Source organism: Primulina eburnea, chromosome 12 (assembly GCF_022965805.1).
Source record: "Primulina eburnea isolate SZY01 chromosome 12, ASM2296580v1, whole genome shotgun sequence".
NCBI lineage: Eukaryota > Viridiplantae > Streptophyta > Magnoliopsida > Lamiales > Gesneriaceae > Primulina > Primulina eburnea.
In genome coordinates, this window is record NC_133112.1 from 2,535,863 (window position 1) to 2,607,006 (window position 71,144).

The 71,144-nt window shown below is 35.2% G+C and overlaps 7 protein-coding genes and 1 pseudogene across 13 annotated transcripts in view; 4 read left to right on the plus strand and 4 right to left on the minus strand.

Moving 5' to 3' along the window:
- Positions 1-1,685: 1,685 nt before the first annotated feature.
- Positions 1,686-9,986, plus strand: LOC140807488 (protein CELLULOSE SYNTHASE INTERACTIVE 3-like). The gene is given in 8 exon segments (XM_073164345.1): positions 1,686-1,801; positions 2,289-2,394; positions 2,488-5,344; positions 5,346-5,540; positions 5,654-8,198; positions 8,362-8,819; positions 8,897-9,013; positions 9,161-9,986. Coding segments are annotated over 7 exon segments (6,399 nt in total). The 5' UTR covers positions 1,686-1,801; positions 2,289-2,329; the 3' UTR covers positions 9,323-9,986.
- Positions 9,921-14,080, minus strand: LOC140807489 (replication factor C subunit 3). The gene is made up of 9 exons (XM_073164346.1): positions 13,657-14,080; positions 12,674-12,890; positions 12,380-12,459; positions 12,137-12,296; positions 11,895-11,976; positions 10,651-10,780; positions 10,510-10,573; positions 10,369-10,437; positions 9,921-10,177 (listed from the first exon to the last, which is right to left on the minus strand). The coding sequence occupies exons 1-9, from the start codon at positions 13,838-13,840 to the stop codon at positions 10,075-10,077; spliced, it is 1,089 nt and encodes a 362-aa protein (XP_073020447.1). The 5' UTR covers positions 13,841-14,080; the 3' UTR covers positions 9,921-10,074.
- A 780-nt stretch (positions 14,081-14,860) lies between these two features.
- On the plus strand, positions 14,861-31,454 carry LOC140806970 (kinesin-like protein KIN-7C, mitochondrial). The gene is made up of 23 exons (XM_073163551.1): positions 14,861-15,144; positions 15,304-15,401; positions 15,750-15,839; positions 16,157-16,209; positions 16,560-16,625; positions 16,708-16,761; positions 17,376-17,435; positions 19,274-19,352; positions 19,631-19,698; positions 20,040-20,096; positions 20,332-20,436; positions 20,924-21,028; positions 21,161-21,268; positions 21,360-21,506; positions 22,163-22,345; positions 22,486-22,656; positions 23,334-23,567; positions 24,015-24,155; positions 24,477-24,653; positions 24,745-24,792; positions 24,864-25,151; positions 30,024-30,761; positions 30,852-31,454. Exons 1-22 carry the CDS (start codon positions 14,939-14,941, stop codon positions 30,711-30,713), a joined length of 3,228 nt encoding a protein of 1,075 aa, XP_073019652.1. The 5' UTR covers positions 14,861-14,938; the 3' UTR covers positions 30,714-30,761; positions 30,852-31,454.
- Positions 31,455-31,896: 442 nt separating this feature from the next.
- LOC140807079 (aspartic proteinase Asp1-like) lies at positions 31,897-35,219 on the minus strand. Its single transcript, XM_073163752.1, is given in 10 exon segments — positions 31,897-32,238; positions 32,328-32,415; positions 32,521-32,593; positions 32,675-32,764; positions 32,766-32,870; positions 32,940-33,078; positions 33,155-33,382; positions 33,589-33,815; positions 33,932-34,049; positions 34,882-35,219. Coding segments are annotated over 10 exon segments (1,350 nt in total). The 5' UTR covers positions 35,052-35,219; the 3' UTR covers positions 31,897-32,126.
- Positions 35,220-36,701: 1,482 nt separating this feature from the next.
- LOC140807931 (uncharacterized) lies at positions 36,702-38,955 on the plus strand. Of its 5 annotated transcripts, none has more exons than XM_073164888.1 (6): positions 36,702-36,811; positions 37,271-37,333; positions 37,461-37,648; positions 37,785-37,883; positions 38,006-38,157; positions 38,478-38,955. In XM_073164888.1, exons 3-6 carry the CDS (start codon positions 37,481-37,483, stop codon positions 38,863-38,865), a joined length of 807 nt encoding a protein of 268 aa, XP_073020989.1. In that variant the 5' UTR covers positions 36,702-36,811; positions 37,271-37,333; positions 37,461-37,480; the 3' UTR covers positions 38,866-38,955. The 5 variants fall into 5 exon arrangements, with proteins under 5 accessions (XP_073020989.1, XP_073020992.1, XP_073020988.1 ...); XM_073164887.1 differs by having other exon boundaries at positions 36,710-36,811; positions 37,251-37,333; XM_073164889.1 differs by having other exon boundaries at positions 36,736-36,811; positions 37,254-37,333.
- Positions 38,956-41,648: 2,693 nt separating this feature from the next.
- On the plus strand, positions 41,649-48,489 carry LOC140808005 (uncharacterized). Its single transcript, XM_073164999.1, has 4 exons — positions 41,649-43,719; positions 44,019-44,233; positions 44,789-45,012; positions 45,437-48,489. Exons 1-4 carry the CDS (start codon positions 41,997-41,999, stop codon positions 46,230-46,232), a joined length of 2,958 nt encoding a protein of 985 aa, XP_073021100.1. The 5' UTR covers positions 41,649-41,996; the 3' UTR covers positions 46,233-48,489.
- Positions 48,490-53,245: 4,756 nt separating this feature from the next.
- LOC140807745 (IAA-amino acid hydrolase ILR1-like 6) lies at positions 53,246-57,093 on the minus strand (annotated as a pseudogene).
- An 11,450-nt stretch (positions 57,094-68,543) lies between these two features.
- Positions 68,544-71,144, minus strand: part of LOC140807529 (F-box protein 7-like) — a 4,766-nt gene continuing 2,165 nt past the window's right edge. For 2 of the 3 annotated variants that reach the window (XM_073164421.1, XM_073164420.1), the window contains exons 6-11: positions 70,745-70,818; positions 70,157-70,210; positions 69,957-70,058; positions 69,819-69,877; positions 69,472-69,682; positions 68,544-68,878 (exon numbers count right to left, since the gene is read on the minus strand). In XM_073164421.1, the coding sequence (XP_073020522.1) occupies positions 68,819-68,878; positions 69,472-69,682; positions 69,819-69,877; positions 69,957-70,058; positions 70,157-70,210; positions 70,745-70,818 (560 nt within the window). In that variant the 3' untranslated portion in view covers positions 68,544-68,818. The remainder of the gene's footprint in view (positions 68,879-69,471; positions 69,683-69,818; positions 69,878-69,956; positions 70,059-70,156; positions 70,211-70,744; positions 70,819-71,144) is intronic. The other variant, XM_073164422.1, reaches the window with a different exon arrangement.

Genomic DNA, 71,144 nt, shown 5'->3' on the forward strand with positions numbered 1-71,144 from the left:
GTTTTGTAAGTAACGTTTTGGATCATTTATTCTTGTAATTTGTTTCTGTTTGGTTTGCTTCTAATTTAGATTTTTTTTGTCATTTTTTACTCGAAACCACTAAATACACAAAATATTATTTATTTTCCATCAACGTTATAATCTTACATGACTCATGTGACGAGAACAAAATCTATATTATACATATTAAAATATATCTAAATAAAAATAAACAATAAGTTTTTTCTTCTCATTTTGAAATATTGAATGTCGTTTTGACTTATTTTTATTTTTTTAGATTTATTTTAACGTGTGTAATATATGTTTATTTTCGTTACAAAAGTTATGTCAGAGATCATTCGTGTCGAATAAGCAATATTCGATTATTTATTGACTTATAGCGAAAATCAAATATATTAAAGTTACATGACTAAAACTTAAAATATGTCGATTTAATATGTCAATTTACATAACTGAAATTGCAATTTTTCAAAATAAAAAAATCACCAAATAGTAGTGATTATTTCCTTTTTATGCGTTCACCAAATAAACAAATTCAACAAAATCTACACTAATTATTTCCAATACTCAGTGCATGTTCGATTCTTCTTGTTTCCTTCATCCTTTTGGTTTTTTTTTACTTAAATTTGAAACAAGGCCTATTCTTTCTAGTTTCTTCCTCTTAAGATTTATATCAAACGAAAAAGTTTAGTATATGTGTTTCCGAGTAAAATTATTCATTACTCTATAATATTAATTTTCAGGATAAAAGCATAAATATTACTTAGTTATCATTTTTTTCCTTAATTACTCAAAAAAGATATCCATTAATTTTTTAAAAATTATAAACTATTTTTAAAATTTATACTAGCCAGGGACGGAGCCACCCTAAAGGCTGGGGTGGGCTCCAGCCCATGTTTGATTTTTGGGCTTATTTAAAAATATGGATGTAGTTTTTTTCTTTTTTAAATTTTAGCTCATTTTAGCCCACAAATTTTAAAAATAAAATAACATTGAGTATATCACAAATTTTAGCACAAATTTTAGCCAATAAATTTTTAGCCCAGGATCCAAACTTTTTCTGGCTACGTCCCTGTTACTAACATTTACCGAAAGTGATTTTTTCTCCCAAAAAAAAAACATGTTTTTAAAAAAAACACTTTTACGATAAAAGAAAATAATCCACCTTTTGATGTGGATCTGTATCATGGAAATGATGTTAGAACATACAAACAAAGTATTTAAAAAACTATGAAACATAGTCTTTTAATTATAAAATATGAAAATAAATATTAAGCAAAATGAACTCTTTTTCTAACAAATTTTTAAGTCATCACTGCCTTTGCTTGTATCTCAGCAATATTATTTTAAATATTAATATTAACAACCAAAATATTTGATAATCAGGCGAATTATTAATGCAAATAATTATGAATATAATTAATATTGAATAAATATAACCTGCTTCATTAATACATATATGAACACGACGGGGACAAATAAATGCTGGGAAAAAAGATACAAGGATATCGTTTCTAGGTTAGTTTTTCCACTCTTTTTCGCAATTTGTCCGATCAGATTCCTCATATACTTAATTCCCATTTCCACATATATTCATTTTCCGATATCTGCATTGAAATGCATGTGCATGTGCAAATTTACGTGCATGAACAAATAAATACGAGGAAATAATGATCTGGGCTTGGATCGACATTCCTTTTATCAACACTATTCTTATTATTATGCAGGTTGATTTGAGCACCATTGTTGTATATGAAATTGCTTGGTAATTTTGGCTGCATTTTTCAAATTTCCGGCTCAGGTAAATTTAACTTGCGACTTTCGTTTTTATTTTAATGTTTTCGATTTGTTATTTTTCTGTATTTTGGTTAATCTTGTGATTTTATGAATTCCCCTGGATTTAAAATTTATTGAATGCAACGGGTTGGAACCGTTCGAGTTCTACGTTTTAGTATTATTTTTGTACACTGGGCTGGGATGACAACAAAAAACTATAGAGCTTGTTCAGTAATTTGGATGAGCAATTCAACTTCGGCAGAGGAGAAAGTAGGATTGGATCTTGTGAGCACGAAAGATACACTAAATTTCGACTCGATTAATGGTTAATTTTTTTTTATAGATAAGTGGATGTTTTTTTTGTGAATTTGTGTAGGAATACACTAATCGAATGAGAATTTAAGCACTGCGAAAAGCCATTTTTTTAGTGGAAGTGAATGAAGGTTTCGTTTTTTTGCATTTAATTAGGCGCTGGGTCTAGTGGAGTGATTTTAACTACTTGTGAACTGCAGGAGACTGAGAATTTTGTTTGAAACGAGGATTCCACGTGCCAATGTCAAGTTCATCTCCTGTGAAACGAACATTTCGAAAAGCTTTATCTTTGTCTCGAAAAAATAAGTAAGATCGTCAGCTAGTGTCTCCAAAAATGATGCATTCATGCTAACGAACTAAGGTCTAGTACTAACATTGTTGAAAATTTTATATCTCCAGGGTGCCAAACGGAACCACAGAAGCGGATGATCCAGATATCTCGAGGGTTGCTCAACTGGTCGACCAGCTGCACGCCAACGTGACGTCTGCACATGAAAAAGAACTTACCACGGCTCGTTTGCTAGGTATTGCAAAAACAAGAAAAGAAGCTCGAGCTTTTATCATTTCACATGACCAAGCAATGCCGTTGTTTGTGTCCATTCTTCGAAATGGAACTCTGCCAGCAAAAATAAATGTTGCTGCAACTTTAAGCATTCTGTGTAGAACCAAGGATTTTCGAGTAAAAGTGCTTCTAGGTGGATGCATACCACCTCTACTCTCACTTTTGAAATCAAATGCAACTGAGGCTCGGAAGGCAGCTGCTGAAGCCATATATGCCGTGTCATCCAGTGGAATTTCAGATGATCAAGTAGGCATGAAAATATTTGTTACCGAAGGTGTGGTTCAAACTTTATGGGATCAGCTCAATGCTAAAAATAATGATAAAACAGTAGAAGGATTTGTCACTGGAGCGTTGAGAAATCTGTGTGGCGATAAAGAAGGATATTGGCAGGCAATTCTTGACGTCGGTGGAGTGGATATTATTGTGGGACTTCTCTCTTCGGAAAATTCCACTTCACAATCCAATGCTGCTTCTCTCTTAGCACACATGATTCTAGATTTTCCAGATAGTGTCATGAAAATAGTTGATTCAGGTGCGGTCAAATCCTTGCTCAGGCTCTTAAGTGATAAGAAGGATGTCACTGTGCGAGCCAGTGCTGCCGAGGCATTAGAAGCTCTTTCTATAAAATCAAAAAAAGGCAAGGAATCTATTGTTGATGCGCAGGGCATGCCATTGCTTATTGGAGTTGTGGTTGCTCCTTCCAAAGAAGGGATTCAAGGAGAGGTAGCAGAGGCTCTTCAACGGCATTCAATGCAAACTTTAGCAAATATATGTGGTGGGATGTTTAAATTAATTATTCATCTTGGAGAGCTTTCTCAGTCCTCAAGGTTAGCTGCTCCAGTTGCTGATATAATTGGAGCTCTTGCTCATTGTCTGATGGTTTTCAAGCAGAATGGTGATGTAGAACCATTCGAATCAACAAAGATTGAGAGCATATTAGTTATGCTTTTGAAACCCAGAGATAATAAGCAAGTTCAGGAGCGCCTTCTAGAGGCCATGGCCGGCCTATATGGTAACGCATATCTATCAGTTTCCATCAGTCAATCAGAAGCTAAAAAGGTGCTTGTTGGGCTCATAACCATGGTGTCTGGTGATGCTCAGGAGTGTTTTATTTTTTCATTAATACGGTTATGTACTGAGGGGGTAAGTGTATGGGAAGCATTAGGAAAGAGAGAAGGGATTCAGTTGCTTATCTCATCATTCGGGTTATCCAATGAAAAACACCAAGAATACGCAGTTAAGATGCTTTCAATCTTGACCAAACAAGTCGATGACAGCAAGTGGGCACTAACTTCGGCTGGTGGAGTTCCTCCACTTGTCCTATTACTAGAAGTTGGATCTGAGAAGGCAAGAAATGATGCAGCACATATTTTGTGGAATTTGTGCCATTACAGTGAAGAAATTAGAGTCATTCTTGAAAGTGCAGGAGCCGTTCCGGCATTTATATGGCTTCTTAAAAATGGTGGACCAGAAGAACAAGAAGTTTCTGCTAACACTCTAATAAAGCTTATCAAGAATGGAAATCCATCTTCCATCAATCAGTTGCTTGCTTTGCTCTTGGGGGACTCTCCAAGCGCCAAGACACACGTCATCAAAGTTTTGGGTCATGTTCTTTCCATGGCATCATTAAGTGATCTTGTGAATCCAGGTGCCACTGCTTATAAAGGTCTGAAGGCACTTGTCCAGCTTTTCAATTCATCAAACGAGAGGACTCGAGAGCATGCTGCATTGGTGTTGGCTGATTTATTCATCAATCGGCAAGATTTATGTGATGGTCTCAAGACAGACGAAGCTGTGAATCCTTGTATGAAAATATTAACCAGCAACACTCAAGGCATTGCAACTAAGTTCCCTCAGGCACTGAATTCTGTATCCCACCCAATCAAGTTTAAGAAAATGAGTAAGACATCATACATCTCAGAAGGTGACATCAAGCCTTTGATCAGAAAAGCCAAAACATTACAAATAGATTCTGCAGAAAGGGCAATGGCTGCATTGTCTTATGAATTGTCGGATCCCCAAGTAGCTGCAGAAGCATTGGCAGAAGATATTGTTTCCGCCATAACACGAGTTTTGGGAGAAGGGTCTTTGGAAGGTAAGCAAAGCGCCTCTCGTGCTCTTCATCAATTACTGAAGCATTTTCCGGTAGGCGATGTGCTGACTGGTAGCTCTCAGTGTCGATTTATTGTTCTTGAGGTGATTGATTCCTTGAATGCCACGGATGTTGATAGCACCGAGTTTCTTGATACTTTAGAAGTTGTTTCACTATTGTCACGGACAAAACTTGGCCACTCCTCCTATTCACCATGGTCTGGACTCGCCGAAGTTTCGTCAAGTTTAGACCCTCTGTTGCACTGCCTATGCGAGGGACCTACATCAGTACAAGATAAAGCTATTGAAATTTTGTCTAGACTTTCTACGGATCAACCAGCTGCTTTAGGCGACGTATTGGTCTCAAATTCAAAGTCGATTGGTAATTTGGCTATTAGAATAATGAATTCCAGAAGCCAAGAAGTGAGAGTTGGGGGAACAACGTTGCTAATTTGTGCTGCCAAGGAACATAAAATCCAATCAATACATGCACTGGAGGCATCTGGGTACTTGAAACCTCTTATTTACACGTTAGTGGATATGATGAAGCAGAACTCTAGTTGCTCGTCTGTTGAAATTGAAGTTAGGACCCCTAGAGCTTATAGAGATAGATCAGATTTTCAGGGTTAGAGATGATTTCGATGTGCCTGATCCTGCAACGGTCTTGGGAGGTACTGTTGCCTTGTGGTTGCTATCTATAATTTCTTCATTTCATTCAAAGAGTAAAATCACAATGATGGAAGCCGGAGCACTGGAAATTCTTTCTGACAAGTTTGCAAGACATGCTAATCGTGATCAGGTAGTGTTCAGAACCAGTTCATCTCCATTCCACATTACATATCTTTGTTATTCTTCTATTTTTCTCTTTATCTTCTTCTAAATTTTCTTTCTAAAATGATACACTTTTCTCAGGCAGTTTTCGAAGATACGGAGGGTATATGGATCAGTGCCCTTCTAGCGGCTATATTGTTTCAGGATACTGATGCTGTCTCCTCTTCTACGGCCATGAGTTTTATACAATCACTATCAGTCCTCTTCAATTCAGCTGAAATGATTGATAGATTCTTTGCTGCTCAGGCGTATGCTAGCCTTGTTGGCCATGAAAATAAGGAAATAAATCTAGCAATAGCAAATTCAGGTACAGTTTCTGGCTTGATGTCCCTGATAGGACATATTGAATCAGATATGCCGAATGTGATGGCCTTGTCTGAAGAATTTTCCTTAGTAAAAAATCCCGACCAGATAGTTCTTGAAAGCTTATTCCAAATCGATGAAATTAGAGTAGGTCCTGTTTCTCAAAATACTATTCCTCTACTTGTTGATTTATTGAGACCCATTCCAAATAGGCCAGGAGCCCCATCCTTCTCGGTTCGCCTTTTGACAAAAATTGCACATGGAAATGATACCAATAAATTATTCATTGCTGAAGCTGGAGCACTGGATGCTCTGACCAAGTATCTATCATTGAGCCCTCAAGACTTGACCGAGGCAACGGTATCCGAATTACTAAGAATAATGTTCAGTAATCCCGATCTTGTTCAATATGAATCGGCTCTCAGTTGCATGAATCAACTTGTAGCTGTTCTTCATCTGGGATCAAAAAGTGCGAGATTGAGTGCCGCTAGAGCCATAAACGAACTCTTTGACTCGAAAGAAATAAGAGATTCTGAAGCATCAATCCAGGCCATTCAGCCTTTGGCAGATATGCTGGATACGCCTTTCGAGTACGAACAACAGACTGCTTTAAGTGCTTTAATTAAGTTGACTTCAGATAATTATGCAAAGGCAGCTATGCTGGCTGAAGTTGAAGGCAATCTTCTTGTCTGCCTCCATAAAATCATCTCATCTGTTGCTAATTTGAAACTAAAGAGTGATGCTGCAAAATTGTGCTGTATTCTTTTCGGGAATTCAAGAATTCGAGAATCGCCAATCACCTCAGAATGCATAGGACCTCTCATATTGTTGATGCAGTCTGATGAAGAAACAGCTGTGGAATCTAGTGTGCGGGCTTTGGGGAGATTGTTGGAAGATGAAAACCAGGTGGATATTACATCTTCTCATGATCTTGTTGGGAAGCTCGTTTATCTGGTTTCCGGAACAAATCATCTGCTTATTGAAGCAAGCATATCCACACTAATTAAACTGGGGAAAGATAGAACTCCAAGGAAATTGGAAATGGTAAACCTTGGAATTATAGATAACTGTCTCAAGTTACTCCCGACTGCTCCAAACTCATTGTGTACCACTATTGCAGAGCTCTTCCGAATCTTGACAAACAGTAGTGCTATTTCAAAAAGCCTAGCTGCTGCAAGAAGTGTAGAGCCTTTCTTTATGCTACTGTTCAAGACGGATTTTGACCTTCAGGGACAGCACAGTGCCCTACAAGTTCTTGTCAACATTTTGGAGAAGCCACAAAGTCTTTCAAGGTGTAAACTTACTCCTAACCAAGTCATTGAACCTTTAATTTCGGTTCTTGAATCCCCATCACAGGCGATCCAGCAGCTGGGTGCCGAGTTATTGTCTCACTTTCTTGATCAAGAACATTTTCCGCAAGATATGCTTACAAAAAATGCAATTCTTCCTCTTGTTCATCTTGTGGGGATCGGGATTCTGAATTTACAACAAACTGCAATAAAGGCATTGGAAAATATCTCCTTGAGTTGGCCAAAGGAAGTTTCTGATGCTGGTGGTATATTTGAGCTCTCCAAGGTTATTGTTCAGGAAGACCCTTTACCTTCTGATGATTTGTTGGAATCTGCTGCATTAGTACTCTCAAATCTTCTGCGTTTTGATGCTGACTACTACTTCAGAGTTCCGGTAGGGGTACTTGTAAAGATGTTATATTCAGGTCTTGAGAGCACAGTTGTGGTCGCCATAAATTCACTGATAGTTCAAGAAAAGGCTGATTCTTCAAGTGCTGAACTGATGGCTGAGGCTGGTGCAATAGATGCTTTGCTAGATCTAGTAAGGTCTCACCACTGTGAAGAAGTATCGGGTACTCTACTAGAAGAACTATTTAATAATACTCGGGTAAGGGAAATGAAGGCTTGTAAATATGCAATTGCCCCTCTCGCCCAGTATTTGCTCGACCCACAGACCAGATCTGAAAATGGCCGACTTCTTGCCGCTCTTGCTCTTGGTAACCTCTCCCAACACGAAGGTCTGGCTAGGGCTAGTGATTCTGCCTCTGCTTGCCGAGCTCTGGTGTTCCTCCTCGAAGATCAGCCCACGAAAGATATGCAAATCGTGACAGTTTGTGCATTGCAGAACTTTGTCATGCACAGCAGAACAAATAGGAGAACCGTCGCTGAAGCAGGTGGTGTATTGAGGATTCAAGAACTGCTGCTGTCCTCGGATTCAGAAGTTGTAGATCAGACAGCACTGCTTGTTAGATACTTATTTTCGAATCATACCCTTCAAGAATACGCATCAAATGAACTAATCAAATCTTTGACTGGTAATTCACCGTTCATATTCCTATTTCATTTCTTCATGTGTTTTCAACGTCCTACTTTAGTTTTGCTTTTCAGTAGATAGGATAAATCTATCTTCAAATTATCAAATCTTTGAACTCAAATCATACTTCAGGAGCTTCTAATCAATTCGTTTTCCACGTGCAGCTGTTTTAGAGAAAGAAGAGTCATCTAGATCCAGCGTAAAAGAAGAAGAAATTTTGAAGACCATACATGTTATCCTTTCCAATTTTCACAAGCTCCATGTTTCTGAAGCAACGACACTATGTATACCCCATTTATTAACTGCACTAAAGTCTGGTACTGAGGCTGCTCAAGATTCTGCATTGACAACCTTGTGCTTACTGAAACATACGTGGTCGACCATACCAATAGACATGTCAAAATCTCAAGCTATGGTTGCAGCCGAAGCCATTCCTTTCCTACAAATCCATATGAAAACTTGCCCACCGAATTTTCTTGATAGAATTGAAAGCTTACTCCACTCTTTACCAGGTTGTTTAACCGTTGCAATAAAGCGTGCAGACAATTTGAAGCAAGTGACAGGAGGCACTAATGCGTTTTGTCAACTGAGCATAGGCCATTGCCCTGCTAGGTACACTAAGGTATCATCAAATGATAATTTATTTAGTCAAACATAAAAATAAATCAATCTTGAACATGTGTGTGTGCAAATTATTAGGTTGTGAGCCACAACACGTCTCCAGAATGGGAAGAAAAGTTCACATGGGCTTTTGATGTACCACCTAAGGGCCAAAAGTTAAATATTGTTTGCAGAAGCAGGAATACTTTTGGAAAGGTAAACTGCTTTTCTATTTAACTCTAAACATGGTACAGCAAAAGAGGGGTGGACAGAGGATATTGTTTGATCACATATCCTGAGCAAAAGGGTCTTTTAGGTTTGCTTAACCGTGCCATTTTACATAGTTAAAATGTCTTATTTCAGACCACTCTGGGTAGAGTTACAATCCCAATAGACAAAGTGGTGAATGAAGGATCTTACAGTGATCTTCTCAACCTTGGCCAAGATACCAACAAAGATAGCTCATCCCGGACCCTTGAACTAGAGATGGCGTGGTCTAATAGCACGTTGAATGAAAACGTGTGAAACAAGTACAAGATCACATTTATCAATTATTTAATTTTGGCATCAATCAAAGAAAATATGTTTCCATCGAGATGTGAACATATGATAGAAAGATCCAGTTCTTAGGTAATGGAGCTGATTGTAAATTGCAGTAAAAATTGACAGCAATTCTTTTTTTATTTATTTTTATCAGAGATGGTGGAAACATAGAAGGGAAGGTGGTTTCCGCACGCTGAACGGCAAGTCTTTTTTTTTTCTTCAGGAACTGGTGCAGTAAAGACCAGGGGTAGAAACATTCTTAGGTAAATCATCCTCTGTTTTTTAGGAAACCGGAAAGGAAAATGCAATTCTTGTTCTGTATCTTGTAACAAACCATTGTCAAGAGGAAATACATTTTTTGAAGGAAAAAAACGAAAATAAAGCAAAAAGTCTGTTCATTTTGGGATGTTTGAAAATGGTTCCGGAAAGCACATGGAAAAACGGCCCTCTCTTTATTTTCCAAAAAAAAAAAAAAAAAAACCGCCCTCGCTTTTCTAGACCACGTTTCTCGACTGTACGTATTTTTCTTCAATTCTTTGGTATTGCTATTATTATCATATTCCTCAAGAGTCGAATCAGATAATCAAAAAGTAAATTTGTTAAGGTGAAGCGAGGATAGAAGACACTGTTACTTCAAAACAAAACATGTAGAGTCTATTCTATAAAGCATCGTCTAATGGACTTTCCAGCTGCTAATTTATGGCACGAAGATGCATTTGATACAAGTAGCGCCACTATTTTGCAGCAGCAGCAACAAGCGAAGCCCTGGTTCGGGTAAAAGCAGCAATTAGTGATCCAAGCTGCAGCTTATCATTGCATGCTAAACTCAGCCTATATCTGCATCCCAGAAATATAATTACAGAAAGAACAAATTCATTAAAAATAATGGTAAAACTATACAGCAGCATATTATTACACGTAAAAAGGAACACCAATTGAAGCAACCATTCATCTTGAGGGAAGAATTTATTTTATAATGCAACTCCAAGTGAAATTAAGTTTGACTAAAGAAGAAAAAGGAAACATACTCGATATCGGCCATTTCATTTATAAGAAGAATACGAACATCAGCCGGCATCTTGATCTTGAAAACAAACCTATTGTCAAGCAACAAGGGTTGAGCAAAATGAAATTTTCCCAGGTGAACAACCAAAAACACAGGTACATACATTGTTACTTCTCTCACAATATCCACCAAAGCCAGTCCTTTTCTTGTCTTGATTTCAGAAATTTCTGCATATGGTTAATAGTAACAAATTAAGCAAAAAACTACAGATAAATGTATATAATTCAAAGTTCAAGATGGATACTTTTGTAACTCGTGGCAAATGACTCATTCAGAAGCCAAAAGGAAATCTGTTCAATGTCTTTAGGCAAAGGATTTCCAGTGCACAAGTATATAGCTTCTTCCGTAATCTGCTGAGAAGCCATATGTGTTGACTGCAAAAAACAAGAAGCAATTAAATTGAAATAAGGATTCACACAAGAGCACAAAAAGAAAACAACAGAAACCAATATAGTTTCGACATCATTATCAGTTCATATGTTTGAAAACGAAGGGCAATTCATTAAGCAGGCTGGCTGAAAATTCCAAAACTCGAGGATTGCCCAAGACAATGATATCTTTGGCATTTCCCAAGATTTGAAGACAGGTTTCACCAGTGACCGAGACAAGGACATTATAAAGGAGTTTTTTGCACCAAATTCTCATGTGAAATATCGAAAATTAACACTTGCGAAAATTAAATAGATATCTTATACCTTAACCTTTTATAAAAGTTGGACGAACACCACCCCGCACCAGCTGAAAATCTGACGAGGTGAAGGATTTTGATGATATCTTCTAGACCAGTGATCAAAATGATCGGCGACCAAAAATTTTAGAAAGAAAACTCAATTTCCTACAAATCATAATGCAGGCCGGCTAGACTAGTTCTTAAGTTATCTATACTAACTGAACGTTTTCGGTTGCTATATCCGTTTCATCAAGCTCAATCTTATAGTGTCCAGTTAGCTTAGCTAACATCCGAACTAGTGTAGCCGGTCTGAAATATGACATGTATCAAACTGTTTATTTCTAACCGTTTTGCCCGTGGTCATTTGGTAACTAGTATATGAGATATCATCATCATACTTCAACTCGACAGATTTCCAGCAGAAGCAGGGGTATTCGTGTAACTTTTATAAAAACTGGATGCCTACTTAATTTTCACAAGGGAGAAATGTGAATTTTCTATATTTCATAAGGAGGTTGTACAGAAAACTCCATTATAAAGTATAAACAATAAGATCTAGGAGACAAATGAGGTCCAAGGCTATTTTGAGCACTCAAAATGCCAAGCTGAAGCATTAAATGAAAAAATGTGTGCCATCCTTTACCCCAGAAAGCTTCCAACAATTGTCAGAGATGGGCAGGTGGGATCGAGGGCACAGTAAGTATGAAGAACCCCATTGATCTTATAAGTACATTTTTGTAGAGATAAAGTTGTGATTATTTGCAAACAAATAACACAAATATGAACACAAATATGAACTGCAATCAAGAGATACTAACCTGTAAAATATTCAAGGCTTTTCTCATGTCACCATTACAAAGTCTTACAAGAGCCTTCAAACCATTTTCAGGTACGTCAAGCCTGAATCAATCATATTATATTGGGTCAAATTATATTAATCGCACTGAAGCTGTAAAAAAAATAAACTTCCAATAATTCTAGTAATATGGTTAAAATATAAGATAACCGAAACAAGAAAAACATTTAAACAATTACGATCAGGCATTGCTGTTAAACTTACATTTCAGCTTTAATAACATGTTTAAGCCTCTCAGTGATATTCACAGCATCAAGAGGAGCAAATCGAAACCGGGTACACCTTGATTGTACGGCTGGAATAAGCTTGTTGACATTGTTACAAATCAAAGCAAATCTAGTGCTTTTTGTGTATTTCTCAATGACTGCAGAGCAAATAGAATGGAGCACAAGTTTCAAACAACAAATAAAAACAAAGACATGAATAAAAGACAAAAACAATTCTTGCCACGACGGAGAGCGAATTGTGCATCCTTGGTCATGGCATCTGCCTCATCCAATAGAACTAACTTTACAGCAGATTTTCCCCTGCAAAATAAAAGCTTCTCAGACAAAGTTCACAAAATAAAGTCAGCTCATATGTAATGCGTCAGGAACACAGAATTTGTATAAATTTTATTCAAACGGTAAAATCATCGAAAATATGTGCGGAATCCTTCTAAAATCCTTCAATAGGTCTATCATTCATCCACTCCAATTCTCCAAACAAACAAGTATTACACACGAGCAATTCATAATATACCCAAAAGAGATACTCTGAGTGCTTGCAAAGTCCTGAATCTGCTGCCGGACCACATCAATACCACGATCATCTGATGCGTTCAGCTCAAGAACCATGTTGTGCATCTGATTCCCATACAGCTTGCGCGCCAATGCCAGTATAGTGGATGTTTTCCCCGTTCCTGGTGGTCCATAAAGCAGCAAATGGGGTAATCTGTTCCCACTAGCTAATCTGTCAACTGCAGCACAAAACCCATTGCACAATTTGAACGTGGTCCTGAAAATCTATACATATATGGGTACATTCACCGTAGGAGAAACACATCCACTCTGGCATAATTGCATGGGATAAAAAAGTGTCGAGACACACATAGACAGCGAGAAAGACTTGCAAACAGCAATGAACAAAACCTCATCAAGTCTTATCTTTCACAATTTGGAAGCAACACCTTGCCAATAATTTCTTTATCTCTTATTCTAGTCATCAAGAACATTGGCACCCTTGATTATTGTGATTATTGGTTCTGGAAGTACCATATCATAGTAATTTTTCCGGAATTAGTAATGGTGTGAGGGTTTCAAACACAAGAGAATGTGTGAAGAGCGTGATGATTAATGAAGACATGCAGAAACAGAAACATGCTTAACGACCATCTCTGATGGAGGATTAAGCTAGGGATAAGACAGGCATAACCAGATAATCTGAAAGGACTTTGTCAAAAAAATGGTGAATGTTATATTGTATTGCTAAAAAAGCTGAAACGAAAAATACAATGGCTTAATCGAGGTAAAATGCAGGAACCCAACTACATACAAACATTAAATTCACGCCCAAGCGGCTTAAAAATTCCAACCAAGTGCACGAGTCAACATAAAACACTTCAAAAAATAAAAAATTCTAGAGAAAGCATTAGCCAGACAGTAAACGCACCAACTGTTCGAAGCAAAGCAGCATATAAATGAGATATATACACATCCGTAAGTAGTGATAGAAGAGTAATTTACTGGTTTCAACAATATCACGGTGCGCTGCGACGTCGTCTAGAGATTGAGGACGGTACTTCTCGACCCAGGGGATGGCCTTGGATTTCGGCGGAGATACGACGACGTTCTTTCCATTATCGGGTTTCGGAATGTGATTGTTGTCGCCTTCGTCGTCGATGTCCATGACTGAAATTGTGCCCGCCATTGTCCAAGGATGATACGACGCCGTTTGGCAGAACAGACCTTTTTTCCTTTTTTTCCTACTAGGAATGGAGACTGATTTCCTACTGTAGAACTTGCTGCGGTTTATGTTTGTGTGTACACTTTTTGAGCGCTGAGAATGTGGAGAATCATTTATTCACAAATGCGATTTTTGCTCAAATTGGACGAAACTTGAGAGAACACTACCGCGGCGGGCTCGCTGGGATGTTATTTGGCGCCAACGTTGCCCTTATTTTATGAATTCCCTTTAATTTAACTTTCATTTGTTCAAAAATCAAATATATTGTTTGAGTTATAACATGTAGTTGAATTTTTACAAATATGTTTTAGATTAAACTATATTGTCATTTAAATAGATCTGTTTTTTCTTTGAAATTCGATTAAATAACTTAACGACACCGTGAACCCAACAATTTTTATTTTGTGAGAGTTGATATAGAAGAAAAATTTGATTCAAGAAATAATTTGGCTTATATATCAAATGTTAAGAATGCTAGATTCATTCGAAATTCACTTAAATTGTTTGAATTTTTTTTAAAAAAGTTTAGAATCTCACCATATAAAATAGAAATAACATATGAAAGCTTTATTTAAATATAACCAAGCCATTCCAAACACATTTCAAGGACAAATAACAACAAAAATTATATTATCTCATGAAAATACAAAGAATTACAAGAATTTGTCATAAATTGAATTTGTCTTCATTCTCGTGGTCCTAAAAATTCAATTTTCAAGCATGAAAACGAGGGAAAAAAAGTTTACTCCAGTTTTATATCACACGAGGATACAAAATATATATGATGAGATATAAAATTTGATAAAGTATTTGTTTTACTTTAAAAATGGGTTATCTGATTTATAATTTATTTTTAATGATATGGATATAACTTAATTTAAATTAATTTGATTTAAAAAATCAATTATATGATTTGGTGGGAAGGATACAAATTAAAATTTGATAAAAGGGGAAAAAGCAAGGAAAAAGACGGGCTACAATTTCAAAAACACGGAGGGCATTTCACATTTGGAGGGACTTGAAAAAGCAGAAGAAAGCCCAAGAGCTGCTAACTCAGCCGGCATGTCTTCCTCCGCCACCGGCCGCTCCTCCATCTCCCCCTTCCGCTCTCGGAAAACACATCCTCCACCGATCGCCTCCTCCAAGCACGCCCCCCGTCCCACCAACTCATCCTCCTCAACCAACCCTTTCTCGAAGCAACCAGCTCAAGCGCCCCCGACCAAAACTAAAGAAAACGTTACAGTAACCGTGCGATTTCGTCCCCTCAGGTAAAATTGTCGTATTTTTTTGATTAAATCTCTGGATTTCACTTTGGTTAACGGCCAGGGCCCACCGAAATCCCTGAGTGTTTATTTTATATATAGCTGGTGAAGTTTGGGTTCCTACATTTGGATTCGTTTTATTTCATGTTTTTGTGCTGGTTGAAGTGTTCGAGAGATCAGTAAAGGCGATGAAGTAGCTTGGTTTGCTGATGGAGACTATACTGTATCCAACGAGTTCAATTCTGATATCGCCCTTGGCTTCGGTTAGCATCAAACGCCTATCCGCAGTTCATGTAATATGAATATACTGTTCATATATGTTTAATGGTAAATGTGTAAGTAATTAGTGAGTCATCACCGTTTGTCGAAATTATCTTTTTTAATTCGAAGAGATATTGGAAAAGATTTATATATATAGGATGTTGGTGTTGATTGAGAAGAGGAAGGTCTGCGTGGATGTTATGTTCAAAATATTATTCAATAGATTCTGAATTTTTACTTGTAGAAATTGTTGTGTACGCGACTCAGTTCCTTATGCCTCTGTTTTGATTTTTATTACTTTTCTTTTTTCTTTCTTCACACTGAATAATTAACATCACTTTTGTTATCAGACAGAGTATTTGGTCCTGCAACAACAACTCGCCATGTCTATGATGTTGCAGCTCAGCACGTTGTAAATGGTGTTATGAATGGAGTAAATGGTAATTACCGTATATATCACATATGCTGCATTCTCTTACTCTAAGTTGACTTTATCTTTTTAGAACTATTCAACTTAGATTGCAATGTGTTTCTTATCTCCTGAAGGAAGAGCTATAACCTCAAGCCATCCTTGCTGTTTCTCAATCTGTGGTCGATATTGAGTGTAATATTTTCTTGATATTTCATTTAATGGATGGATGTCTCAAAGCTAATAAACCTGAACTGTGCTGATATTTAGTTACATATAGTTTTCCTGGCCATACAAACATATATCTAAGTTTGTCATGGTTTCTGACTGCGTTTTATCTCTTTGTAGGCACAGTGTTTGCGTACGGTGTGACCAGCAGTGGGAAGACGCATACGATGCATGTAATAGTTATTTTCACTCGCTCTCTGTAGTATTTATCCTCCTCCCGCCATGGAATTTTATAGTAAATATAGATGCGTGAAGCATAGCTATTATAAGCTCTCTGATTTTCTTTTTCACCTATGATTACTGGTGATTATCGGGATCTGTTTGAGAAATTAGGATAACCGGCCTATGAATAATCTGGTTTTACAAAGTATTCAAACACAGGCAATTATTTTACAATTATGAAAATATTGCGATACTCTTGGAATTACTTGGTCTCGTAGATAGGTAGTCTTGCACTTTTTCTTATTTTTATTCCCAAATGTTAATATTACCAATGCTTGCTTTTTTCTCTCTTTTATTCCAGGGGGAGCAGAAATCACCAGGAGTCATTCCACTGGCTATTAAGGATGTCTTTGGAATTATACAAGAGGTAATCATGGTCGTTTCTATGCATGACAGAGCAAGAACTGTGGATGCCTTAAGTTCATTGTAATTGTAATTTGCTTTTTCAGACACCTGGACGGGAGTTTCTCCTTCGAGTTTCATATTTAGAAATCTATAACGAGGTAAGTTTCATTGTTTAGCATGCTTTGGTCATCTTTGGCTTTTTGTTTGATAAAATGTATAAACATATTACAAACCACTGATTCTAAAATGATATGTATAGGCTGATAACCGGATAACATGACATAAAAATTGCTTGATGTTCACCATTTTTTCGCCTTTGTCTGATGGAAATCACATTATTATTTGATTTAGGTAAAAAAGGAATAATAAAAGTAGTGGGGCCGTTTGTTGGTTTGTTATTTGTCACTAGGAATTTGCTGGAACGAGTCATGACTTAAGTTTTTATTTTAGATTTGACCTTCATGATTTTGTTGACTTGAGTTTGATAGACTTATCTGAAGCTTGTTAACATTTATATTTTGCATGTTAGTGTGAAGGACTTGGAGCATAATGATGAACTCACTGTAATAAGATAGAACAATGTGCATCCTCTTAACTGTTGTCGTATTGTGTAATTTGCATGAAGTTGTTTGCTTCTCTTCACGCAGTTGCTTTAGTGACTTGTGATAAAATTATGTGCTCCATATACTATTTTTCTATTGAGCTTTCTATTCCCCTTTGTCAAAATATATTTTCTAAATCTCAAGTAAGAGTTTATGGGTGGGATGTTTAGGTCATCAATGACTTGCTGGATCCTACAGGGCAAAATCTTAGAATACGAGAAGATTCTCAGGTATAGATGTTTCATGTAAAAAGTGGTTTATGTGTCATGTTTTTAATCTTATCGCATTTTATTTCTTTGGATTATCGATGCATCTTAATCAAATGTAATATTTTCTATGTATTTTTTGTTATGTTGTTTACATGATGATTATTCTCTAAAAAATATATTAGAGGACCAATGCCCAATAAGCTTAAGATATTTCTGAAGGAATTTGTTTTCGGTATTTCCAGAAAAGTATCTCCTTCGAATATATTTTCAGGAAATGAACTGTGGAAAGTAATATATATCTGGTTTTTTTCTAAGGAGATATTTTCTGCAGTAGATGATTTGTCATGTTAGAATATATCCGATCAAGGTTGTAAATGGCGGGAGACGGTGGCGGGGCGGTCGGTGACCGCCTACCGCCTCAGCCGCCTAGGCAGTGCCCAGACGGCGCCTAGGCGGTTGAATTTTTTTAATTAATTTTTTTATAGATAATCATACAATATAATCATTTTTATATAAAATGTGCAATCAAATAATATTTAAACACAAAATATAATATCATCTAGATAATGTGCAATTAATAAAGATTCATCTATCGTATTAATGTTATTATGCTAACAAAGTAATATAATTATTTTTTACTAAAAAACTAAGTTTAAATTTTTTAATTAATTTTCTGACTTCTGGCGGCAGTAAGCAGCGGCGGCGGTCGGCGGGGAGGCGGCGGGCGGATTGTGTAGTGGTTGAGAGTGAAAACCAAAAATAAAATAAAGAAAGTGAGGTGTGTTAGGGTTTTAATATTTTAAATTAGTTGACTTTGACTAGGTTTTTAAAATTGTTGACTAGGTTTTTAAAATTGTTGACTACAACTTAAAAATCTTAACTGCCTCGCCCGCCTAGTCGCTGCCTCGACCCACTCGACCCGCCTGCTCGCTGCCTCGACCCGCCTCCCCAACGCCGTATAGCTTGGGCCGCCTAAAACACCCCCCTCATGCATAGGCGGTGCGGTCGAGGGCCGCCTACCGCCTAGGCGGCCGCTTGGACCGCCATTTAGAACACTGTATCCGATTATGTGATTATTTAAAACTTTGAAATATAATGTATTGTGTTAGAATATAATGTACTAAAATAGCATTATTTTTGGGAGTTATGAAAACTCAGATATAAAACATTTACTGCATAAAACAGTTTGGTTTGAGTTTTTGGAAAATGAAAAAACATATACAATTACCTATGCTTTTTAGGTTTCCCTGTGATATTTATTTCCAAGATTTATTTGATACCTTTAAAGCTTTTATTGACTATTCATTAGCAACATAACAGATGAGCTATGACCTTGATGTGATATTACAGCATATCATGTATAATTCGATTTTAAAAGTTTTTAGACCAAGTATTGTACAAAATTTGTCAGTTCTATACTTCTATGTTTTAAATCAAAGAAGTTGTTGTTTTATATGGCAATGTGTTGCATTTAGCCCCTCTCTTTACCGAAGAAAAGTCATTGAGCATTGTTCTTGTTTTAAATTTAATTGATATCCTGGATTTGGACTCTTCTATTCCTCTTTATAGTGAAGATCTCTACTTTCCTACCTCCATATTAAAAGATTATAGAAAGTGTGGTTATTTATTGCACTGGATTCAAAATTGGTGGATTGCACTTGTTCCTTTTTACCTTTTTATTTGAATATTTGGACATGACATTGGAAAGATGTAGAGATTTCTTATACAAATGACTATTTTTGCCTATATAGTCATAACTCCTGTATGTTCCTCTCACATGAAAAGGTGTGTTTAATTAGACCATCGTTGCCTATAATTCAATCTGTATGTTAATTAAAAAAGAAATCGCAACTTGACAGGGTACATATGTTGAGGGAATAAAAGAAGAAGTTGTTCTGTCACCTGCCCATGCTCTTTCACTCATAGCTTCCGGCGAAGGTATGCATGCTTGCACTGTTGTATGTCCCTTATTTTAATTCTCTTTTTTGAATGGTCGCTTATTACTTTTAACGATGGCATTTGGTATATTGTTACTGCTCTTTCCCCAGGCATAAATATGAGACCCTACACCCTGTCTCATATATATTTTATCCTTTGATAGCAATGCAATGCTGCTGATATAAACTTTTACTGATCTTTAACTTGGACATTTTTCTTGTGATGTTTTTATGTATGATTAAGGACAATCTTTAACTTGTAGTTTATTGTGTATGTAGAGCATAGACACGTGGGTTCTAATAACTTCAATTTACTCAGCAGTCGAAGCCACACGATATTCACTTTGGTATTACACCTCTTGTTCTTATTCTGCATTTTACATCTATGGTTGTGATATTCATGCTATAGTTCTTGTTTTAATTTTTAAAAGAATCTCATTTCGATGGATGTATCTAAATTTCTTGTCAAGTGTCAATGAGCTGTAGATGTACAGGAATTAGTTTCGGACAGGAAGGGTGGGTGTCAGCGTAAGGTTGTCGGGTGTAGGTTTGAAACATTTGGAATTTTGGCTGGATCTATGTTCACTGTTCCTTTCTCAGTAACAAGTGTGAAAAATCATTCTTTAGTATCAAAGTACGAGGAGTTGAGACTTATTGAAACTTTTACGCCTTGCTGTAATGGTCACAGACTATAGAAAGCAGTTTACTCGGGGAAAATCAAGGAGAAGTGGCATTGTCACAGCTGGTATGTTTTGCATAAGAAGTTATTCCATTGTTATTCTGGGTGCTTCTTATTTCATCGTTATTATTAGCTTTAATTCTCTCTAACATCTTCAATATATTAAAAATTAATTTTGCGTCAGTATATGTATGCTTCCAAGTTCCTAGCTTCATTGCGTTCAACTGTAATTTTTAGTGGTATGACCAAACTATTTAATGACCTGATGTTTAGGTATTGATCAAACTAAACTCTTTTATAGCATTTAATTGACTTGGCAGGGTCTGAAAGTTCCAAAACAGAGACCACAGGACTGAGGAGAAAAGAGGGTTCATATATAAATAAAAGCTTACTGACACTTGGCACTGTAAGATACATGTTCATGTCTTTCGTTCCTATCTTTCATCTGGATGGTAAATTTCCTAGTGTATGTTTTAAGACTCATTGTAATATGACTCATATCCTCTGAGATAAAAACTATCAATCCTTTGCTTTCTATGATGTCCATTTTCTTTCCCTTGTTCGGACAATCAATTTTGGGAGTAATTTGCTTTGGCATGCCGCATGCACTACAAAGTAGTTGAAAGTCATTAAAATGTCACATTGTTACAGTTTAGTAGTTTCAGGTAAGTTATTCTTAGGGAGAAAACATTCTTTTCAAGAAATGAAACATTACATATGGCCACCATACAAGGAAGTCGGAGAATTTAGTTTGGGATCGGGGAAGTTAGTTTGCTAATTCTTTATGGAGTTTGTCTATAAAGTTGGGTACTAAATCGGTTGTTGCCCTCTCACCACACCCCATGGTGAATGCAATTTTATATGTTTTTCTAATATTTTCTCATTTGATTCAGGTGATATCTAAACTAACAGATGGTAAGTCCACTCATATACCATATCGAGATTCAAAGCTGACACGACTGTTGCAGTCTTCTCTTAGTGGACATGGTCGAGTCTCTGTAAGTTTTAGTCACGCGTGCAAATATATCTCTATGGACTTGGCGACTTGCTATTCGATACTTTTTATCTGCGTAACTTTATTTTTTTGTGCTGCTTCCAGAGAATATGATTACTCTTTGAATTTTTTGTAGCTCATTTGCACAGTGACACCAGCCTCTAGCAATTCAGAAGAAACTTACAACACTCTTAAGTTTGCTCAACGTAGTAAGCATGTGGAAATCAAAGTCTCTCAAAATAAGGTCAGATTTATGTAATTCTTCCCCATTCATGTATAAAAGATTGAAACTTGTCTGAGCTCTCATCAATCTTTATTTTATTTTTTCTGTTTAGATTTTGGATGAGAAGTCTCTCATTAAAAAATATCAGCGAGAAATTTCCAGTTTAAAACAAGAACTTCAGAATTTAAAGAGTGGCATGATGGAGAAACAAAATTTGATGGTACCAAGCCAAGAAGATCTAGTCAATTTGAAACTTCAGGTTTGATCCTTAGATAGCATCTCAATACTTGCTCATTTAGGTAACTGCTTTTTGTTGGTCCAATAATTCTAATTTACTTGAGTGGGGATGTGATGTTATCCTAAATTCACTTGTCTTGTTGAATCACGAAGTAGGATTTAAATACAACTAAGACAAAAGAAGAGATCCTAGATATAATATTCAGTCCATGCATAAGTAACCAAAGCATCAGTGTGTAGGTCGCTTGTTTTCTCATTCAATCGTGATTATGAAAGTAACGTTCCTTTGTTATTGATATCATTGGCATGTATTTTGGCTGTGTATACTTAAGTGTCATGCTGCAATATAATTTGAATGTGTTACTCCCTTATCCTTCCTAGAATTGTGCTTGGTGGGGTTGGGATTTGAAAGCACGGTAATTTTGGATTGGCTGGAAAAATTGTCTGTCAAAATGACACATTATGTGTATTTCATCAGTAAAATGATGAGGCCTTGTTTGTTTGCATTTTTAAAAAATTGTTTGCTCATTTTTCAAAATAAGAATAACATTACTAAATATATTCTAACACGGTATAACACATTGAAAATCTATAATATTAAAAATCTATCTGACAAAAACTTGGCTACTAGAGTAAATAACATAGTCTTCTATTCTGATATACCTAAATATTTTACAGTTGGAGGCAGGGCAGGTGAAGTTGCAATCAAGATTGGAGGAGGAAGAGCAAGCAAAAGCAGCTTTAATGGGAAGAATTCAGAGATTAACCAAGCTAATTTTGGTTTCTACAAAAAACACGGTCCAACCTAGTATCCATGAAAAGCCCAGCCACAGGCGGAGGCACTCATTTGGGGAAGATGAGGTATTGACATAATATCTTTTTAGGTATCCATGAGATAACAGGTTTATCTGGATGGATGACTTGTTTAGTATTGTTTTAGAGATCAAATCTTATGACTAGAAGGTGTACGCATACTAATTACTTTTGTTTTTAATGTGTAGTTGGCCTACTTGCCAGATAGGAAACGAGATTGCTTGATTGATGATGATGCTGGAAGTATTGGATCTGAATTTTATTCAGATGGAAGGACTGATGTCACAAATCTTGATGAGTTAGTAAGAGATTACAGAAGTAACCGAAGGAGAGGAATGCTTAGCTGGTTTAAATTAAAAGTATTTTTTCAAGTTGCTTCTTTCGAATTTGGAGTTGATTTGCATTCTATATCTTTAGCATGGTAGTTGAAGAATAAGCATTGTCGTTGGAATGGGAGCACAGAGTAATTTATAAGAGCCACTACATAGGGAATCAAATTGATGTAACTAGCATAAAGCAATTTGTTGAAATCAGCCTTGTTGAAGCCATCTTTTTGTTTGCATCTGAACTTTCTGCGGACAGTTAGCTGCCATTCATATGATGCGGAGATTTTGAGTCTTATATTTTGTGTTGCATCATTCTTGTTAATATCTACTAATCATGTGAGAAAGTTCATTTGACATGCATTTTCTTACATAGTTAAAGCTGTAAAAAATCATCAGGTCCAGTGTGTATGTTACTTTCTTCTACTGTCTTTTCTGCATTTATTAACTATTGATTTGCTTCTACATTGTAATTTGATATGAATTTTTTGGCGCTCTCTTCTCTTATGTTGCGAGATGCGGCAATTTAGATATTTACCAATTCTTGTAACTTTTATATGGACACATTATGTGAAATCATCAATTGCACTTCGTTAATTGTTTTTGTGATCCTTAAAATTTCTGTTGAGATATATGTCATATAACTTGGTCAGAACATGATCCTTATTTCCTTTCATTTTCAATGAAATCATTTTTTAACCGCTTCAATACAGAAGCCAGAGCATGTGTCATCATCTAGCGCGGAACATGAGAGCTCTGTTTCTGATTCTCCTGCTTCCTCGTCAAAAACATCACAGAATAGAGTAAGGTTTAGTGATATGAAAGATTTACAAAGGAAATCAATCAGTAGAAAAAGAGAAGATGCTTCTCCAGCTATTCATTTTCCTGGAAGAACTCAAGCCGGTGAATTATTCAGTGCAGATGTTGGTGAGCGACGTCTCCCACCGGTGAGAAAGAGTTTGGGTTACTTATTGCATATTTTCTTTTTGGCCTTCTACCCTTGTTTGTCAGTATTAGTGTTTGAATTTTTTTTATCAATTGCATTAGTTACGTAGTCTCAGAAGTTTATCTTCTTTATTATTGGTATCTTTTACAACTTCGTGGAATTTCTCTTGGGTGAAGAACTCGAACAAATCAAGCAACGCCTTTATTTGAGGTCCTGAGAGACGTAATTATGTTCTTGAATCACTATACTGCTACACAATCTGGATTTTCCTTGTCTATCTGTAGGCAGCATCCCAAACATCCAAATCCATGTTTCACACCCTAAAGCCTATCATCTATATCTGTAAAATTGCGAACGTATGTTGGGAACCATTGTTTTAGCTTATAATAGTGTTTTCCACGTTGTCTTGATTGGTTTTTCTAGAACTTGGTTGTTTTATGTTTTCTAGACAGGAAGCACTATCACAGATCAAATGGATCTATTCCGCGAGCAAATAAAGATGTTATCTGGAGACGTGGCTTTGTCTATGAGTTCTCTGAAAAGATTATCAGAGCAAGCGTCAAAGAATCCTGAAGACTTGCAACTTAAGGTTAGTGATCGGATTTTGAAGTGATTATATCTCGACAAATAATTGTCTTAGATAAGGCATTTCATAATCATATATCCTCGTGAATACTTGTTTCCACACGATCTATCTCAGGGGAAAAAATAACATTTCAAAGGCTTTGATATGTTTGTGAACATGAGCCTTTAATATGTGCCATCCTTAAGGTGATTCACCTTGATTCAGTGTGTATTGTTTTATGTTTAGTACAGATTTGTTTATTTAAAAACTGTTCAAAGTTAAGCCTGGATTGAATAGATTATTTAAACCCTTAATCACATTTGTTCTTATTCTAATTTACTTTAGGAAAAAGTGCAAAAGCTGAAAAATGAAATAAGAGAGAAGAAGCTTCAGATGCGTGTTTTAGATCAACGCATGATTGGATCAGGGGAGATATCTCCATATAGTTTGAGCAGTGTTCACATGTCTCAGGCGTTGTCTAGACTTGCTACTCAACTAAATGAAAAAACCTTTGAACTTGAGGTGTGCTGCCCTTTCAATATATTTTTGTCTGAATTTAGTAGGTACAAGTGGAAAAATATGAACTGAATTTTCATGTTGCTATTGATAAAAGATTAAATCAGCGGACAACAGAGTCCTCCAAGAGCAACTACAGGGGAAGGTAAATGTTGAAACATTTTCGTTCATATATTACTTATGTATGTGGTGCTATAGTATTTATTTTGTTAGTAGATATCGGAGAATGCTGAGATGCAAGAAACCATCACTCTGCTAAGGCAGCAGCTTGATTCCTTGCTATCAAATAAAGATACTAGAAGTGCAGATTGTACAACTTGGATGAACTGCTCCGATGAATCTTTGGAGATGATAAATGGAAGAACTGAGATTAATTCTTGCAGCGAAATTTCACTTGGTGAAAATACTCCCACTAGTGTTGTCAGCGTAAGTAGAACTTTTGGCCACGAGGATGCTAATGAGTGCAATGGTAGCACCATTTCAAAGACTCAGCTTCTTGAGCAGGTACGTATCCTCTGGTATCAACACTTTTGCTACCGCTTGGTTCTGTGAATATATGATAGGATAAGTGAAGATGTACAATCATAGTGATGAGAAAAAGAAAGTTGATGGTAATGATGCAGGATGATAAAATATATGGTGTATAGTATGATTTTAAAATAATAAAATAATTTTATGTATTATATTACCATTACCAAAATACCCCCACAATTTATAACAATCACTAAAGCCTTATAAAGACCAAATTAATCACATTTTTAGATAAATTGGATAATAATTAAATATTTGCGAACATACTTAATAAAGTAATATAATTTAGATAAATTAAATCGATAAATTCAAAATATTATTAGAAATAGAAATAGAATAATCTGAATTTTTTTGTTTATTGATATGAAATAAAATATTTTAAAATAATACCAATAAGTTCATATGAAATATATAACAGTATAAAATAAGCATAATAATAGAAATATTAAATAATAAGAAAATAAATTAATTCTTCTAAAACAATAAGAAATAAATTAACAAGAAAATAATATGAATGAGAATAATGATAGTTAAGTTAATAGCAATAAGATTGATAAATGTTTTATAATTAATTTATTAATACTAAGTAATAAAAAAATAAACTTTAAATAAGAAAAATGACAATTTTGACAAAGCAATACTATGAAATAAAAGCAACAAGACTAATTATATTCATATTAATATTATCGATACATTCCTTATTATTATTATTATTATTGTAATTTTTTATTTTTATACAATTATTATCATTATTTATATATGTATTATTATTGTAATTTTTTATTTTTATACAATTATTATCATTATTTATATATGTATTATTATTGTAATTTTTTATTTTTATACAATTATTATCATTATTTATATATGTATTATAATTATTAGTTATTAAATTATTATTATTTATTACTATTCTTATCATGTATATATTATTTTTATTAGTATTATTTTAATTCTTAATATTTTGTTATTATTTTTGCTTACTATTTTATTTTAAACCTTTTCATATTATTAATTATTATTCTTTTTTTTTCTTGTTCTAATTTATTATAAATTACTTCCAATGAATTTATTTTATTAGAAAATTTAAATTCTTATCGTAAATATTATTAAATTATTTCGTATTAATTCAATTCTTACTTATTATTTTGTTACTAACTATTATTAATGCTTTTAATATTAATTATTATTCATATTAATTTGAAAAAAATAAACTTTAACAAATATAACAGTGAATGGTAAATTTGTCAATGGCATTGACGAATTAGAATCTGTTAAATAGTTTTTAAAAATGTGTACATTTTGTTATATATTGTCAAGTAAAATATTTATTTTTTTAAGCTTAAAAAATCTCTATTTTTAGTGTTTTAAAAAGGGAAAATTGCTCCTAACTCCCCAAACCCAAACTCAACTTTACCCAAACTCCCTACACATAAAAAACTTTCTTTAAACTCCTTAATATCTAAAATAGACAAAAATACCCTTATTCCTATTTTAAGTTTAATTGATCATCGCGCTTCTCAAAATGGTATTAAGAGGAATTTGTCAAAACATCCCTATTCTCATTTTCAACCTTTCCTTTACTCCCTACCCCACTAAAACTTTGTTTAAACTCCCCATATCTTTCAAATTTCCAAATTTACCCTTGTATTTTTATTTTGAATAATTGATTTTTCATTTGTAAATAATGACACATCATGCTTCCGTAAAATAAATTAAATCTTTTACCTCTTTGACCGGAGTACCACCGGGTTATATCCACCGTATTTTACAGACTGCTCCTTACAGCCCAACCACGCGATCGCAACCGATGGTTACCGACGTAGATTCTTTCAGCAGTATTTGACACAACCTTAATTCGTTTTCTACCTTAGGGTGTACAATAAAAGATAAAATTTTGAAAATAATACATGAGAGGGGCTAAGAGCAAAGATCTCTTTATTCAAACACAAACATTATATTAATACATAGTAACCTCCTGTAGAGGAGGAGAAACTTGTTTAGCTACTAATAGTAGTTGAACTTATTATAAATATATTTGAAAGAAAAATATTACAAATGATTTGAAGAAAAATGAAGAGGTTGGTCGATGCATTCATCTTCCTTCTGCTTCTTTATTTATAGAAGACTTCTTCGGATTTGAAATTCGGACTTCAAATCTTGATACGCCTTTACAGCTTGCATATGAACCATGTAGTGGTTGAGTGGTCCCTTCTTGACCTGTCTTTTTCTAGATTATTAATCTAGAAATTAACTTTTCATATTCTTTTATTTCTCCGAGATCAGCTGTAATCTCATTTCCTTTTTCTTTGTACATTTGAATTATCGATCTGAGAGCTGCAGCCTCACTTCTCTTATACTTGATTCTTCTTTTCAAGACTTTTAGATATACACGGTACATCTTCAAGTTTTGATTTTGGTGTGTTTAGCTGGTTCTATTTACCCTTATTTATAGTGTAAAGTTGGGGTCCAGTTTTCTTGTTTTTTCATTGGATTCTTTTTTTAAATTAGGTATTCAATGGTCCTTGTCATTTTCCACCGATTATTGGTGGTCCTGTCCTTCCACTCCCATGGTGGGTTTTCTTTTTGTTAGTGGACTAGTCACATGTCCACAATCAACTTTGTCGAGGAATCTTTGGCTTTCGGTGTCCTCGAGGAAAACGTGAATGTGGTCCATCCCCTCTTGTGCTTGTGTCGGTAAAGTGTTTTCGATCAGATTTCGGTTTGAATCCTTTACCGAATTCAGGTTTCTTCTGATTTTGGCATTCTGTGCAGATGTTCTCAGACCATCTTCCTACATGTGCCATGTTACAGAATTTCCAACTAGTTTCTTTACTTGCCGGCAGCTTGCTATTCCACAAAAGATTTCTCGAATAAATCTTCTGCAAAGCTTGTGGTTTTTCCTGTCATGGTATTTAACAGGAATGATCCGTTCACTTAATGATTATAAAATTTGAACGGGGACTTGACTTTGTCCATCTCAGTGAGACAGACCCATAAACCCCATGCTCTTCGTGTAGAGATGTCGTCTTCAAGAATCGAAGCAACAAGGGTAGTTTCTTCGGTTGGAGGATCCTTGATAAACTTTTGAATATTTGAATCAAATATTTGATCAGTTACAAGTTAAGGAGGCCCGATGAAGGAACCTGAATTCGGTAAAGGTCTTCAGTTGTGCTGGTGAAATCAGTTGACTCGTCGGTTGAACTGATTTCACTATTGTTCAGTTGAATTGATTTTCAGTTGGGTTCCGAGCTTCTGAGGTTCTTCTGCTGAACCACCTATTAACTGAACAATCAGTTGAACTCTTTTACGATACATCAGTTGAACTGTTTCAATTTGGTTGATCAGTTGGCGTCTTCGACAGCTTCAGTTTTACCTTGCTTAACTGATTAGTTAGAAGCCTGATCAGTTCCTAGCTACTTGCGTACTAAAGTAAATCATTAGAAACAAAAAATAGCAAGTTTTGTTAACATCAAAATTAAGATTGCGAAAGATTCCTCGACAAAGTTGATTGTGGACATGTGACTAGTCCACTAACAAAATGAAAACCCACCATGTGAGTGGAAGGACAGGACCATCAATAATCGGTGGAAAATGACAAGGACCATTGAATACCTAATTTAAAAAAAGAATCCAATGAAGAAAAACAAGAAAACTGGACCCCAACTTTACACTATAAATAAGGGTAAATGGAACCAGTTAAACACACCAAAATCAAAACTTGAAGATGTACCGTGTATATCTAAAAGTCTTGAAAAGAATAATCAAGTATAAGAGAAGTAAGGTTGCAGCTCTCAGATCGATAATTCAAATGTACAAAGAAAAAGGAAATGAGATTACAGCTGATATCTTCCAGACTCATCTATACTGGTATCTCGGAGAAATAAAAGAATATGAGAAGTTAATTTCTAGATTAATAATCTAGAAAAAGACAGGTCAAGAAGGGACCACTCAACCACTACATGGTCCATATGCAAGCTGTAAAGGCTTATTAAGATTTGAAGTTCGAGTTTCAAATCCGAAGAAGCTTTTTATAAATAAGGAAGATGAAGGTATCGACCAACCTTTTCATTTTTCTTCAAATCATTTGTAATATTTTTCTTTCAAGTATATGTGTAGTAAGTTCAGCTACTATTAGTAGTTAAACAAGTTTCTCCTCCTCTAAAGGAGGTTACTATGTATTAATAAAATGTTGGTGTTTGAATAAAGAGATCTTTGCTCTTAGCCCATCTCATGTATTATTTTCAAAATTTTATCTTTTATTGTACACCCTAAAGTAGGAAACGAATTAGAGTTGTGCCAAGTACTGCTGAAAGAATCTACGTCGATAACCATCGGTTGCGATCGCGTGGTTGGGCTGTGAGGAGCAGTCTGTAAAATACGATGAATATAACCCGGTGGTACTCCGGTCAAAGAGGTAAAAGATTTAATTTATTTTACAGAAGAATGATGGGCTATTATTTACAAATGAAAAATCAATTATTCAAAATAAAAAAATAAGGGTAAATTTGAAAGAAATGAGGAGTTGAAACAAAGTTTTAGTGGGGTAGGGAGTAAAGGAAAGGTTGAGAATGGGAATACGGATTTTTTGACAAATTCCTCTTTTAAAAACCCATTTTCTGTTGTAGTTAATTTATCATATCTTCTTTGCAACCTTAATTTCACGTTTTATCTCAAAAAGTAACATACAATATTCCAACCAAACATATGATGATGATTGATTAGTTATTAATCTATCTCTTATCCAGCTAATCAAACCGACCTAAATATTCAGCCAGTTGTCTTGGATTTTTGCATTTTGAGTTTTCTTTAGAATCAGATTTTTGTCACTTCCTTATCGCTTAGGCTGCTGAGATAGAGTCATTGAAGCAAGGCAAGATTAAACTTATTGAAGAGAAGGATGGACTAGAAATTCAATGCGATAAGCAAGCTGAGGAAGTTTCTTATGCTAAGGAACTTGCTGCAGCTGCAGCAGTTGAACTCCGGAACTTAGCGGAAGAGGTGACACATCTTTCCTATCAAAATGCAAAACTTGCTGCAGATCTTTCAGCGGCAAAAGAGGTTCGTCGTAAACCATGCTGTCAAAAGTCCACTCTAATTGATACGAGTCAAAATAGAATAATTTGTGGTCGATCTGATGCTTGCATGAGAAAACCTGAGGATAGATTGTCTATGGAGGAGTTTGAACTGGAGTTGAATGCAAGATACCAACGAGAAGCTTCTTTGGTCGCTGCATTATCCGAGAGAGATAAAATAGAAGCTGATTTGCGTAAAACACTCGATGATGCAAAGAAGCATGAAGAGAAGTTGGAAAACGAGCTTGCAAATATGTGGGTTATGGTTGCGAAGATGCGCAAATCTCCTGCTAGTTGTAAGGATAATTCGACCATAGGGCATGTCACATCATGTTTCTCGGAGATAAAAGTTATGAATGGATTCCCGTCATTGGAGGGCCATCCTTTAACCAAGTTTTACCAGAATGAGGAAAGTGTTGAAGAAATAAGATCGGTCGATGACCTGAAAGTACGCCATTAGCTGAAAAAAGGTGTAAAAAACTGGTCGAGTTTAAGATTCAGATCCAAGGTATGTTCTTGTAGTTGCATTAATGCAATTTTTAACAATCCCTCGTCCTAATTAGTTTGAATAATATACTCTATGGCATATAATTTGCAGGTCCCGAATAAAGTTTTAAGCCAATATCGACATTCAGATTGATTTGACTTCCAAGGCTTTGGAATGATTTGCAGTCCTATCAGCTAGAATTATCTGACTACATCTAAACTCAAGAATTCACCATACGAATGGCGTATTCCTTCTATTTATGTACTAGTAGCGAACCAGTTTTGCACTTGCAGAGAGGATCGAGGCTAATGTTTGTGTAGGTGTTCAACATTTAACATCAGGATGAAGCTCCCATATGATCACTTTGACAACTTTTTGTAGTTGATTATGTAAATTGTTTGAACTATAAGCTACGTAAGTGCCGCTAACTTTGGCAGTTGAACTGTATTAATTTGTAACTCTTGCTACGTCCTGTATAGAAGTAGCTACTTGTAGCATGCTTTGTTCCGAAACAGACCAAGATAGCTATTATGAGCAAATAACCACTCAGAATTGCTTGATTTTATCGGGAATATATAGTCCTCGCGCAACCTAGACAAGTGGATGACGAGGCAATAGGAGACGAGCAGAAGAGGTGGCCTTAGATGTCCCCAGGAACCTGGCGTGTCTTGATTTGGTCATTTTTAGTGGAAAAAACTATATAAGCTTGATCGATTTATAGTATTAATTTATTATTGCACTACATTTATGATGAATAAATATTATAATTGTATTTATTTTCTTGATTAGATTTCTAATATTATTTTATATTAAAAATATAAAGTAAACCAATATTTAACGATTTATCAGTAAAGTCAAGAACATAATTCCAGAGAAGAAGATTCTGCTAGGTTAATCCATATCAATATGATAAATGATATTTGATAAATTTTAAAGAAATTCGTGGTTTGATAATTTTCACTCTGATTCCTGAACATGTTTAGTGAATAACACATTTAGATACGAATTCATTAAAAATAAAAAAATTCAATTTCAATCCAGTCTCAATTCAGTCATACTCTGTGTTCTGAGTCACTAATCCGGCCAAACGTGTTCCACTCCCTTTTGTTCTCATCCGACTTTAGATTGGGTATATGATTGGGTTATATACCCAATCTAGGAGATCCAAAACCAGTTTTATCCTACATATTATCACATTGGTCAAATTCCATTATCTTACACGTCGGTTTACTCAATTCCGATTCAGTCTGGTAACATGCGACACGCTTAACCGTTAATAGTTGCTTACTGCTATCCAGTCCAGAATATGTTTACATTTCCACACACACACATATATATATATATATCCACAACACAAGTTATGTATACAATAAATCATCTCATCGTTTATTTTCTGCCTTTCTTCCGAGAACCAAAAGTTGCAGCACAAGTATCTTCGAAGGCACCATAACTGGCAGCGTAAGGCAGATACAAACCTTCACCAGAATGACGCTCCATGCTGTTAATAATAAACAAAATATTCTGGTGAGAGTCCCCCGAACAGAGCCTAGTCGAAAGCAAACAAAAACGATTTAAATTGGTCAGAACTTTGGTAGCCTGTTACAGTTTGCTAACGTCCATCCGATTAGATGTCTCTCGTTATCATATATCACAAGCTTATCTTGAAGAAAATTATCTGCAAAAATTAAGTTTTCCGTAGTCAGATTGCAAAAAAGAGATGCACGTGCTGACGGATACGTACACACTAACGGTGTATGATATTTCAGTTTTCAATACAAACCTCCAATGACATTCAGACTTCCTAATCCAACCTCGCCTCCGTTCAAGATGCCTAAGCACACGTTGCCATGTGTCTGAATAACGAAATAACAGTTCAAGGTCTTTGGTTTTCTATTTGCTGTAACTTAACTTAGGAAGAACAATTCTTTGCTTACAGTGACAATGAGATAAGATTCAGGCTGCAAATGAAACTGAACATTTTTCGCCTTTGTAAAGGTCAATGTTATAGGCTTGAAGTAACTAGCATGCGTCTCGAATAGATTTGAAAGGTTTTGTGCCTTTCCAGCAGATGGGAAGGCTTTTATCCTCAACTGCATCCTGTAGTTGCTTTCCTTTCAAGTCACCCTTTATCTGGAGATAGAAAAGAATAAATATATGGAAAATGCAAATACAGATATTTCATGAAAATATTGAACCCACCTGTGAAACGAGAGCATTGTAAGATTGAGAACTGAAGTACGTATAGGTACTTCCACTGTCAAAAACTATTTGGAGGCCTTTGATAGTGGAAGCTTGGCCGCCAAATCGGAGGTCTGCCAGTCCCAATGAGTAGTATTTTCTGAATAACAAGTAGAACATGTTCAATTTCTGATTTGGCTTTTAACTTGTTCCGGAAATGACAAAGTGAAACTCACGATTGGCTTAATATTGGCGCCCAGACAATGCCTGCAGCAGGAAGAAAGCCATCTCCAAAGAAAAGAAATCCTCCCCCTTGTGCACTTAAACAGTGACCTATGACGTTTTTTATCAGACCCATGTTATGCAGCTGGGAAAGAATGCTTGATTTCCCGATGCCAAGGCCAAGGACTCCATCGGTATATGGTAGATGGCTTGAATCTGGAACCTCTTGATTGTACCCACAGCTAGATATTATAAATTGCAAGGAATAAATTACAAGCTGATCGGCCGAAAAAATGATGCATGCTTTTGAAAAGAACAACTTAAATAATGTATTCTTGTACATCAAACTAAAATATTAGTAGGAGGAAACACCAGAGACCTACATTTTACTTCAGGTGTACCCGAAAAACAAAGGAACTCCAATTTAAGGCACGTTTTAGTGGCTTACCCAAATGCTAGATGGGGTGTTACTGTGCTACTGTTGGTAAATTTAAGAGGAAACGAGTCCTTGATCAGCACACCTAAAGACGAACCATGGTCAGCATAATCAATCTCATAATCACATTGCTCCTGTGGTGATGGACAATCATGGTTTCCAGGCCCATGAAGGGAAACACACATAGGATCCAGACATGTTATAAGGTTTCGGTTGGGTTTGTAAAGAGCGTGAGGGGCCTGGAGAAACACATCATGAAAAAATCACTGCATAGTTCTGACCATTATCTTAGTATGGCAATTGTTCATCATACGACCCACAAAACCCGTTCAAAAATCCAAAACAAAAGGTTTACCGGTGTGCATTTAGTACAAGGTGCGTCGCATTGGAGCCACGTGAGGTCACTGCCAGTATCTATATCCAGAAAGTAAGGTTTTGGCGGTTGGCCTATGTTGATTGTTACATGATAGTACCTACACAAAAAATGAAACATGATCACACGTTGTACAAAACTAAAAATTGGTTCACGCACTGGAGAAAATCAGTCTAACAGATTCAACTTAAAGGATAAAAAACAAGTCTTTAGCCAATGCCCCTCTAGCATCGAATTAAATAGCTGAGCAAAGAGAAATACAGCATAGCTGGTAATGGTCTGGCCAAATCGACTCGAATTGACAATAATATACATGAAACTATGAGATAAATATCATTTAAACAACTAAACTTCGCTTCAGAGAATTCTATATTCTCCAGTATACTCATTGGAAGGACGAGGTTGATAAAGTAAAATCAGTTGAGAATTGGCCATAAATTCATAAAAGATAATACCAATCTATTGACACACAGCCAACCACTCTGCAATACAGTTCAGGAATACCTTAAGTTCTGGTCTTCAAGAAAGCACTCACTCGGGTCAAGAAACCCGAATATAATTATTGTCAACAAACACAACTCAAATACATGGACCAACCTTCCCTTAAAAGTTCTATTAAGACAGAGATAAAAACCATAGCTATTTTCTTTCATGCTGCGAGCCTTAATCCGACAAACAGCATATCGAACAAACATATAAAAAACCCAACCGATCTATATCAGATGACTACCAAGATAACAGTTTCCAAGAAATCACAAACAGATGGTCCCAATGTGTCATTTGCAATAGTTTCATTAACAAAAATAAAACAAAATCTCATACCAAAAATGTATGGACAAATGGCCAATCACTGACTCTAAGCATTCTCGATGCCCGAAAGCACACACATCACACATACAACAAGAAAAGCAGATTAAAAATCAGTGGCACACCCTAAAGGGTAAACATTTCCGGTGACGGGGAAAATCACAGAAGACCCAAAGCCTTTGCCCGGTTTTGGTTGACTTTTGCCAACCGTCTGAGGATGATCAACAGCTGCAGCAATCCAAGCCAAAAGGCACAACCCCAATGCTTTGACGTACACCCTTCCACACATATTCATCGATAGCCAAGGGGCTCGACCTTACAAACTGACCAGCTGATAAATTACAATTTTGGGGCAGTCTGAATTTCGAAGAACAACAACAAAGTGTCTGGGTACTGATTTTGAGCTGAACGATGATTAAATAAATGGCTTCGTGGAAAAGTTTAACGTGTACTATGATGAAAATATATATATACATATATACACACACATGTATATATTCAGACGCGGTTCCAACACTACACGAACGCGTTACGACAGTAGTGTGTTTGTGTGTGAAACTGTGTGTGTGTGTGTGTATATATATATTGTGTGGGTGTGTGGATATCGTAAGTTCACAAAATTGAGCTAAAAAATTAATATTTTCAAATATTAAAGTTTAGTTTTATTTGTACTATTAGCTAATACCAATTTGAAAAAAAAAAACCCAAATCTATAAATTAAAATCTTGATATAATTTTAAGAGTAGGTCTCCTGTGAGACGGTCTCACGAATCTTTATTTATGAGATGAATACCGATATTCACAATAAAAAGTAATATTTTGTCATGGATGAGACAAATAAGATATCTGTCTTACAAAATACGATCCGTGAAATCATCCCACACAAATTTTTTCTAATTTTAATGATTTGTGTTATTGGTGGAGTGATAAAGATTTGTTGAATCATTAATCATCGTTCTTGCACCAATATGAGGCCCTATCATATAGCAATTAATCCTGCATAAACAACCACCATAAGTGGCCTATCCATTTTCATACCAAAAACAATAACAATATGTCGTGCATGGTTGTGAATCATCCCACTAATTGCGTAGTGTGTGCATTTTTATTTTCGATATATATTGACATTATATAATAAAATCAGATTTACATGGATCATATAAATAGGTCGATAATAGATAACTCATTCATGTGATAAGTAAATAATTTATCTAATATATTTTTCATTGATTAATCTAACACATAACTCAACATGATTGAGGTTAGATCTCTTTGTGACACCATTTCACTATTTATATATCTATGATACAGATCAATCTGAATCATATCAAATATGTAAGTAATACATTTGACATAAAAAATGATATTTTTTAATGAATTTGATCGGTTGGAAAACTGTCTCACAAAACTGAAATGCGATATGATATCACAAGAATTTTATGCATGACTATGGAGTCCTTGTCATATCTCAAATAGTTGGTTAAATATTGTTTTCGATTTTAAATAATAATAAAATACAGTTATACATTGATTGGACAGAAATTTTGGTTGTACATTGACTAAATATATTTCAAGATTGAACTTAAAATTAATTGTTTGTTTACGTAGTATTTTTTATTTACAAGCTACTAAAAATATTTATATAACACCGAAATTAAAATGTAAATCGAATTTGTTTAAAACATAAAATATTGCGAGAAGTGAAGTTTTTCACTTGCCAATTTTCCTAAGATGCCTAATTTATTTTTAATTTTTTTTGACATGGGAACCCGCAGAATTAACACGAATCTTTTATTTTTCCAAAAAATAATTAACATGAATTAGTATTTCAAAGACTTGTCTGATAGAGAGTAATCTGTCCAATTACAATTGTTACGGTTCAAAAAAGAGGTTGGCCCATTGACGTCCGGCCCATATTTGAACTATAAATAGCCCAACCCATTACCACGTCTGAGAATTGAGAACCCATCTCAGGACAGAACTGCGAATTCCCATTTTCATCGTAGCCTTCGAGGAGAAGATATATTGGGGGAACTCACTTCAATTTGTCGATTGGTATGCTTCTTGTGTTTCTCCGTTAGATATATCCTGATAAATCGTGTTCTTCTAAGCAAACTTTGTGCTCCTCGTGCCCGCCGGATCCGATTTGGCACGGGTTCTCCGCTCCGTATCGATTATTCAAGGATTCGATCTGTAGTAATTACTGTTGGCAGGAAGATCCGTTGATGTTGTTTTGCGTTCGTAATGTTAATGCAAGACTGTTTTTATTAGACAGATTGAGTAGCTACGGTTTTTTCCTTGTTTTTGAGTTTATTATTTCGAAACGTGGTTGGGTTATTTAAAGTTTATACATACGAGCCTTGTGATCAGAAGTTTTTGTTGCAGATAACATGCAGTGCTTTATTTTTTAAAAATATTTATTATTTAAGTTACTTCAATACAAAAAAGGATGGGTAGTTTGAATCTTGTTTGATATTTTGAGTTCTTGATCTAGGAGATCGATTTATTTTCCAGGAAAGTGTCGGTAGCAGTGTTAATTTCTGAATTGGAAGTATTGAGTTCTAAAATTTCTCCAATGTAAGTGTTCATTTATGTGTGTTCTTGATCCATCTCGGGAAAAAAATAATTTCAACATTTCTCGAAACACTGCTTAGTTATTTCTCATTTTAGGGATTCCCTTATGGCCTGATGTATTAAATTGCAGAGTTTGCCTGATTTACGGAGATGTATGATAATCTTGGACCACAGCCTGGGGTTCCTAGACCACCTAACACGCAGCCAAATCCTTTTGGGAATACGTTTTATGGTGCAAGTTCGGGATTCATTAGAGGTGGATTGGGTGCTTATGGAGAGAAAATTTTAGGATCTAGCTCCGAATATGTGCAAAGCAATGTAAGTAGCATATCGGATCATGACCATTTATTTGTTTAAGCTTCCATGATTGGATATGCAATATTGGATGTCACTGTGTACAATTCCTCATGTATAATTTTTTACTTCATTGGCTTTCAATTATTATTGTAAACAGATTAGCAGGTATTTTTCCGACCCTCAATACTATTTCCAAGTCAATGATCATTATGTGAAAAACAAACTGAAGGTTGTTCTTTTCCCATTCCTACACAGGGTGAGATATTATTATCCTCTTGATACTTGTAAATGCACTTGCATTTTATTATTTCTGTTTTCTTGTTGGAATTTTTTTACTTGGAAAGTAGTTTTCACTTATGTTTTGGTGGTGTTCGTTAGGGCCACTGGACGAGAATTACAGAGCCTGTTGGTGGAAGGCTCTCGTATAAGCCTCCAATCTATGATATCAATGCCCCTGACTTATATATTCCTTTGATGGCATTTGGAACCTATGTTGTTCTTGCTGGTTTATCATTAGGTCTTCATGGAAAGTAAGTTCATCATTTCTTTCTCTATATGCCGTGTCGATTTAATTTTCTTTTCTTTCCATGGTTCATCATAAATGCAGATGAGTTTTTATGAACCATTTACAATCTTTGAATTGTATTTTTTAGAGTATAATACCCCGTGGTCCTCCCCCTCCCCTGTATACCGTCTCTTCGCTAGTGATTTGATTTGTTCAATATTTTATTTTTCTTCTATAAGTTGAAGTGAACGAGTGTACTTTGAATCCAACTGCGTATCTGTTTTAGCACATCACTCGTCATTAGAATTTATCTCCACTTCCTAATAACTGTACATCCTTTGCCAGGTTTAGCCCCGAAGCTGTAAACTGGCTTTTTGCAAAGGGAGTTGTAGGCTGGACTTTTCAAGTAGCCCTTCTGAAAATGACACTGTTCTCACTGGGTAGCGGTGAGGCTCCATTACTCGATATTGTGGCGTATGCTGGATATACTTTTACTGGACTGTCTCTAGCTGTCTTGGGAAAAATCTTTTGGACATATGCATACTACTTCATGTTGCCATGGACGTGTTTGTGCATGGGAATTTTCTTGGTGAAGACTATGAAGAGGGTTCTTTTTGCTGAAGTGAGGACTTACGATTCAAGCAGGCATCATTATCTTCTGCTCTTCATTGCCTTGGCACAATTTCCACTGCTCATTTGGCTTGGAAACATTAGTCTTAATTGGCTTTTTTGAACTGTGTATTGTCTTCATGTTTGCAGCGGGGGGAACATGCTCTGTTAATATGGTGGCAGTTTCGCAATGCAATTTCATTAGTTTGTGTCACGATTCTCGTCTTCATTCATTGAATTTATTTGATCATTTGCACTAATTTTTTACTATATGAGACATTCATTAGACTAATCACGAAGTCCGCTTGGCAAAAAAAAAGGAAAAAGGAAAGGAAAAAAGAGATCTGACTGCTGAAACCTGGCTAGATATTTGGATGAAGTAATTTGGGATGAAAGATTTTTAACTTTTAGTTGGCAAATTATTTTAGTCCATGTTACGTTTTTTTTTCCATTATTTTTTGTCTTCATCTTTCATTTATGGAGCCGCATTAACTGAGAATAATTTGGAATCAATTCAAATCAGCGAAGTCCTGATTCCACCCATATCTGTTCACTCGCAAAACTCCAACTCGAAATCCAGTCTCTTGTTCGAGCCCTCGAGGGATAGATAGTTTATCAAGAGCTACTTCAGCATCTGCAAAGCTCGGTATCAAATGCTGCTTCAGATGAAATTCAAATGTGGAACTCTGGTTCTTTCTGCAGTAGCCTGTTGTCTTAGCTTTAAATTCCTTCATAGGGAATTTTCATAGAGCAGTTAAATAATGGAACGTGCCAGTATATAGCACCTAGTATATATGCTAGATCGGTATCTTTTGCGCGACGGGAAGACGGAGGAGGCCCCTGGAGGACATTCATGCCCGACACTGTGGCTAAAATTTGATTTTTACGTACTGTTTCTGCACAGGTCGGGGCTTGCGCAACAATGGATTATATACTGAGGCATTCAGAAAGAAGATGTTTTAATTTTTATGGTGCAGATCAAGGTGCTTTCGTTCAAGGTAACCAACATACTCCAACCGGAGAATCTTTTTAAATTTCTCAATATGGATCTATTAGTTTCTCGATATGTTGTACATTATTATAGGAATTCTTAAATTGTAATATTTTTATGTAGTAAAAATAATAATTTGTTAATATAATAGTTATGTTCTTTTAATTTTTTTTTAAAGAAACAGATCTTATAAAATAAAATGGGAGACCGATTTTTTTTAAATAGCATATGAATTTTTTTTTTTTTTTTTTACGCAAAAACTCATATGAGACCTCACATAAGGAGAAAGCCACCCAAAACTTTATTAGTATATATGTACTTTTAGATCAGTTCAAAATTTTTCTTCATCCACGGAATAATTATTAAAATATTTCAACTCACTAACCTTTTTACAATTAAATTATACTTTGTCTTGTGTGTAAAAGATCAAACTTTACCTATGGATATGTTCCGATTCATGCTCATATTTGTTCAAGCACAAGAAAAATGAGAAGTTGTATTCAGTATGTCTTTGTCACTGCGATTAGCTTTTATTATTTTGTTGAATAATTATTCTGACTAATTTTACAATCAGATCTTTTTTGTCGATTTTTTGAAAAATATAATATTAAGTATTTATAAAACATCGATATTCAACTTATAATGTAGATTTTGTTAAAGATTTTATTAGTTTATATCTAAAAAATTGATTAATAAATTTTAGTTTTTTAATTTTTATTTTCTTTACTTTCTTCTCTCAAACCACTTTTCGAACATTAAAACAAATAGTTTTTTTGATAAAAAAAATATAAAAAATTTGCACATCCATATTTTCGCAATTAACCTAGGCTCGAAAATTTTACTAGCTACATATTTGGTCTCATATGTCAATTTTGTGAAACATATCTCCGACTCGATCTGAATTATAAGAAAAATATTATTTTTTTATTTAAATACATATATGAAAAAGATCAACTTATCTCACAGAAAAAACCTTCTCTTTTTCTTAATATTTTATGTTCTTCACAAATTTTTACAAAACACTTTTTTAAATAAATGAATATTTGGAGTGATCGAGATCACGAAATGGGTGACTTTTTTAATAATACATAGTTATGAAAGCAAATAATTAAAATTATAGTCTCATTAATATTATTTGATATGGTAGATAGATGTGTTGCTCACAAATGTTTGTTTTTTTCTTGATTTTGAAAGTTCCCTTGAGTTAAGATTAGGTTAACCATCAAATTCTTGTGTTAGAATTGGACAGCGATTGGAAATCTTTGATTGCCTACTTTGATGCAAAGACAACGAAAATTCAACAACCAAAATATAACGTCACTTAAATGCTTTTACAATAAAAATCACTTATATGAAAATATAACACATGTTTTAAGGAGTCCAATTAACTCTATAATATTTAAAAATTCGAAAAAATATTTTATATATTTGAAATTTGTAAGAAATCATTGTCTAAAAGTTTGATTTGGGCCCAGGAAGAGTTTCAGTGGGCCCATCAAAGAACTTCAAATTAAGTAATATCAAGTCGGTCTCAACTAATTTGTCTCTATTAAAAAAAAAACAAATTACATTTAATTAATAACTATGTCACCAAATATTTTATTGAATGTTTTAGATTATTAATTTTCTTTTATTTTAAGATAAAAATGGAACCTTAAGTGAATATATTTTTACGAAAATATCATATGTATTTGGACGAGTAATATTGATGTCTTTAGTAATCTGACTTTATGACACTAATAATTTTTCATGAAAATCTCATATACATTTATAAGTAATATTTTCATATAATTTAATCATAACTATAATATTTAATTTTTTTAAATTAAAAAATTCACATATTATCTTTTAATTTTCGAAAAGTATTACAAAATGTTATGATGAACTATTATTTTAAACAGATACTGGTATAAAATAACAGTTTCGAGGTGGATTGCAAATGAAGAAAACCATCGTCTTTGTATGGACGACCAAGATTCACCTTCTTGTATTTCGACGGTCGGATTTAGAGTTGCCTTTCTTGCTAAATTTAGTCCGTTCTAACTTGCCGCGTTTTTCCGCTCGCATCAGTAAAGTAAAACCAATTCATGGATTCACAATTGTACCCTCTGCATCAACGCTAGTACATTGCGTTGCAGCTGAACGGTTACCAGATCTCTCTCGCTCTTTCACGGTGCAGCTGAACGGTTTCCTAAATCGATCTGTGGTTTGTAGCTGAGGTACGCTACTACACAGAAATTCACTTCCTATGATTTTGTTTTCGCATGGGGTGCGTTGGGTCTAAGGCTGAGGATTCGCCGCTTGTAGTTCGCTGCCGTGAGCGGCGAGAACTTATAAGTGCAGCCGTGAACTACCGCTTCGCCCTCGCCGCTGCGCATGTTTCTTACTTCCGGTCGCTGAAAGATGTCGGGGATGCGCTCCGGAAGTTCGTGGAAGAGGAGCTTGTTGACGAGGCTCTTTCTTCCTCTGTTTCCTCGCCTTCTTTGATTTTGCCAGCAATTTCGAAGATACAAAAGGACAATGTTGATGAATTGCGTTTGCATGATAATGAGGATGAGGTTGGGTCGCACTTGAATCTATCGGATTCTTCTTCTGACGATGAGGGAGATTCCGAAGATCATAATCATAATAACAGTCATGATCATCATCTTGATTCTGATGACGACCATCAGCTTAATGAACGGCGCGTGCATGAGCAGAAAGAGAACGATTTTGATTTTGAAGTAAGTTTACATGACGAGGCTGAATCGTCATCTCATCATCCGCGTGGGGTTGTCAATGGTTATGGACATAGCTACGGCGATGAAGTGGTCGATAATCCTTATGTGGACTCATTTTCTTATTCATACCCGCCGCGTTCATTTGGGGAACCTCATATTAATCGTTGGTACCAACCAGGAGGGCAGCCGCTGGGACATCCTTTGCATTATGCGAGCAATTCAAATGTGTATTACATGAACAAGTCAGCGCCGGAGATAAGAACAGTGATTCAGGAGCCACCAACTGAGCCGAGTTACAGCCACTCGGAGTCATATTGGAATTCTCCGGCAGGTTATGGGAATACAGGTTATGGCCGTAATTATGCGTATTTTAGTTGGGGTTCACCTGCAACAACGAGTAATGATCGTAGTGTAAATGAAAGTAAAGAAAAAGAGGCGCCGCCTCCACCCTCACCTAAAGCATCGGGTTGGGATTTTTTTAACCCCTTTGATGTGTCAGATAATGGGTACCTAGGTTATTATTCGAGTGGCAGATATGGACATGGGACAAATACTAGCAGCCCAGATTCAAATGAGCTGAGGGAGAGGGAGGGGATTCCTGATCTGGAGGAAGATACTGAGAATGAGGCGTCTAATGATTTTCTCAAGGGAAAGAGAACGGAAGCTGAAGTGAAAAAAAGATCTAAAGCGAGGGCCCCTCATCCTAAGGCAGTATCGATGAGGAAAATTAGTGGTTCAAACTCAGCACGGACACGTGAAAGTGTGGGTAGTTCAAGAACGGTCCCACTGCATAAAAGTGAGGATCATTCAAGATCAGTGACTTCATGGAGTAGTGATGAAAGCGAGAAATTATCATTGCCATCTAGGCATAGTGGCGAGAATGAAAAGCAGTATCTCAAGGAAATCTTAAAACCATTATCATCACCACCATTTCAGAAGCGGACTTCGTGGGTTGGTCATTCCCAGAGTGTTGGAATTAGTTTGTCGGCTGAGAAGTACAGCCCGGAAACTTATGTGTCAAAGATTGTGGATGAGAAATCTATGAAGAAGAAAGGTGTGACGTTTGAGGTGGAGGATGCATCAAACCAGGATGCTGATTCTTCCAAGTTGAGTGGTGTAACTCCATTGTCACCTCATGACAATCGGGATCTGCGGGAGGTTGTTACTGAAATCAGAGATGATTTCGAGATTGCTTCTGGTTTTGGAAAAGAGGTAGCCATGATGCTTGAGGTCTGGAAGCTACCGCATCAGCCCAGCTTTCTTAAAGGTGCTGTTCTTTATATCTCTCTCATCCATCAATTTATTTTGATTCATGGTTTAATTTTCTGTGTGTTATAGTTTGTTTATTCTGTTGTCTTTATTTACTCTTATTATTTAGTCGTTTATTTGATTGAATTAGTCCATTTAATGGTTCCTTTGAATCCAGAATCATGTTATATGGTTCCTTATGTATATCCATCCATCATTTTGACCTGCTGGATTTCTTAATTAACCCGATGCTGCTATTGAGAGACAAAATGATCTTGGAATTTTGTGGAAACTAAATTGTCCAAACTTCTATTTCAGTAACTCTATCCCAGATAATATGTCATATTGCTCCGTCCGTGTCGACACGGGATGCTTCATCAATTCAATATGTAAAAGTAACTTCTGGAACGACGAAGTTGGCAAAATCTTACTTTGAAGATGTTGACAAGGATGTAAACACGAAGGCTTGCAGCCACTCTTCCACGCTGGACAAGCTGCTTGCTTGGGAGAAAAAGTTATACAAAGAAGTAAAGGTAAAATTGATTAAGCTGTGTTCTTTTCTGATACTTGGTACCATCCTGTTCTGTGTTTCTTCGTTTTGATGCTGTTTGTTCAAGCTTGCACAGGTGTTTGCTTGGTACTCTGGTTTTGTGGGGTTCTTAAGTCAATTGTGTTTTATCTTTTCCCATTTGTGCATCAACAAGATATACTTCTGCTTATGATATTTGCCCAATATTAAACGCAGAGAAAAACTTTTGCATTGGTAGGTATATGTCCAAGTACTAGATGAATGTCTCAAGTAATAAACCAGTGCTTCTGTATACAGAACTTGTTATCTAACAAAAACTTATTTCTATGCTCAGTGTGATTCAGATATTACATCATTAGAATTCGATTCTTAAGGGTTAGGTAGTGGGTTAGAATCTGTTGGCTTTTGTCCATGCATGTAGTAACTCACAAATTTAAGCTGAATCCAAAAGCTTCATGTGTTAAACCTCATTTTAAGGGTCATTGAATGCCCTGCCCTGCATCAATAATTTTCATTTTTTATATCACAATGCAGTCTTAATAAGTGGTACTGTGATTAGGATGAAGAAAGAATCCGTGTCAAGTATGAAAAGCAGTGCAAGAGGCTTAAAATTTTAGATGAGGGAGGAGCGGAGGCTACCAAGCTTGATGCTGCTCAAGCTTCTATCAGAAGATTACGAACAAAGCTTGATGTTAGCATTAAAGCAATTGATGGTATTTCGAGCAGGATACATGAGTTGAGGGAAGAAGAATTACAACCCCAGGTTGCCTCATTAATTCACGGGTACGAAAGGCTCAATGCCTGGTAGTTTTGTTTTCACAATTTTCATTTAATTAGTTGCATAATGCTCTTACAATTGTTTCATTTTGAAAACCCAGCTAATTATGGATTGATCTGTTTCCATTACTATATAAAATAGCATATAACTGCAGGTGATATTTTGCCATTAAATATACTCCATGATCACCCCCATTTTCTTAGAATTTGTTGTTCTGTGAATGCGCTTGTCTGTTCATTGGTCTTGAAGAATGCATATAATCCTAACTGGTTACTGAAAATCGTTATTATATCTTTTCGCTACTTAGTGACTCGATGTCTCTGTATTTTGCCGCAGCAAATTTTTTATGTCCTCAAGAAATAGCTTCGGTTATTTTGTTTTTTAGGTTTCATGTATATTTTATTCAATCGATTGTGTCATGCTCTATAGGTTGATCAGAATGTGGAAGGCAATGCTCAAGTTCCATAAAAAACAGTTTCAAGCCATCATGGAAAGTAAAATGCGGAAGCTTAAAGTCAGCACTGGTCTCCAAACTGATTTGAGCTCCAGGGCTACCACTGTGCTTGAAAGGGAGCTTAGTCTGTGGTGTGGTCATTTTAGTAATTGGATTGGCTTTCAAAAATCTTATGTTGAATCCTTGAACGGGTGGCTTCTGCTTTGCCTTCAGTATGAAACAGAGGAGACTCCTGATGGACCTGTTCCCTACTCCCCAGGCCAGCTTGGAGCTCCTCCCATTTTCGTTATCTGTAATGATTGGCATCAAGCAATGGAAAATATTTCTGAGGCGAGGGTGGCAGGTGCCATGAATAACTTTGCAACAATATTAAGACAGCTAGGAGAAAAACAAGATGAGGAAGGGCGACAGAGGCTGAAAGCTGAGTATCTTTCGAAAGATTATGAGAAACATCTCAGAACACCTCATTTTGATGGGGGAAAACTGGAGCACGAACAAGATGCAATGTCAGACAAGACTGGGTTGTCGTTAGTTCCATCAGCTAATGGGGTGTTGCCATTGGACAATCTAAAAGTGGACTTGGATTCCACGAGGCATAGATTGGCAGAAGAGAGGATGAAGCACGAGGATGCGGTGAAATTAGTGCATGATGCAGTTTCTAGTAGTTTACAAAGTGGCCTAGTTCCGATTTTTCAGGCTTTGGAGAGCTTCACTTCGGAAGCTTTGAAATTGCATGAACATGTTAGGTTACAGCATCACGGGAAAAGCTAGCGTGAAATCATGCAGCTGTGAGAATGGCTAAGATGTAAGAATTTTGTAGCTTAAAAATGAGACAACATAAGTTACTCCGGGACGTGACAGTGACATATGTTTATTTGTTGGTTACAAAGTTAGATTTTTCAAAGGTTGCGAAGAACTTGTCAAGAGAGTTCATTTCCAAATACTACTAAGAAGGCTAGCAAATCAGAGTTCCATAAGTTGCTGTACACCCCATTCAACTCACACGTTTACTTTTGCACATATATTCATTTATTCGTTCATAAAAGATGTAATTTGTTTATTTTTGGGGAATGTAGGGAGCTGATTTTGTTTTAATAAGTAAAATGAACTAAAAATTGTGCATCATGCAGTTTACAATGAAGTAATTCGTGCTGCCTTGATGTGTTTTCTGTATCAATTTTCTGCAATGTTTTTTTTTCACGATCAGTCTGTCTTCTCCCTCCTCCTGTCATCTGTATGCTGAGACAGTGATGATTCTCGGATAGATCAAAACATTTGATCCTGAATTGCTAGTTTTAAATTTCGTCAAATGGGTACAAGTGTTTCCGGAGCTCTTTTTCATGGGGACGGAGAAGTTAATAAGAGGATTGAGTCACCTCTTCGACCATTGGATGCGGTGGTCGTCCTAACCACATGGAAGGAGATGAGGAGGAAGACAAAGGCAGCGGACGCAATACGATCTTATCCATCATAATCCTTCAATTACAGCTATAAAGATGTGATCTTTGATGCTGCCACATAATTGTTTCCTCCATTTCCTTGTAATGCGATCGTCCAAATTTCTAATTTTTGGAGTAAGTTTGATGGGCTCCTCGGATTGCGTGGACTTCTACTGCACTTCATTCCTTCATTTTCATGACGTATTGGCATTTTTTAAGTAGAGACAGTTTTAAAATCCAATGATTATTAATTACCCTGTCTTTTTGTCAAATTTTAGAATATACTCTATAGATTGGAATTGATGTTGCTGAAATCTGGGATGGTAGCTGGGAGGTCGGATCTTCACTTGGAGAGCTCGAATCGGACCTTTGAAACTGGAAGCACAAACAAGAACGTTAGAAGGGGGGCCGGAAGGTTGTTCCAACGTAGTCCATCCGACACTCAAGTCAGAGAATAAGAAATAGAGAGAATATTGTGTGTGTAGAGTGAGTATATGAATGAATAAACAATGAATGAAACCTGATATTTATAGGAGAAAATAAAGTTCTGATTTGGTAGGTTTAGATTTCCATAATCTCGTACGAAATTAGATTAAATCTTTATGGGCTTTACCTTTTTGGGCTGAATTTCTGTGGGCTACCCATTAGCGTCTAAGTAAGAGCTCTCACGGGCCGGAGCCCGTCTACAATCTGGATCCCCTGGGAGGTCGGCTCGGGAGTTCAGCCAAAACCTTTCCAATCAGCGAGATACCATCATCTTGGAGGTCGGCTCGGGACATGCTGTGAGGTCGGCCACCAATTTCTGTGATTACGGGCGTCTGGGAGGTCGGCTGAGATGACCACCCGCATGCTCTCCAACCAACTTCGCGCGTTTGAGAGGACCTCCTGGCGGGGCTCTATCATGAAGATGGTCTCTCAGGACTTTTTGAATGCTGGGCCCCTACCTTTCTGAGCTACCGAGAGTGCAGACCCATCTCCGGTCCGGGGGTATCACGAGTCCCCTCCTCCCCCCAATCGAGTCGAGTTGACGTTGTAGACCAGAAGCTTGTGGTTTTCTAAACTTTCGGTGGCCCGTAGCTGTTCTTAGCTGGCTGTCCTGAGTTTAGAGGCAGAGTCTTTTGCTGTGCTGAGCTAGGAAGCAAAGTTCAAAGCTGTTCTGATCTTGAAAGGCAAAGCCTTTGGCTGCTATGAGCTTAGGGGAAGAGTTCTGGTTCAGCTAGGCTGCGAGGCAAAGTTCTCGGCTGTGCTGAGCTACGAGGCTGAGCTCTTGGTGATGGTTCTGATAGGCAGAGTTTTGGCCACATTGGTTCCCGCCCTAAATACAAAAAGTCACTTATTGGTGTGTATTCGTTGTACCACCAAACTTAAATTCCTGCTCTTTAAATAAAATAAGTGTAATGGTGAGCAGGGTCGAATCCACATAGAACATGAGATGATTTCTTTCGAGCAAAATGCAAGTAAACAAGGGGGTTTTGTATTTGAAATATATAAACTACTAAACTAAATTTATCCACGAAAAGAAAACAATAAATTTAAATGACAATTGATCAACTAGAATATAGTGAAGAATTTAATATTAGAAAGATCTGATTCAAGGTATTACTTAATTATATCACTGTTCATCGGCTGACAAATAATTTCTTCAAGTTGTTCCAATCAATTAACATTAGAATTATAAGGATAGCCGTTAAAATTATTGCGTTTTTCTAAATTAATTGACTAAACTCAGCATCCTATCAAAACTTATCAATAACCAACTGGGGATGATAGTGTTCTATATTAATTAACGATAGCTTTTAGATTTGTGAAAACAGTTAATCCTGAAATCTAACAACCGAGATAGATGCAATTGATAAATACGATTTTATTGATTTATTTAGATTAAATATATTATGATAGCAAAACACATCTAATTTATGCTACTCGTGTACTAATCATTCATGACAATTATAGATTCACTGAATTCATGGTTAGAAGTAGAAAATCATATATCGAATTAATTTGTCAGATTAATCGATATATAATATTCATATAATTAAATCATAAATAAAAAATACTTGGAATAAAAAGAATATTAAATCTAATGACTAATATCTCACAGTGATAAATTAAACAGTAAAAACAACCCTTAAATCAGACCAGAAAATTAACTAAGCATGGCTCGGTTTATAATTTCCATAAAAAAAGGAAAAATACTAGAGTCATGGAGAAAATCGGAGAAAATCTTGTGCCTCCTTGTTCTTCTTTCACATGTGTATTTTTGTGGAGGGATTCTTTTTTTTTTTCCTCCTTTTTTTCTTCCTTGCTGCCTCCTATACTCGTTGATTAGGTTGGAAAAGAAAAAGGAAGTATTCTTATTTTTGGGTCCAAAAAAAGTATAAAAGCCCAAAAAAATCTAAATATAAAAACTAATTACTAAAATCTAAAGATATTAAGAAATATCCACTAAGAATATAGAGTTTTTTTATGGAAAAAACTCTATCTTCTATTTATTTCTTGATATGAAAATTCCACAACTATCACTAGGCAACCGAGGAGTAGTCACAAGGCGTGATCATGCCTTATCCAAAAACCACTTTTAAATTTTTCTGCTTCGCGTCTTCCACTAAGATCAAATAAGCAACTTTAATTGTGATGTAAAATCACTCTTTTTCGCCCAGATTTATCGCAAGAGCAGAAAACTTCCTCCTATAATAAAATCACACAAAATGTGTCAATTAAGCACGTTGGAAGTGGTAACAATAGAAGGTACGGCGACAAAAATGCAAACTATTACGAGCCCATCATTTATCATCCCAACGGCTATTTTCACGCATTTCGAGATGATCATGGCCATTCAATCTATTTTAAATCAACGGTCCGATCTCCTCATGGTCCATCTGTAAATACCGGCTCCCCCTTCTTTCAAATTTTACATTTACATCTTTTCACCTCGGCTCCGACTTCCAAAAGAAATTTCCCAACTCCCTCTTCCCGATCTCATAATCTCCACTTAGGTATCCTTCTTATGGCTTCTCCAAACCGTCCTTCCCAGTCGACCTCCGAGGAGATTTTCTGTGAGGTGGATCAGTACGATCCCCTCGCGGAGGCTGCTTCTGGGCCAGGTGAGCGTCCTGAGATCATGGGGGTCAGCTCCTGCCTTTCTACTGGTGATGATGGCGCAGTCCGAAACCAGCTCGGTCCCTATCACCCCGAGGAGCCAATTAGGACTTGTGATCCTTGGTTCGAGCTCTACCCTTCATGGTTAGATGCCTCAAATGAGGATCGGCTCCGAGCTCTCTCCCATGCCTTTTCTGATCATGAATTTTCCTTCCCTCATTCTGAGGAGAGTCCCCTTCCTGGCTATTCTAAGAAGATCAGCTAGAAGGTGGCCTTCGATTTCCTCTCCCTTTTTTTTTCAACAGCTCAGCAAATTTTACCATACCCACCTCGACCAATTTACCCCCAATGATTCCCGTACATTATGCAATTTTGTTGTTCTTTTCAAAGCCTTACATTTTGAGGTTGACCCTCTCTCAGTGTTCTAAATGGCGATCGAGGCGGTCGCCTAGGCACCGTCTATGCATAAGGCGGGTGTTTTAGGCAGCCCAAGCTATACGGCGTTGGGGAGGCGGCGAGCAGGCGGGTCGAGTGGGTCGAGGCGGCGACTAGTCGGGCGATGCAGTCAGTCAAGATTTTAAAGTTGTAGTAAAAAATTTTAAAAATCTAGTCAACAATTTTAAAAACCTAGTCAAAGTCAACTAATTTTAAATATTAAAACCTAACACACCTCACTTTCTTTATTTTATTTTTGGTTTCACTCTAAATTCTTAATTCTCAACCACCACACAATCCGTCTGTCGCCCCCGTCCCCCCGCCCGCCGCCGCCGCCTACTGCCTCCAGAAGTCAGAAAAACAATTAAAAAATTTAAACTTGGTTTTTTGATAAAAAAAATAATTATATTACTTTGTTAGCATAATAGCATTAATATGATGATAAATCTTTATTAGTTGCACATTATCTAGATAATATTATATTTTGTGTTTAAACATTATTTAATTGCAAATTTTATATAAAAATGATTATATTGCATGATTATTTATGATTATCTATAAAAAAAATTACTTAAAACCGCCCCCCACAATTTACAACCTTGCCCTATCTCTTTCTCCCATTTCTACTTTACCAAGAGGTCAGAAGAGGGTCCCTTCTACTTCTCATCCCGCCCCAATTGCCAGTTTTTCGAGGGTGTCCCGAGTTCTAATAAATTCTAGAAAAATCACTTTTTTTTTGTCAAGCTCTCTGACTCGTGGGACTTCAGCTCTCAACGGAGAGACACCCTCCCCGAGCTCCTTTCTTCTCCTCCGGTCTTCCGCAAGAGCTTCAATTTTCTTGAGACCTTCGGGACCATCACGGGTCCGTGTTTCCATACTCTCACCCTTTTAGCCGAGGACCTCTTGTGCTATTATGGGATTAGCTCAGCCAAAGTCTCTCCCCAAGGCAATGAGGGTATGGAATTCAGCTCGTCCCCTACATATCTCACCCTTTGTTTGTTGTTTTTTCCCGGTCTGACCGAGCTTATGTTCTTGTCTAAGGTAATAGAGTCATGAATGCTCTCATCAAGAAGGCTGAGGCCCGTGGGCAGTAGAAAGCCAGCTCCTCTGCTGAAGACAAGGGAAAGCGGTGGCTGTGGGAGTCAGCAGGGAAGAAGTCCCTGTCGTGACGATAACTGAGGCTCCAGAGGCCCCATGATCTCATTTTGGTGATGCGGTGCGGTCATATCCCCAAAGATAATAGAAGCATGATTTATCCAGTGGTTTGGACCGCATGTCCCGTGAATTCAAATAACGGCGTACAGATAGTGTCAAACTCGAAGAATTCTACCTTTATTTGATCAAGGTTTTTTTTTAAAAGAATATTGACTGAGCTTCTAGTGTCAACAAAGATTTTTGTCACGTCATAGTTGGCGACAGTGAGAGTTACTAACAAGGCGTCGTTGTGTGGTGCCACAATACCTTTCAGGTCCTCCGGTCCGAAGCTGATAATTGAGTCGGACTTGGGAGCGAGTTCTAACCCAAGGCTCTCCAATCTCCTACCATGGGATTTTCGAGCTCTGCCTGAATCTCCGTCGGTTGCACCGTCAGATATCATGTGTATTATATCTCTGTTTGGGTCATTAGCTATCTATTCGACCTGAGGTCTCTGCTGTCATTGGGGGTCTACTCGGCCCCCTGGTTGGGTCGATTTTCTCTGGGTGGTGGTCTCCGATTCACCCAGGGGGTCCCGACCTCTCATGTTAACTTGATATTGTCCTTCCGGCCGGGTTAGGAGGTCTTTTATGTGAGGATCTCTTTGCATGATCTTTTGCACCTCTTCCCCCAGTCTCTGGCAAGCATTTGTAACGTAGCCATATTCCTGTTGAAAGATGCAAAACTTATATGAGGGAGGTAAACATGGCCCCTTTTCGGCTTGTTTCAAGTGTTCCAACTTCCTCATCTCTTCACAGATTGTCATCGCCCTTTCCAAGCTCATGGCCAACGGGGCAAAAGAGAAGTGTCACGGACCTCGACCTTGTTCCTATCCGCAGGCCTCTTCCTGCTTGGCTCTACTTTCCCAATTCCCATATTTTTATCTCCTGGCTTGACATCCGTACACCTCTGCCTCTGTGGGTCCTCGCTCATCATAACTACGTTGAGATTTTTTCACCAAAGAATTGAAACAGAGAGAATACTGTATATATAGAATGAGTGAGTATATGAATGAAGAAAAAATGAATGGAACCTGATATTTATAAGAGAATAATAAAGTCCTGATTTGGTAGGTCTAGATTCTTAGAATCTTGGACGGAATTAGATTAAACCTTTATGGACTTTACCTTTTTGGGCTGTATTTCTGTCGGCTACCCGTTACCGTCTAGGTAGGAACTCTCACAGGCCGGAGCCCGTCTACATTCTGGATCCTGTGGGAGGTCGGTTCGGGAGTTCGGCCAAAACTTTTCCAATCGGCGATATACCATCATTTGGGAGATCGGCTTGGGACATGCTGTGAGGTCGGCGGACACCAATTTCTGTATCACGATTACGAGCGTCTGGGAGGTCGGACACCAATTTCTGTGTCACGATTACGGGCGTCTAGGAGGTCGGCCGAGATGACCTCCCGCATGCTCTCCTACCAACTTCGCGCGTTTGAGAGGACTTCATGTCGGGGCTCTATCATGAAGATGACCTCCCAGGACTTTCTAAATACTAGGCCCCTACCTTTCTGGGCTATCGAGAGTGGATCGGACCCATCTGTGGTTCGAGGTATCAGAAATTATGATTAGTTGAATAGCTTATTTTTCATCAACGGCGTCGAAAGTCGACTAATAAATGAGAATAAATCAATATTCTCAAAGAGAAATGTAATCTATATCTCGAAAATGACCACTTGCTCTGTCTAATACGAATTACATGTAAAAGAAACGAATGAATAAATCAAATCTCTAACGTATACCCTTCTCTTCTCATACAATTTCAGAGCAAGCTAATGATTTTCCTACCATGCTTCATTTAAGAAGCGAGATGGATTTAACTAACCATTTGAACCTCTAACTTTTCCTAACTGAACAGCTCTTAATTATAAATATCCATCTGGTTATCATTTAAAAATCTCTCGGCAATGGCAGCATGAGTGGCTGCACCAATTGGAAGGGCGTCTTCGTCAATCGTGAAATGTGGGGAGTGGGCTGCGTGAACGTAGCCTAAGGTTTTGTTACCTATTCCAATGAAGTAGAAGGTTGCAGGGATCACCTCAGAGTAGAATGCAAAGTCTTCAGATCCCATCAAAGGTTGGATAACCTCGAAGTTTGTGGGACCCACTAAATCAACGGCCACTTTCTCCAAGTGTCGATAAGTACGGTTATCGTTCACCATAGGCGGGTAAATTGTGTCCGTGTTCTTGAAGAAGTCCACGGTTGCTGAGCATCTGAAAACTCGAACTTGGGATACAATCACCTGTTAGGAGATATTCGAAATTGCAGAGTTAAAACTTGTTGGTTCATTATAGCCGTATAGGACTTGAGTTGGGGTATAATTATTTAAATGGTAAAATGAGGAGTAACCTGTTCTATCCTTTGGAGAAGGTGGTCAAAACTTCCTTTGGAGAAAGCCCTTAAGGTGCCACCGAATTCAACTCTATCTGACATTACACCAAGATCATCTCCGCTTTTGAAGTAAGTTACCGAGATGACCTAGAAAAGAAAAAAAACCTAAGTCGATAAGATACTGTTCTTGATGTCGAAAAAACGATCTTGTTGAGCTTAAGCTCGTTAGGCACAAACCTGCGAGTCCAATGGGCTGGACTCTCGTGATACAATGCTCTGTAAACTGTTCACCGCAGCGGAAGCAGCCAAGATTGGGTTTACCGAGCTTTGTGCATTCCAGGATAAGCCGGGTTCCATAGTAACAACAGCCTTGAAGAAGCCACAACCCGCAAGTAAAGGACCTAATCTTGACCCGAGTACCCCAGTCGGGAGTAAATGAGATACGTGCATTGCAAATATAGCCTCAACACCTTCAATAGCACCCGCTTCGATCATTCTTTTTGCCCCATTCCCGGCTTCCTCTGCTGGCTGAAAGATCAGTATCACAGTCCCCTATTACAAGAAAAGTTACATATTAGTTTGATATAAGGAAACAATGTGTTGCATGTAGTTTGTAGCTCATTTTGAACACACGTATGCTCTTGATCCAATTACTTGAGTCGTATCTATCGACTAACGAGCTTCCTGTTTCATCACTTCTCTTGCTTTAAAATTTCACTGAGGTTCTAATCTATTATTTCTACCTTCTAGGATCTTTAGCACATCAAATTTACACCTCTGGCCTATTCTTTTCCCCATCGAAGCATTAATTTCCACCACGGATGACGACCTTTCATTGGTTAAAATCAGGGCACGTGGTAGGGTGGGAGGAGGAGATTCGGAAGACAGGGTCAATTTATGTGAGATTTTTCAACCAGAAAATGAATATTGATTCATGCATCGTTTCCATGTGAGATTTTTCAGCCAGAAAATGAAAGGTTGACCCATGCATCGTTTCCATAAGAATTTCAACACATTTTCTTGATTCATTAAAAAAACAGAACAAGAAAAAATGGATTTACGCATACCCTTTGTTGGCCATACAGTTTATATACAGCCTGACCCTTTCAAATAACAAAAATCCAGTACTTATTATAAAAGTCGCATCTTGGTAAAAGGTAAAAATCTCGGTTGTTAAAATAATAAATGATAAAAATAGAAATAGCTCATCCTTTTAAAAATAATGAGCGAAGGGCTTTGGTTTTCTGATTAAATGATAGTTGGGATAAAACGAATATTTTGTTAAATTTATTAAGGAGTTGGCTATTTCTTAAAAACTCGTGTATTCATCTTTATCCACTTGGCAATATTTTTGGCGGACTTGATAAATCAAGATCGTGTATCAGAGGTGGCTCCTACGAAGCTCATAATTGAAGCCTTGGGGTCCATGAAAATCGCCTAATTGGAAACCTCAAAAAAATACAGTAACCCAATTATCTTTTTCAAATTTAACCAGTTAACGATCCCCAAATGATTTTCAAAAACCTGGTGGCTGTAAAGGGCCTATACGTGCATTTTTTATAAGTAAAACTATCCCAAAATTTGATGCATTCTTGGTATTAGTGTAATGCTGCTATCCAAGGCTCAACAAATGTATTATCTGAATGAATATGCATAATATATAATGAAGCGATGGCGAACCTTCAAGTGTTTTTCTCGTTCCTTTAAGATCTTAGCCGCGCCAAGCAGCATCGCGACATGAGCGTCGTGCCCACAAGCATGCATCTTTCCCTCATTTTTGCTTTTGTGCTCCCATTCATTAGCTTCCTGTGAACACAACCCACCCAATATTTATTTGATCCAAATTCTTCCATACGGTTAGAAACGGATGAATTTTGTGAGACGCAAACCTCGCATGTAACATGATATTAGAACACAGTTCTGTCGGACAATGAAATCTGGCTCTTAAGAAACTATTACTTCAACTGACTGTCTTCGCACTCGGAAAAAAACTAATAATTTTTTAAAAACGAAACGATGAATATAGTTCGATATTTAATTGTCGAGATTAGTTAATTATTTATCCAAAGAAAATGAAATGTACGCAGTTAAGTACGATGCCACACCAACTTCGTGTGATGTACAAACAGGACGGATAAGTTTAAGCACCATAAATTAAATAATATTATAAATATTTATTTATATGATGAGTAAGTAATATTTTTGATATAAAAAATATTATTTTTAAATAATAATTTAAATAAAAGATATATCTCACAAAATTTACGGATGTAATACAAAAAATTTTGTGATTAAAGTAAATCTGTATTTTCCAATCACGTTTAACGCCGAAACACTGGGCAAAGAACTATTGATTTTTATTAGTAAACTAAATGTCATTAAAAAGATTTTGAGTCATAAGTATTAATATTAAATAATAAATATAGAGTAGTGGAGGGAGAAAAAAGAAGGAAAATTGTGAAACCTGAATGGGTAACGCATCCATATCTGCCCTGAGACCCACGAAAGGCGGGTTTCCGGTACCAACCATGGCCCTGATCCCTGTTACCGGCTAACGGGAAACGGTAGCTTATGTCAAGCCCGTCTAGCTCCCGGCGAATGACCCGACTCGTTTCGTGCTCTTCGAAAGCCAGCTCCGGGTTCTCGTGAATCTCCCTCCGCACGGATTTGATCCATTCCACGTTTTCTGGTTGCTTGGAAATCCTGAGGATTTCTTCAGAACAAGCAGCAGTCCAGACGCTGCACCCGGAGTCGAAATCTGGGAACGAAGAACTCTGCTCCGATGAAGAGGACTTGTTGTCGGATTTGAAAGCGGGCTTGTTCAAATTCTCGAGTGTACTGGATTTGAAGTAGGAAAAATCTCGATGATCAGGGGGATTTGTGGAGGTTCTGGTGATCATGAAATTCAAGAGGACGAAAAAAATGGGGAGGAAGATAAAGGGAGAGTTCTTGTGAAGAATTTTCATCATCAATTATCTCGAATATGGTGATGCTTTGATTTCTGAAGCTGTTTTAATGGAGGAAGAATATGTAGAAAGAAAGGGTCAAAAATGAATGGAACACGTGGGTTCAAAAGAGAGAGACTGTTGAATTCAAAAACGTCACGTGTAGGAATATGTTCATAAATTGATTGTGGGGCTGCTGGCAGTTACATCATTTACAGTCCTGTCTATTTCTTTATTTATTTAGTTTTAATCGAAAGACTATCATTATTTGTATCGATATAATAAAATCGAGTCGAGTTTAGTCGAACTCTTGAATTTTTGAGTTTGGTTTGTTTATAATTGAGCTGAGCTCGAATTTTATTTAACGAACATATGCATAGCTCATGAGCTTATTCAAGCTTTTTATCGAGCCTAAACAAATTTAATAAATATGAATTATACATTTAAATTTTCATTAAATTAATTAAAAAATAAATTATATATTTAAAGAATTATTAAAATTTGTAAATTTATTATAATAAATAAATTTAATAGATTTTTCTATATATTTCATAAATAATATTTAAAATCAATAAATCAAATATCAAAACTATTATTTTTTTCATCTAAAAGATTACTCATAAACTTACCAACGAACATGTTCACGAGCTAACGAGCCGAATACTGTAAAGCTTGAGTTTGATTTGATTTGTTTATCTTAACGAACCTCATTAAACGAGCTTTTATCGAATCGAGCTTCGAATAGCTCACAAACGGTTTGATTCGTTGTACTCTCTAATTATTTGGTCCCAAAAAGATTTACCCACAAACTTAAAATTCGATAGTCAAATGCACGATAAATCATCTGCGATGGGCTGATTATCTAAATTGGCTTTTGTGGCTAGCATTCATTGAGACCATGGTGGTGGTGATGCTGACTTGAGATCAAGTGACAGAATAAGACGACCAAGCGATGAGTAGTCGAAACTTGGTCACGGCGAAACGAGAAGATAAAGATGAGTGAGTCTTATGTGAGACCGTCTCACGGATCATAATCTGTGAGACGGGTCAACCCTATCCATATTCACAATAAAAAGTAATACTCTTAGCATAAAAAGTGATACTTTTTCATGGGTGACCCAAATAAGAGATCCGTCTCACAAATAATACCCGTGAAACTGTCTCACACAAGTTTTTGCCGATAAAGATTACATCATTTAAGTGGTATGGAGAGAAACTATCATGTCTAAAAGTTATTATTTTTTTATTGAAAATTATATAATCAGTTTATCATATTTGTTTATTTATGTAATAAATGTTACTTGGACTATAAGTATGATCCAATTTTTAAATAATTTTTCAAATTCTTTTAAAACATATTTATCAGACCTGTCCAACTGATTATAATTTCAGCCAAATAAGCTATACTTGGCAATTTTGTAGATGTTGGTAAATGAAAAGTTAACACTATCAATTTATATTTTTAGTTGTATTTGGATTCAAGGGTTTAAAATTAAAGATTTCAAATCTATAACAAAATGTGATTTTTTTTTTCTTTTTTAGGTTAAAAAAAACTTAACAATATATTTTAAATCACCGCAGGATATTTTTTTTTTAGAAATTGTGACAGATTTCAACATATTTCAATATCATATCATTTCAAATTTTATCTTCAAGAATATGTTGTCTCACGGATTTATGTTTGAGTGTAAATTAATATTTTTAAAATAAAAAGTAATATATTTTCATGAGTCGAATCGAATATGAGGTACATCTCATAGCATTGACTTATTAGACAATCTCATAAGATTTTTTTTAAACTTTCAAATTATCAATCATTCCAAACATGGATCCAAATGTAATCTTTAAGATATTGATACCCTGGAAAGGCCCGGGTCATGGATCAGATTATGAAAAGTTTTGGATCAATTTGACAAATAATCGGACAAATATATACCCGAGACATCATCTCTCCCGGACTACTAGCAGACCGACATTTACTAGAAGCCCTGACTTCTAGACAAGCTCTCGGTGATAGCTTTCTAATCTGAGTTACCTCGATAGTAGCAACCAACTCGAGTGTACAAGTATGAGATACTTTATTTTGATAAGCATTACTGTCAGAATCACAGAGATTTTGCGTGTCAGAGAAGTTGTCAGAAAGTAGGACATGAACAATCATCTTGTCATATAATTAGCAAGTGAGCACTGAAAACAAGGTTATCATTGACTTCCTTGCTATAAATATCAGGTTTGCTCAAACTTTAAACATTCATTCACATATATATCTTGATCAAACCATTTCTACAGCATTTTCTCTTTGCTACATAGCTCTTTCCTCACTCATCTTCTAACTTTAGTGTCGGAGTGATCACGTCGGACATTTCTCCGACACCCATTCACGTGGTTATCTTCGTGTTTACAGGTCACTATTGGTTTCATTAGACTCTCTTTCCTTATCATTTTCACAACCCGACCCAATAAGAGTGCCCGCGCATCTCACATCCATTTTCACTCAGTCGCATCAGATATTAATAAATATTAGTTTTGGACTAGTGAGATCAATGAAAACATTAAACCGTAAAAGTTTTTTTATATTCTTTTTATACTGTATTGTTTGTATTTATTAAATTGATTTTAATGTTTTAATCGTGTCGTGTATTTTCGGGATATGATGTCCATTGTTTTTATTATTGTACGTATATATTGAGTGCTTTAGTGAAATCTTAGCACGTGAATGCATCAACCTTCATTCAATTTTAATATAAAATATAATTATCTATGTAATAACCTTTTTATATGAATGCTTGAGTTGGTTTTATATTCGATAATAATATTTGAATTTGTACTTTTTTAAGATTTTTCTTTTCATAGCAATTTTGTTTTTTTTAAAAAAAAAAAACAGACAAAAAAAAAAAAAACAAATTGGTGTCATATTATCGACCAAGACCTAGTTAGTAGTTAGTATAGGGTCTCAAAATTTATAAGATAGTATACATATTAGTCATCGGTCGATCTCTTAATATTATATCATAATGTTAATTACAAATCAAATTTTGAATTTATAAAATATATTAATAAAATGTGGGAATACATCCATGATCATTTCGAACCTCACTCATTTGTCATATCCATTATATTTTCATGAATTCATTAATATTTTGCCTGTCAATAAGAAAAATATTATATAATTGTCACGTCCCAAGATGTATCATATGTTTCAAGGACAATTATTTTGTGCACGGTCAATCCACGTAAAAAGTAAAAACTAATTCCAAAAAACAAAGTTCCCACTTATGAATACTTAATGTAAATATTTTCTAGTTCCGTCGTCTGGTTTATATTCTTCGTATAATATTCAGACCGAATGAATCTATGAATCAAAACTATAGTCTAATTACATATTATCAATTGGGACAACAATACTATATTTGGTAGCCATGATAAGAGAATGATTATTAATATCTAATAATCATTCCCTTATCTTATATTTGGTTTATTTTTTATTTAGCATGGATGCCTATTGAAAGTCCTCACTATTTATGTTATTTGTCTGATTAAATATCCCTACTCAAAAGTGTGATAATGTATAATTCTTGAATAGTATTAATGATAAAATTGTATATTGATCATAATACCCTTGAATTATCTTCTTCAATATAATATGAAAATTTAAATTAGTGAAAATTTAATAATTAATATAATATTTAAATTTTTTTATATTTTTTTATAAATTAATTTTATATATTTTTATTATTTTCAATCATTTTAAAAAAATAAATTGTAATACAAATCTATCTTAAGTTAAATTTTTATAAATTTTTAATCTTGTTAACTAATTCTTTTATGAAAATAAATATTTATTAAATTCTAATTTATTTTGTTTAATGATTACTGTAATATTTTAAATTACTTTCTAATAAATATATTTAAATTAATTTTAATAAATAGTAAATTATAATTATAAATATTATTATCAAATTATTTTAAGAATATTATAATTATTTTTAAAAAATAATAATATTGTAATTATTATTAAATTTGATTTAACATTAACATTCAAAATATTATTACTATTTTAATTATTAAAGTAAATGCATATTTACAAATTTATTTTTAGTAAATATATTTAAATTAATTTTAATAAATATAAATTATAATTATAAATATTTAATTATCTATCCAATTATTTTAAGAATATATATTTAATTAATATTTGGGGCATTTTGGTCATTGCAATAAAATTTACAAAATTAATTCATTATTTTAAAATCATACCAAACACCTATGTTATTTATCTCATCATACTATTAATCCATATATCTCAATTTTTAATCACTTTAATTATTAATTATTTATTTATCTCATCACACGTACAAAACGAAGTCCAAGAGTACCTCAATCCCAAATAACTCATATGGTTCCTTCACTGTTTGGACCGCTACGTTGCTTGAACAACCACAAACCTTTCAATAATGTCATAAATTTACCTCAGTACAGAACCAAGCTGAGCAGCCATAACACCAATAATACCTCCGGAACGATCACGAATTATAACCCCGACTGAATATCTTTACTTCCTATCGTTAAACCTTGCATCTACGTCCAATCTATAAATTTACGGTCTTGGTTTCGCCCATATTAACCACGGAAGATCTCCCGAGTTACTCGATATCTGAACAGCATTGGCCTTACTGACGAGTTCACCCAACCAACAAGTGAAGGCTGAACGTAACGCACCTGAAAATGGGTATTAATATCGGTCACCTAAAAGGTATATTTTATTATGTATATATTGACATGTGATCAAATATTATTCTCCGACAACTAAACGTATGTGAATTTTCTAACACAACTATTGACTTAATAAATACAAATATATTTCAACGTCTTAATGTAACGCACCTGAAAATGAGTATTAATATTTGAAATTTATATTAATTTAGTGTAAAACGATAGTTGGGTTATTTGGATGTGACAGTCTCCATTATCGAGCAGTTGGATTTGGTTTAAAAAAATATTTAATAAAAATATTTGAAAATTGATTTTAAAATTTTCAACTTGGGAGACTGTCATTCTCAGAGAAATTCATTTCCACGCTCGATTTGCTCGTCAAATTTGTCGGGCTTAGTTCTGAAAAAGTATGGGGCGAGCTACGTCGTTTCAGAAAATATTTAGTTCCTAATTTTATAACATAATAATAATAATAATAATAATAATATTGACATGAAAATAAAATAAATCACCGTCATTTTCAATTTTCATCCTAGACGGCAAGTAAATGCGGCTATCCAAAATTGTAAGTCGGTTCACTTTGCTACTCAAAATTTATTTATTTTGACTTTAAATAGCCTGATAATACCAAAATAGCACACAATTAATTAAGATTAAGACTTGTTATCAGATGACCAAAACTCCAAGATAGATTGATTTCTAAGTATGTTTTAAAGTAAATGATGTCTTTTTATGGGGTGTTTTCACAAATAAACACGTGCATTTTTTTTAAAAAAACTATAATCTTGTTATTATTATTATTATTATTATATATATATATATATATACATATATATATATATATATATATATATATATTGTAGTTAAGGGTGTCAATTCGTGTGGGTTGGATAGGTTGGGTCGGGTTGAGCAATAATACTATTAAAAAATTGTTCAAGCCAAACCCAACTCGAACTCGAGTCAACCTGAAAACTCTCAACCCGAACCTGTACTCGACTCAACTCGATCAACCCGACTAACCCGATTTTAATTTTAATTTTTTTTAAAGAAAATTAAATAAAATTCAAAAAAAAATAATAGTAATATTTTAATTTAAACACGTAATAACAAAATCTTCCTCATATATATGATTTATATTTGAAAGTTTAATTGTAGAAATAAATTTACTAAATCAAATATACAATTGTTTAAAAAAAGATGTTCAAAATAAATATTAAATTATGAAAATTTATTATATAAATATAAAATTAATATTTTTTTCAGATATACGATATATAAAAATGTAGCAATTTATTAATTATAGTTAAAAAAATTAAAATTTTTGGTTAATCCGGGTTGACCCGAACCTAACCCAACCCGATCATTTTTTTCGAATCAGCTATCGGGTTCAACCCAATCTGACACGAACCCGAAAACCTCAAATCCAAACCTGATTTTTTTGATTGAATAATGTCGAATTGATAGATCGTGTCTGATTTTAACATCTCTAATTTTAGTTCATGTTGCTTTTGTAGTGTCAATGTGACACTCACACATACAGTCATTAGCACTCTGACAAAAAAATGATTAAAATTACTGGAAATTGAAAGATAACTTAGACCAAACTTTACCATATCACCAAAATCTCAGGCGAAAGAGGTGACGATTGGGACAAATATTACAATTTTATCCTTTGTTTTTTGAAAAGTAACATTATGCCTGATATATGTCACGTCGCATGTGGGCGAAATGTTCACGTAACCTCAATTAAGTCGAGGGAATTTAACGAGTTTTTGGGTCCATGCACTCGGGAAATTTAATGTCTTCTTATTCTAATATTTCGGTGAACGCGTTGTATTGTTTATTTAGTTTTTTATTTTTTAAAAACTTTTCTTTGGATTTTAATAAAAAACTGTAATTAATATGATTTTTATTAAAGTAGAAGAAATATTATAATCATGAAAATTGGCTGGAGTTATTATGGTAATTTTTAAAATTTATCATACGATGAAACCAAATGCTGATATAATTTTTATGTAGTTATATAAGATATTACTCTAAAATTACAATGTCTAAAATCGAAATACCATTTTTTATATAAAAAAAATAAATACATTGAATTTCTTTTCATTTTATATCATTCGAGAAACTTCAAATGTTTATGCGAATAAATATGCTATTTAAAAATGATAAAGAAAAAGAATTACATTTATCATATACTTAGATATTTTTTAAAAACCATACTTCCGATATTTTGAAGTCTACTAGTTTTTGAAATTTTCAATAATACGATCAGAGAGTATCAATCATTTTCACGTCTTTGAAATAAGAGACGCAAATGTTTAACAATTTACAAAATGTACTGAATTATTTCAGTTGAAATCGAAATAATAGTTTTTTGAGTTCTTTCTTTATGTAATGCAACACAGTTTTTTATTATGTATTTTTAGATATATATGATATCCATTATTAAACGAAGAAGAAAGAAGTTTATATACATACACACACACACACACACATATATATATATATATATATATATATATATATATATATATATATATATTAATTGTCCCACGTCGGTTGGATCGATAACCTAAGAGTTGTATATATAGGTTTGGACAATCCTCTCCCCTTGAGCTAGCTTTTGGGGTTGAGTTGGGTCTAAGTTCCAATCTTAACATAGTATCAGAAGTCAGGTTACACCGTTATGTATTGGACTGTCCATAATTGAGTCACCCGTTCTGCTCATAATTGAGTCATTTGTAAACTTCACGCTCCAGATGTTCATTCATGTGCGTGAGAAAAGTGTGTTAGCTCTAATTTTTAATCTTAACAATATATTATATTTATGTTATAAACATATTATGGAATTTCAAAGTGGAGCAACAGGATAAAATACAGACACGTGTTCATGTATTATCAGAGCATGGTAGATATTGCGTTGTCACGTCAGTATTCATCATTTTAGAGCATTGGGAGATGTGTTCAAATTGTATCCATTGACAAAATGGTAACATGATAATAATTTTTTCTTAAAATAAAAATAGACGACCTACTGCACCGTGAACCTCACATTACGGCACTCCACCCCTTGTGCAACCTTTTTTTTTTATTATTATTTTTTAATTATTATTTAATATTAATATATAGCCAGCATAAATATTTGCAGATCATGATGAATTGTGAATTCTCTAAACGTTGTGATAATTTTAGTTTGAACGTTGACGTTAAAAATAAAAATAAAAATAAAAATAAATATATCATTATATCACAACTATGATTTCAAACGAGAAAATAGTTTTTTTTTTCATACTGTCATTGATTTGGAAAATCATTCCAAAAAAAACTTTTTAAATGAAGGGAAGATGCAGTGATAAGAAAAGGCTTATCATCGCATCAGAAATACAAAATTTCTATTTGTAAACTATTTTATGGAGGTCTCGCCGACCAATTGGATGAATATATGCGGATGGATGACACGATTGCACTCGAATGCTTCACCAACTCTTGTTAACATGTGATGCAAATATATAGACGTGCTATAATCACGAAAACTCCATGCAACTGACATTGTTCATTTGCTTCAAATACATGAGCAAAAACACGATTTTTCTGACATATTAAGCTTTGATTGCATATCTAGCTTGGAAAAATTGTCAAGTCGCGTGGAGAGATCAGTACACATGAGACGATCATGGCTACCCAACAATTGTGCTTGAGGTGGCCACGTCAGCCAACTTATAGATAAGATATATTGCATTTTTGTGGATTCGTTGATCTCATAATGATATCAGCGTGCTTAATAAATCACATCTTTTTAACAATGTCTTGAAAGAAATTAAACGTACTAGAGGTTAATTTTCTTGTCAACGGTAAACTATATATATCAAAGGATGCTACTTAACTGATAATATATACTCGTACAGACCACTTTTTTGAAGAGTTTTATTTTTCTCAGGATCCGAAAAGAATGAAATTCAAAGAAAGACAATAGAATACAAGAAAAGATGTTGATAGGACATTGAGGTGCTCTAAGATCGTTGAGAAATTATAAGAGGTTCAGAGCGGCGTTTGTGCATGGATAAATTCAAATAAATTATCTATACGTGATTGTTGAGGACATGAATCATGCAATATCGATTGAGGATCATGAAGAACAAGATACTTTCATAACTAATCAGAGCTCAATCACATAATTTGGTAAATACTTTAGGGCAAAAACTTGTGTGAGACGGTTTCCCGTGGTCGAATTTGTGAGACAGATATCTTATTTGGGTTATTCATGAAAAAATATAATTTTTTATGTTAAGAGTATTACTTTTTATTGTGAATATGGGTAGTGTTGACCCGTACGGTCTCACTTGAGACCCACTGATATTTTAGAAGGAATACAAAGTTTAATTTAAAGTGAGACTCATAAATATTTTATTTGTGAGATGTTTAATTATGAAATATGAGATATTTGAATAACAAAATATTTGATCGATGATATGAAACAAGTTACTCACAAATATTCGGGAGAAATATCCATATTATTGTGAATGGTCGTATATGAAAATGCATTGATGTCGACAACTCATTCTATGCTTAATTATCAGCTTACGCACATGGGGTGCTTTGCGTCTCTGTCTGCCTTAAATAAGTATATTTACTATTTTTTTCTTCTTCTTTCTTTTTTTTTTTAAAAAAAAATCTTTTCGTGCACGTGATTTTTGGAACACTGGTCCAGAATCCAGATACTCATCATTTGGTTTACAAAAGTTCCTCGTCATTTGTGATGGATAATAACTCAATTTAATTATTTAAAGTTTTAATTAATTATAAAAGTCCAAGTCTTCTGTAAACTCTAAAAAAATCTATAAATAAGAGATTATTCTCATTATTCAAAAGAAGATTTTATGCTTAAACTCTTTAACTCTCAATTAACATCTTTAAGTTATTTTCAGACTTAAGCGTCGGAGTATCTACATCGGACAAACCTCGACGTCTCTGACGTTTATTTGTGATGCAGGTGATAATCCATAAAGATTTCTTTCCACCAACTACTTGGACCCGTTTATGAACCTGCAGAATAATTCGGATAATCACAATTTTTGACTACATCAATTTGCTTTTTGTCTTATTTTTTAGCATAATTTAAAATTTAAAACAGCTACGTAATATCAGAAATCAAGATAAAAGAGAATATTATGATACACGACTATAGATATTTTGGCAAAAAACACGTTTTATTATTATAATAATTATTAACCATTTTCCTCGAACTAAGCTTGTGAATGGAAGAGAGTCGACGTGGAATTTTGATTGGTTGTGAGTTTTGTGACAGCTAAATAAAATAAAATGGGATCATATTTATAAAAACTATATTTAACATTACTTTTACAAATAATCCAGCGTCATAAATTTAATAATTTTCTCAATGTATGATTTTGCGATATGTCATGTTCAAGTAACTACAATACGTGACCGAAATTTAGCTGTAAATATCAGAATCCATCGGTCGTTCAATATGCAAAACTTTTGAGAAAATAAAAAACAAACAAAAATATATAATTTAATGAGACAAATCTCTTATTTAGATTATCCGAGAAAAAATATTATTTTTTGTGCCAAAATTATTACTTATTATTGTAAATATGAGCATAAGTGACCCGTTCTATAAATAAAAATCCGTGAGATCGTTTCACAAAAGATTTTTTATATTAGATAAAAGTGAGTACAATTGACTAGTAACATTTGTTAAGATTGGAACTTGAACCTAACTCAACCCCAAAAGCTAGCACAAGGAGGAGGATTGTCCAAGCCAATATATGCAACTCCCATGTTATTTATTCAACCGATGTAGGACAATTAACACACCTCTCTCACGCCCATGAATGAACATCTGGAGCGTGAAGTTTATAAATGCCCAATTATGGGAAGAACGGGTGGTCCAACACATAACGGTGGAACTCGGGCTCTGATACCATGTTAATATTGAAACTTGGAGCTAACTCAACCCCAAAAGCTAGCTTAAGGTGAGAGGATTGTCCAATCTCATATATACCACTCAAAGGTTATTTATTCAACCAATGTGGTACAATTATCAACATTTAATTGACAAGATAAAAATTTGTGAGATCATTTCACACAAAAAAATTTGAATTTGACTGTGCAGGATACATTTCTTCCCCGAAACCCATATTGGAAATCCCTAGTGTAAAATGAAGACACCAAGTCTAACATGTAAATCGTGATGTATCTCTCTGTCTTTCAACCGAAGAGTCACCGACTTTCTATGTGGAAGCTGCTGCTGTTTGTTTGCATAACCTCTACACGTGTTATAAAATGCAAGTACTTTTCACTTTCATAATCTTTTATGGAAAATTTTTTTATTCAAAATCCTTTTTACTCCAAATATGGCAACGATCATTTTTATTTAGATTATTTACGAAAAATATCAATTTCTATGGTAAAAGAATTATTATTTTTGTATAAAAAGAAACTTGATTGTTTAGTCACTTCTTAAGTTGAGAAATTTTGAATATTATATAATATTACGACTCTTAAGGATGAAATTTGATCGTGGAAAGTAACGCACAAAATTGAAATTGATAAATTGTAATATATATAATGTAATGCAAAGATTGCATTTTTATAGTCACACGTATAGAACTGAAAATTTACCTCTCTGTTGTCATATACATGAAATTTATATAACCTGTCAAAATTATAATGTAAAAACTGTCAAAATTATAATGTAGGCCATAGCACACCCCCAGACAAAAAAGAAGAAGAAAGAAACCTTGCAGGCTGTAATAGTTGAATTTGTAACACAAAACTGGAGCCGGTAAATCATAGTCCTCCGATATCTTATTTATATTCTTTCGAAACATCAGAGTCATACGCCCATGTGACTCAAGTTTAAAGATACTGTCAAACTGTTTTGTGTGGTCATATAGCTATTAAAAGATCATGTAGATAGAGATATTCGAATCATAAGATTTCATACACACGACACATCAATATGTACATATTACGTTGAAATTTTTACATGTGATGCTGGGACACAGCAATAGCAGCACCAACAAGTTCAGCATATTTCAGGACACAAGCAACCAGGATGTAATTCAAACGTATTACAAAACAAAGTTTCCTATTTACAGATAGATATATATACATATATGCATATACATGTATGTATATGTTAGGAGGAGGGCTCGAACGCGGTGCTTCAATCAACCAGGTACAAAATAATCCATCTTGTCCACGGGCAGATTCAATACTGATGTTCCGACCTACAGTATGCAGGTCAAAGTTATACGAATTAAACCCAATCAAGTCGGCACGAATGTTATTTGATTTATATTTCACACTATCAAATGTAACCATCTCGATCATATTCAATTATATTACAAACCCAAGTTGAGTAAAATTTATTTTGTTTAATTGCTTCTGTGCCAACAGGAGCTTAAACAAACTAATGAGGTCGAACAATATTTTGAGCATTTGCTCAATATAAAAAAAAATTGCAATATTTGCTCGATATTACTCAATAATTTACATCGAACATCACTAATTTGTCTTTGTATTAAACTTCAATTCGAGAGCAAATAGTTCAATTCCTAGCTTCAAACCAGCTAAAACAAATTATAACTTAACCTCAAATTACAAAATATCCAACTTAATTTGGTTAACTTGCACCTTCAGCCTGAACCAATCCTCGGGTCCAAGAACACACAAAAACATATATATGGAGATCAATCCAAGAAAACTTAGAAGTTCAGATCTTTATATTTAAATACAACGCATCTCATAGATTAACCAAACCATCAGAATCCAAAAATACAAAATCAAGTGTTGTTGAGAGATGGAGGAGAGAAATACTTACTTCATCGAATGGTACGAAGACAAAAGGAGTTAAACCCCTTCTATGTGAAATTGCTGGAACGTCAGGATTATGTGTTTCATCTTCTTCCCATCCTTCAACTACTCCGAGAATCTCCTCATCCGGCCCGCTGGCCTCCGCATCGTTCACGCCACTGGTAACAAGTGAAAGGAGATCCAATCTATTGTTAGCACCTACTGTTGTACCCCTTAACCTAGATGACATTGCACAAAGGTAGAGTATCGTCAAAATACAACGGAATCTTAATATTCACGAGTAAATAGAGAAAATTATGCCAGTTAAAGAATCTTCTTTTATAATGTTCCAAATGCAGTGAACTCTATAGATACCTCAACCGGATTCTTAGCACAGTTGGTCGCAAGCCAGGATACAAAAGAGCAGCATCAACCTGCAAATAGTTGTATTATTTAAAATAATGTACCTCACAAAAGTTAAACAGCTTTGGATAGAAAATAGAAAAACCTAACCTTGTCTTCAGTAAGCGTGTACTGCCCGCTAAAAACACAATCTGCTTTTGTGGCCCGAAAATTCATGCATTTCACCACATCTTTTACTTTTTGTGACGAATTCTATCCAAATTGCCAAGAAGAGAATAGATATCATAATCAGATGCTGTAACACAATTCCTAAATTGGACTGCATCCAAAACCCAGTTAACAATTCTGACCTTATAGAGAAACCTTCCAGAAGGATAGAATCTCAAGTACCGAAAATAGCACACCTGAAATGCAAAACAGAAAGGGCTGGTTACATAAGTATCTTACATCCAGGGAGACATAGTAATAATAGGAACGTAAACCCATAGACTTTGTTTACTTTCTTGGATAATAACACATGAAAAAAAATCTTTTCTTTTGCTGTATAATCCTTTTCTTCAATTTTTTTAGGTAGTTCTTCTTAATCATGAGCTGATAAAGAACATTCAAGACTTTGAAACAAATAGCACAACGTGCTTCCAAAGATTAAAATGTTACTACAAATGCCATCATAAATATGACAAATCAGAATTAAATTTGCTGGAGTTTTTCAATAATGAGGCAAGAATACATAATGTATTATTCATAAGCATCGACAAGACAAAACGAAAATGAGGAAGGGATAAAATCTAATGAATTCCATCTAGATGTTAGCTAACGCAATCTATTTTCTCATTAAAGTACACATTATCAACCAGGAATCTCGAGGCACGTCTTTGATGAAACTTGCGCCAAAAATCTATCAGAGACTATCACAACTGAAAATAAATAAAGCATACAATATGAACTGGATTACTGATCTTCCACTCTGCAATTCCAGCACGAATATAGGTATTCCGACTGACATAAAGACCTACAAATTCAAGCATTCGTGCATGAATTAGAAAAACCGACTGACATTTAGATACATAATTCCATCAGTAAAAGCCGAAAATATAAAAATAAAAGTAAAACCTCTGCAAACTAAAATGTTTATATGTCTGAAATGCTAGCAGCAAACCATAGAAGCCAAACATTTTCGCTGCTAAAAAACTATGTTAAAGTTGAATAGTTCTCATCTTCAAGATACCCTCAATTAAAACAGTAACCAACAGATTTCAATATTCTATCCTTCTCCAAAATGTACCATATGAGTTTACCACGAACAGAGGAAAGTAAATCAAACCATAGAATCCAATT

What these genes read in the sequence shown, in the direction of transcription:
- LOC140808005 (XM_073164999.1), top strand. Translation starts at nt 41,997, where the DNA reads ATGGGGTGCGTTGGGTCTAAGGCTGAGGATTCGCCGCTTGTAGTTCGC. An exon ending in TCAGCCCAGCTTTCTTAAAG is followed by an intron (nt 43,720 to 44,018) that starts GTGCTGTTCTTT and finishes CTTCTATTTCAG; the next exon opens with TAACTCTATCCCAGATAATA. An exon ending in AGTTATACAAAGAAGTAAAG is followed by an intron (nt 44,234 to 44,788) that starts GTAAAATTGATT and finishes TACTGTGATTAG; the next exon opens with GATGAAGAAAGAATCCGTGT.
- LOC140807489 (XM_073164346.1), bottom strand. Translation starts at nt 13,840, where the DNA reads ATGGCGGGCACAATTTCAGTCATGGACATCGACGACGAAGGCGACAAC. An exon ending in ACTCAGAGTATCTCTTTTGG is followed by an intron (nt 12,460 to 12,673) that starts GTATATTATGAA and finishes TTTATTTTGCAG; the next exon opens with GGGAAAATCTGCTGTAAAGT. An exon ending in CATGTTATTAAAGCTGAAAT is followed by an intron (nt 11,977 to 12,136) that starts GTAAGTTTAACA and finishes TGATTGATTCAG; the next exon opens with GCTTGACGTACCTGAAAATG.
- LOC140807931 (XM_073164888.1), top strand. Translation starts at nt 37,481, where the DNA reads ATGTATGATAATCTTGGACCACAGCCTGGGGTTCCTAGACCACCTAAC. An exon ending in CCGAATATGTGCAAAGCAAT is followed by an intron (nt 37,649 to 37,784) that starts GTAAGTAGCATA and finishes TATTGTAAACAG; the next exon opens with ATTAGCAGGTATTTTTCCGA. An exon ending in TTTTCCCATTCCTACACAGG is followed by an intron (nt 37,884 to 38,005) that starts GTGAGATATTAT and finishes GGTGTTCGTTAG; the next exon opens with GGCCACTGGACGAGAATTAC.
- LOC140806970 (XM_073163551.1), top strand. Translation starts at nt 14,939, where the DNA reads ATGTCTTCCTCCGCCACCGGCCGCTCCTCCATCTCCCCCTTCCGCTCT. An exon ending in TTAGCTGGTTTAAATTAAAA is followed by an intron (nt 22,657 to 23,333) that starts GTATTTTTTCAA and finishes GCTTCAATACAG; the next exon opens with AAGCCAGAGCATGTGTCATC. An exon ending in AAAAAACCTTTGAACTTGAG is followed by an intron (nt 24,654 to 24,744) that starts GTGTGCTGCCCT and finishes TATTGATAAAAG; the next exon opens with ATTAAATCAGCGGACAACAG.